The sequence below is a fragment of the Acanthochromis polyacanthus genome, chromosome 21 (assembly GCF_021347895.1).
Source record: "Acanthochromis polyacanthus isolate Apoly-LR-REF ecotype Palm Island chromosome 21, KAUST_Apoly_ChrSc, whole genome shotgun sequence".
Lineage (NCBI taxonomy): Eukaryota > Metazoa > Chordata > Actinopteri > Pomacentridae > Acanthochromis > Acanthochromis polyacanthus.
This window is the reverse complement of record NC_067133.1, coordinates 3,473,974-3,541,031: the sequence shown is the minus strand read 5'-3', so window position 1 is coordinate 3,541,031 and position 67,058 is coordinate 3,473,974. Positions and strand designations below refer to the sequence as shown.

The 67,058-nt window shown below is 39.1% G+C and overlaps 1 protein-coding gene and 2 long non-coding RNA genes across 3 annotated transcripts; all 3 read right to left on the bottom strand.

Moving 5' to 3' along the window:
* Positions 1–26,516: 26,516 nt before the first annotated feature.
* On the bottom strand, positions 26,517–28,027 carry foxd7 (forkhead box D7). Its single transcript, XM_022190659.2, has one exon. The coding sequence runs from the start codon at positions 27,734–27,736 to the stop codon at positions 26,780–26,782; it is 957 nt and encodes a 318-aa protein (XP_022046351.1). The 5' UTR covers positions 27,737–28,027; the 3' UTR covers positions 26,517–26,779.
* A 12,687-nt stretch (positions 28,028–40,714) lies between these two features.
* LOC127531504 (uncharacterized) lies at positions 40,715–44,271 on the bottom strand. The gene is made up of 2 exons (XR_007938594.1): positions 41,063–44,271; positions 40,715–40,984 (listed from the first exon to the last, which is right to left on the bottom strand). It is a non-coding gene; the product is annotated as an uncharacterized LOC127531504 (long non-coding RNA).
* A 1,736-nt stretch (positions 44,272–46,007) lies between these two features.
* Positions 46,008–53,070, bottom strand: LOC127531503 (uncharacterized). Its single transcript, XR_007938593.1, has 7 exons — positions 52,944–53,070; positions 52,751–52,849; positions 51,021–51,160; positions 49,284–50,376; positions 48,967–49,093; positions 46,987–48,074; positions 46,008–46,826 (listed from the first exon to the last, which is right to left on the bottom strand). It is a non-coding gene; the product is annotated as an uncharacterized LOC127531503 (long non-coding RNA).
* Positions 53,071–67,058: the final 13,988 nt, after the last annotated feature.

Here is a 67,058-nt window from a genome sequence, read left to right as displayed (position 1 = left end):
CCTGCGGGTCAAAATTGACCCGTTTTAAATTTTGAAAATGTGGAAAAAATATGTAGTTTCACAATGAAACTTCAGATGGCCACATTTTCAGGAAATCTTTGAACATTTTTTGGTGGAAAAAAAATGTTTAAAATGTTTCTTTAAGCATATTCACATAAAAATCAACCAAAATCCAGCAAAATTCGCTGGATTTTGGTTAATTTGTATGTGAATGTTCTTAAAGAAAACATTAGAAGTTTTACTGATATACGTATAATCACTTTAGATTTTTTTGGAAGATTTTACTCATTTTTTGAAAATATTTACAAGAATTTTCTTGCAAAATTAGTTTTTTTAAATAAAACTTTTAAGGGAAACTTTTAAGGAATTACTGGAATTTTCTTCCTGACGGTTTTGCAAATTTTTAGAAATTTGAGGAATTTTTTTTTGCTGAATTTTGGGATTTTTTTCAGACAAGAACACTATTTTTTAGTGGCCATAAATAAGGACAACAGGAGGGTTAAAAATGAAATAAAGAAATGTATCTGATTTAATTCTGGCATTTTACCTCTAAAGAAAGCAGCAATATATTTAGTAATACAGTAAAATATCCCAAAATACTATGATGTGTGTTGTGCAAAGTAACTCACAAGACTTTAAAGTAACACCAGTGCTGTGAGGCGTTTGAATGCAGTTTAACCCAGCGGTTCCAGTGGACTCGGTGTTTGTGTGATCCGGGCCTGTTTGTGTGCCAGCAGGACCGAGGGAGGCAGCGGTGTCCGACGGCCGCCTCTCTCCTCCTCTCTCTGGGTGTGCTCGCTGTGAGCCCTCTCATCTTTTTCCCATTAGTGCTGTTTTCATGTTCCTTCCTAGCGTGAGCGTGTGTGGCTGCGATTGTTTATGAAGCTCTGTCCGACTGCGTGTGTGAGAGAGAGAGAGTGTGTGTCCAGCAGCAAACTGGCCGGAATGTGCTGGACAATGAAATGTAGTCGTGGAGTATTTAATTTCATTGTTTTTTGTTCTGTTTTTAGTGCTGTTATGTAGTGCAAAAAATGCTATGGTGGAGGAAGTAGTCAGATGTGAAGTAAAAGTAACAATACCACAGTGTAGAAATACTCTTTTATAAGTAAATATAGTGTTCAGAATTCTGCTTTTGTGAAAGTGGAGAAATGTTAGCATTAAAATATACTAAAAAACATAAGGTTACAGTACTCATTCTGCATATTTGTCCATTTTAGTGTAATGCATATAACTGTTTTGTAATAATTACTGCATTGATGTGTTCATCCCTTTAATGTTGCAGTAAAGGTGAAGTTTTATGACTTTATTTACTTATTGTTTTTATAATTATAGTTTTGTCTTAATCTAATATTAACACATCATGATTTATTTGTTGATTTTGTAAAATTAATCTGAAGTAGCTTCTGATTAAATGCAATATTGGCCTCTGAACTGTAGTGAAGCTGAAGTAGAAAGTAGTAATAAATGGAAAAGGTAAACAGTTGCTTCAAATTGTACATTAGCTCAGCACTTGAGATGATGTACTTAATCATTTTCCACAACTCTTTTTTTTTGGTGTCCAAATGTGTTTATTATGACATGTAAATCCAGGATATGTGGTGGAAAATTCCTAATTTTATTTATTTTAGTTTTTCCAAATGTACTCCTTCAGCCCAATCGACACCACTGTCATGCTCCAAATGTATCCATTTACATGGATTACGAACTTCATGTTACATTTTTCATATGCCGTTTTTATAATTGTCAGATCAAGCGGTGGTTAAAAGGACGTTTACTCAAGTATTGAACTTAAGTACTGAAAATTTAAGGTTCTTGCTTTTATTTTCTGCTGCTTCACTACAGTGCAGTGAGATGTTGTACTTTTAATTCCTGTATATATCTGACAACTTTTATGAGGAGTTACTTTGCATATTTAGGCTTCTAATGGAAATATTAGTTTGTTAGTTGAACCAAAATATTTTGATGCATTATTGTCAAAGTCCCTCCCATTAGAGTAAGATAAAAACGTATTAATCCCCATTGGGCGGCATTTACAAAGTAAATAAAGTCATTAAAATCAGCTTCATCTCAAATCATGAACACAATAATGCATTCATAATTATAATCCAATAATATAATATACATTTTTTTTCTAAAATTGGGACATTTTGCACAATTAAGACTTTTACTTTTTTTTTTTTCAGTTCTGCACTTTTACAAAATAAAAACTCTGAATGCACAAATTTTACTTGTAAAACAGTACTCCTACACTGTGGTATTGTTAGTTTTACTTAAATACAGGATCTGAGTACTTGTTCCACCTCTGGCTACTAGTGTGAAGCACTTTTTTTTTTACCCATTTATTACTCTCAGCTATTACATCTGCCGTTTTGACAGCTTAGTAGTTTCCATGCGCTCTCCATTTCAACACTTCACTATCTTTGTGAATGTGTATTTTTTTAAATAATCTTTTTTCAATTATGTTTAGCTAATCTACATTTTACACAGAACCTTTTGCAACCACTCCAGTAAGCTAAAATTGGGAATCACTGACTTTTAGTATCTCAATATAACACCAATAATGAATTGATACAAATGGGTCGATATATAATTGCAGGACTTTTTCAAACATAGTTGACATTTTTGCTGTTTCAGGCATAAAATCAACATGGCCGCCTATAACCAAACACCACATGGCATTTTTACACAAAGATTCTTCTAAATATTATATAAACAATTGAGTAAACTTTAAAGTTATTTCTAAAGATATTGTAGTAAACCTGTTGACATGCCATAAATCTACACTTGACTCACACTCTACTTTATATGAAATAAGTCAGAAAGCCTTGGAGTCTTCCAGTCTTTTCTTCAGGAGGAAATGACATCATGTGGAGCAGGTCATGTGATCTGGAATTAACACACTTCTTTGAGAGGTGTTTTTGTAATGGGTCTATGCCAAAAAATAAATATCTGTCATGATTATCTCAACTTAATAAAAAGAGCACAATCAAAACAATTTTTGAATAAGCCCATTTTATTATTGTTTAGCTAATTAGAAGGTGGTTGTTATTAAATTTGGACAGTTATTTAGTTGACATTTTAGTGATGTTCAGTCATTTTTTTATTAGTAAGTGATTGTTGCCACAATAAATTATGGGATTTATAAAGACATGATCATAATGAACATAAAAACATTAGGTTTCATTTATTTTTAATAAAAATGTATGCAAGATATATTCTTCAAAAGTTCTTCAATTATATATTGACCCAAATACATAAACTATAGATTATCATGCTCAAAAATATCTTCATTTGTTCCTTAAAAACATAGGAATAAATGTGTCATTTCTCCTACATTTTGCTCACTGAAAAAGAAGATGTCTGTATATTATCGGCCCTGTCCTAAATGAAATAAAACATCGTATAGAAGCTAAAACAGTACAGCTGACAGAAAGCAGCTCCCGTCCATAATCTGCCCTGAACGTGTCTCCACCGCACAGAACAAGGTGTCAGGACGGGCAGGAAGAGAAGAAGTACAACAGGAAAGAAGCCCCCAGACAACATGAATACAAAATCACACACAGCTGCTGAGGTTACAGCTTTCACGGACACACACACACTGCAGCAGCCGCACATGTACCAGCAGCTGAAGCGCTTTTGGGGAAAGCAGAGGACTGATTCCAGTGGAGGTGAGCTGAGCGATCCGGCCAGCGTGAGAGTCACCCTTCGTCCTGACCTACAGCCCCATCCAGATGTGACCGAGGACATGAGGACAGAGACTGGAGAAGAAGAAGGAGGAGGAGGAGAGGGAGACTTGGATGCTGTTGTGTGGTCTGGTTCAGGTTTGTACGCCCTTGCCGTCATCCTTCGCTTAAAAGAGAATCCTAAATATGGTCGCCACATTTGTGTCATTTATTTTCAGTCGTACAACCTTAACATACGTTCTGTCACTTGGATACCAGAAAGGCATTCGGCCTTAACGAATACCCCATGGCAGCACGTCAGAGTCGGATGACACTAAATGAGTTCCAGTTTGACTCGGTTGGCTTGCCAAGGGACAGATAAACAGCGAGTAGGAGGGTAAGGTCATGGACTCGTGTTTGTCTTACATGCATGTGCGTCGGCCTACTGTGGGATGCTTCAAAGCCAGCGTACGAGGATGACAATTATATTAGGGAGCAGATGAAGTGAGCTATTATGCAGCTTGAAGCATGCTGCAGGAGGCCAGATTCACCAGAGGATGAGGGGTTTCTTTTCGAGGAGCTGTGGTGAGATAACACGGCATGAAAGAAGCAGGGAAAGCTCTGTTAGTGTGACAGCCTCACGCCGATCCTCCTGCAACAGATGGCCTTTGAGGGGGGCTTCAGTCGGAGCAGAAGACGACTTGCTGCTTGTGGAGCTGTGATGCGGGTGTCAGCCGGCCCCCGAGCTAGCCCATAATTGATGAATAGTGTGGTCCACATTAAGTGACATGCGCCGTTGGCTGTAAGTGGGTGCGATGATTGCGGGGCCTTTTGAAGCCGAGGCCGTGGGCTGTGTTTGAACCGTCAACAGAGACCCCTCTGCTCTGTAAGGGACACCAGGCTGTGGTTTGGTCGAGGCACAGTCCGAACACAACACACACACACAAACAAATGCACGCACACACATATGCGCTACCCTTCAGTAGTATTCTAGGGGTTTTGGGGGAGGTGACTGTATTATTCCTGCTGCAACACTGACTTAATTCAAGGCAGATCTGACCCCAGCTCGTTCTCCTCCACTTCTGCTCCGTTGGATCAAGTCTTAATCCTGCCCTCGCCACATGAATGGGAGACACAAAGAGGAGCTGCACTCGCTCCTGCCACATGCATCAAATGTCACTCAGGTCCACATGCTGTCATGCAGCTTATGATGGGTATCGGCGTGTCATGTGAAAGCTGAAGGAGCTTAATGGAGGCCCTGAAAGAGCGGAGCCTGGAGACAGACATGCAGGAAGATTGGAGCCACATCTCGCGCGGATTTGCGTCTTGTCAACCTGGAACTGATCTTCTGCTGCCCGGTTGTTTTCGCAGATCCACAGGCCCGACACATCCTCCGCCAGGAAAAGCCAAGAGGAGCTGACCCACAACACCACTTCAGAGTCACAGCGCGCAAAACAATCTCTAAATAGGAGCGCCTCAGGAGACACTTCGCAGTAGGCTACGGCTAACAAACCCAAAGCACCTCAAAACATCGCTGGACGGCATCCAGCTTCCATCGCGGCAACACGAGCTCCCGCCGCTCTCAGTCAGACACATAATAACTCCTGCTTGAGGGCCCAATATTGTCATATCTTTTCAAACGACGCCAAACCCAGAACACACTCCACTCGCACATGACCTTGAGCTAACAAGGGATGCAGGCAGAGCTTCCAGGGCTGCTCCAACGCTCACCAGGGCATTTGCGGTGGGCTTCAGCGTTTGGTGTGTGCCACGGTCCAGTTCCCACGCAGTGGAAACACAGAGGCCCCCGGGGCGGCGGGTGCTACTGGGGCCCCCCTGATCCCCATCGACGCCCTAGGAGCAGACATGCCCTTCAATCTCCATCTGAAATGAGAGACAGGCCATCGGTGCGCAGGGATAGGCCTCTGATTTGTTCTGTGGTCCCTTTGAAAGCATGCATCCTGCAGAAAAGGAGGAGAGAGGGAAACATGGAGGCAACATGACAGGTAGGATGAAGGCGAAATAAGAATAAGATGTGCAGCTGCAGTGGCTTTACTTTGGCCCAGAGAGGGCAGTGGAATCAATGTGGAAATGATAAGGTCGTGTGAAAAAACAGGGATTCTTTACATGCAATAACTTTAGTGCTATCTCATGTCATGTTCTTTTTTGAGCTCAAATCCAATAAAATCAAATCAAATTTACTTATAAAGTACTTTAAACAACCAGAGTTGACCAAGGTGCTGTGCAGAGGAGTAAAAACTCGATCAAAAGATAAAAATAATAAAACTAAGATTAAAAAAAACAATAGAACTGGATAAAAACAATAAAACTAAAAGCAAAATACACAATAAATAGAGTAAACAGACTGGACTGCCCTCCCAGATAGAATATAATGCATGGGAACAAGAAACCTAGGTGGTGTGGAAAGTTTTAAGAAAGTTTTTAAACTCGACAGTGAGGAAATAGTACACGGTAAAAAAAAATTAAGTTGTTTTTACAGTAAAATTCTGGCAGCTGTGGTTGCCAGAATGCTACCAGCAAAGTACACTAAAGTATTTTCTGCATTATTGGTAAAGGAATGTATTGATATTGTTGATTTTAGGGTTTAAAAACGTGCTTCATTCCATATTTTACTGTAAAAAATAAAGTTTTAACCTTTAAAATTTGTACAATTTACATAAATAGCACAACATTTGTCCATTAATAGCACAACAGTTAGTGTATTTAACATTTAATGCGTATTTTTAGCAAAAATTATGGTTAAAACTGTCATAAATATTAAAGTATTTGTCCGTTATTAACACAAAAGTACATCAATCTGACCGGTAGCAAACTGTATTTTTGGAAATTTTCATGTTACTTGTTTTAAATATTTTAGCATGTTTCCTTTATCAGTACAACAATATGTACTCTGAACTGTGAAAAACTATTCTTTTTGAGAATTAAATGCAAAAGTTCCAATATTATTTCACATATTACGGTATTTTTCCATGAAAACTGTGCAGGAAAATTGGGAAATATATATATATTTTTTTTTTTAATATATTATTTCAAGATAAAAAAATCTAAAAAACACACTTTTCTCCTGATTAAATAGGTTTATTTACGGAGATTCAGTGTTAAATAACAGCAGCAATCTGTTTTACAGATTTTTACCGTCATGGAGTGACGGTTTTTCAACATGAAAATGCGTAAACATTTTTTACAGTGTATGATCTGTCAAATAAAAAGAACAACAGCAGCTTTGTTAAAATCAAGCACTTCAATGTCAAAAAATAAATCATTCTTGTTTGTAGACACTATTTTGGAATACATTTTCTGTCAGATGAAGAGTGATCAAAGAATATGTCGAATCCCTCCCATAACATGCTCTTATACAAATGTGTTTTAGTTTGTGCATGGTTTGTGCACAGCCATGAGCCAGAAAGAGAGAGAGAGGAGTGTGTGAGAGACAAATCGTGAGAGAAACAGACAGATTGTGGTGGTTTTGATGTGCACTCAGAGCTCAGTCCTCAGAATAGATACTAGGTGGAAAAAAAGCTCTATCAGAGGACAAAAGTCTCTGCAAACCACTACAGTGGAAAAGCGTGTAGGACTGTGTGTGTATGAGTGTGTGTGTGGTACTATAACTGGCAAATGGCTTGCACACACTCATTCATGTGCGCAGACTATCGAGATGTCAATCACAAGGAGTGATGGAGTAGAAAGAGATTTTTTTCTCTCAGATATCCTCAAGCGGAGCAGACAACTGACACGCCTTTAAAGGGAAACAAAACAGCCCCTACCACATCTAAATCCCGTTCTATTCTCTTCTCCTCAGAGGAAACTTGTGTGATCAGAACTCCGCCACCAATATGCTCCCCATATGTCCAAGTCTGCTCTTTTGTTTTCAGGGAATCTTGGCTCTGGGGGTAATATCTATTTATCTGCTCCATGTATCCTGCACATTAAGGGGAGGCCGCCTTTGTGTAAATGCTGACAGCCCGTCACTTAGCGCTGAATTGATGACTTGCTTTATCAAAGTCATACACAGCAGTATTAGGAAAATAAGCATGAATCATTGGTTCCGAACCTGTTTTTTTCTGAGGCACCATTACACCCCCACCCAAAGAACTTCATGTCCCTTCAAGACCACCAGTTGTCTTCCAAATGTAGATAGATAGACGGACAGACAGACAATATATACGTTAGTTGGTCAAGTTTACATACTATCACTTGGTGTTTCAATCATTAATCTTAACACTTTTAGATAACTTTACTGTTAATTTTACCAGTTTTTTATTCAGTTTTATTGTTTAGCTTGTTCTTTTTTTAATTGTTAAATTCTGAACTTGTTGAATTATTTTAGCTATTCATTCATCTTAATGTTTTTAACCTTCACGTTGACCTATTACTTTCCATTTTACCTGTTTGTACAATGTTAAAGGTGTTTTCTTGCTGATAAGCTAATTTCATTCCATTTATAACCATTACTTTTAGCTTAGCATCTTTGCCATTTATTACACTTAGCTAACTATTTTAACTCTTGTAATTGTACTTGTTTAAACCATTAATATATTACTTTTAAGCTCTTAATTCATTCATTTGAACTATATAAACCATTACGCCACTTTAAGCTAACCCCCTTAACTTTTAACTAAGTAGTTCAATTATTTGTTTAAGGATTAGACAACGATTTACACTTGTTTATCTATTACTTTGTTGTTTTTTAACTAGTCTATCCATTTAGCTTTACTGTTTTAAAGTTTATTCCTTTTATTAACTATTTTCAGTTAACTTTGAAACTGTTGCACTTAGCTAACTATTTGAACTAGCCTATGCCACCTTGTTTAGCTTTTACTCAGTTTTTCAATTCCAATATATATATATTACTCTGATACAACTTTTAGATAACTACTTCCATTGTTTATCTATTACTTCCCATTTTTACTAGTTTATACCCTATTTAAGCAGTGTACGGTTTAGCTGATTCTTTTGCTGCTAATCGCTCACTTTTTCAACTTTTTTGACCTATTTTAACCAATAATCCATTACTTTTGTCTATCTTAACCTTTAAACTGTGACAGTTAGCTAACTTTTTAAACTGTCAATTCAATACTTTTCACTGTTTTAATCTATTAAGTGATTACTTTTAACTCGATTCTTTTGAGCTAATTGTCTCAACCATTAAACTACTACACTTAGCGAACACTTTAACCTGGAAGCTAAAGCATTTTAATTGTTTTTGTTTACAACTATTTTAATCATCAAGCCATTACTTTAGGCTGACTATTTCAGTTACTTTTACATTAAATATTATTTGTCCGGCTGTTTGCTAATTAGTTTTCATTTAATCAGATTTTCCTAATGTGGTGTTCAAGAATTACTGCTGATCCAATATGTGTATATAATTGTTAATCTATTTTTACTGGTCTTTCTATGCACCTCCTGGCAATTGAAGAAGTGTTTTCTATGGTACAAGTGTCCTTAGTTGAGAACCTCTGGTCTAAATTGGTCCAAAGACTCCTTACTTAGCAGCGCAAACAGATCGTGCAGATACAAAGCACATCATGCAACGTCAATGTTTTTTCAATCTAAATTCCAAGATTACTTCATTTTTTAGCACGACGCCAGACCCCAGTCACAGCCAACATCTGAATACACCATCACTCACTGAAATATTACAGACATCAGAAAGCTCACGAGCAGCGGGGATTTGAAAAACGAGCCCACGTATTCACACGGCCCGTCTAATAATTAACGGATGCTATGACTCAACATGGTCACAGCAACGGTAATTATCTGAGGAGGTTGTCATATTTATTTAACTAGGAAGCTAAGACCGCTGAAGTCCAGCCATGTCGTATGTTAGATCGTGTCAGATTGAAACCATGACACATTAAGCTGATTTTTCCCCCCTCCTTCCTCTCTCTCTCATGAAGCAGGGTGGTCCTCGCTTTGACTGCAGCCTCGTGTGATTGTGTGTGGTGTGTTTGTGAGACTGTCACAACAACATGACCCCCAGAGCATTTTTAACATGCACAGTAATTCCGCACAGACACGCACGCACACCAAAAGCGCTGTCCCTTCTGCGGGGACAGAAACAACAAGGCCGCCATTGACACTGACCCTAACCTCCCATCCCATCCCTCCATCCCCCTTGGCCCTCATCACCCTCCCACGTTGCCCGAGCACGGCGCTGGCTACGGGGGCCGAGAATGCGGTTCAGGTGCAGGACTCTGCTGTTTCCAATTAGCCGAGTATAAATTAGCATCACTCTCCCCTGTCCTCTCTCCAAACATTGCTGTCTCTTCATCCCTGTCGACCCTACACACTTCACTCTGCCTCTGACCTCCCCGTCTGTATCGCTGCGGCACATAAATTCACCTCCTTTATGGCTCTTGTCGGCAACCTCTGCTCTCCACTAACTCATGCTCTTGCGCTGTTAATGTGCAGTGCATTTGGTATAAAACCCTCCATTTTCAGTCAATGAGAGTATAAATCCAGCACCGTATATCTGACTTTGAAAGGAATACAACTTCTGGTTTTACTGTACAGTCTGGTTACTGTAACTGAGATATTTCACAGAAGACAGGGACATAACCTGACACATGAACTCCACATTGCAGCAAGGCAGACGCTGATAAGGTTACACCGAGATTCAATTCCTCCAAGAGAGGAAATGTAGCCTTATTCCTCGGCTTATTACCCCATGCGTTTGCGAGCGCTTTCTTCCACAGGTCAGTCTGTTAAACTGAGTGTTATTTTTCCAGGGCGGAGAGATCAGCTGCAGTGTAGCCAAGTAGGACCTGAGGTCACCCTGGCACTGAGAGTTCACATCTGTTCAAATAAATCCTCCACTGTGCCATCAGCAGTAAAAACACACACACATGCACTATTCACAACACACACGCCTGCAAGCAGCGGCAGAAAGAAGTAACTGAGTACATTTATTCAAGTACCAAACTTATGTGCAAATTTTAGGCCAGTTTGATTGACTATAACCCAAAATAATCATGATTAAAAAGGTTGCTTAAGGGTCTTTGAATAGTTCTACTCTTTATAATTTTACTTGAGAACATTTTAAATTTGACAGCTTGAGTTACTTGCACTCTAAGATATATATATATATATATATATATATATATATATATATATATACACACACACAGTACATATACTTTTTAAAAAATATAATAAATGAAACCACTCAAAAACTTGTGCTGTTGTCAGGGGATCCCTAAAAATCATTTTAATAAAAAAATAGAAATTGTAGTAATACAGTTAGAATCATAAAAGGATATATGCACGTGCGTAGATTTTATATAAAATTGATATAAATCCACATATTGAAGAAGAAGAAGAAAACAAAATAGCTTAGCAATAGCATGCTAGCGGAACCAGACGTGTATTTTCTATATACACATGCATTTTATATTGGTATTAAATCTATAAAAATGCATCATATGTATATTGAGTGAGAAGAACACAACAAAATAGCTTAGCAATAGCATGCTAGTGGAGTACAAAATGTTAGCTAAACAATTCTAAGAATCTAATTATATCATCATAACTGGATATATGTGGATTTTATATATGCATACACATTTACATCAACACTAAATCTATATGAATATATAATCCACATATTGAGTCAGAAGAACACAAAGAAACTGGTTAGCAATAGCAAGCTAACAGGGTACTAAATGCTAGCCAAACAATTACAAGATTCTAATCATTTTATCAGATCTGGATTTTAGATGTAGGTATAAATTGTATTTAGACATAAAATCTATATAAATATATAATCTATATATCACACCAGCAGAACACAACAAAATACATTAGCACCAGCAAGCTAGTGGAGTATGAAATGTTAGCTAAACATAAGTTAAATAGTTGAAACAATCATAATTTACAGAAGTTGAAAGAGGAAAAATTACTATGTATTTCTCACATGGTAAAAATGTTGCAGTGGTTAAATGGTAAAAACACTCAAAAGTAGTGGATAAACACTGAAAATGGTTAGCTAAACAATGATTAATCTGTTGAAACAGTAACATAAAAGCTAAAGCTAGTGGATAAATAGTTAAAACAGTTCACCAAAAGTCATGAATAAATGTATTCTGCTGATTCATCTTGACCAAACTGACCAAACAACTTTATATGAAGAGTAATATTCAGTTTTATGTTATTAATCTGGTTTAACCTTGTACTGGCCACCCTTTTTCATGTAATGTTTGGCCATTTGTCATACCCAAATGGAAAAGATTATAGCAGAAGAACTGGAAGGCCAAAATATATACATGAGACTTCATTTCAAAGTTAGTGTGGCTAAAACTACGTAAATTAAAAAGACTGTTAGAATCAGTTTAAATTCACTTGCTCTAACTATAGCAGTAAGCTGATGATATTTACATGCATTTACAAAAAAGTGACATTTTTATGCATGTTCTCTACTTAAAATGAACCTCAAATTTTCCTCCATTACATTATGCATATGTACGTCGAATATGCACATTCACTACAACACACACCGTCACAAAAACAGGGAAATAACAAGCAAACGGCCTGATAATATTTCATCATTGCGTTTTTTTACATTCCTAACTCTGGCACCTGTCATGAGTGTGGTTTTTCTTTTTTCTTTCTTTTTTTTTTTTTACAAGCTCAGGCTGCCGTTACAGAGAGCACAGCACGGGGAGGGAGGGAAATTTACAGAGCGTGTCCTCTGTAGGCCGTGCAGTGTTCACAGGGATCAAATACTCCCAAGGTGTGGAGTGTGTTGTGTATATAACTCTATATTCTGCTCCTCCGCCGCTACCAGCTCCAGAGCTGCTGCCTCAGCCTTTTATAGACCCCAGGACCTCAGTGTGCCCTCCAAGTTTTCTCTTTATGAGCTCTAGCTCATCCCTCGACTTGTAGAGAAAACAAGAGCTGAGCAGGCTTTTATTGGACTCCTGGGGAAAACACAAAGAAGGGGAAAAAAAAATAAGAGAGCAAAGTTTGGAGAAGCGAGTTTGAGGCTTTTGCTCTGTGAAGGATGGCAGGACAGAGGAGGTTAAAGTGTTGGCTGCAGGAAGAGACACAATGCTGGCCCATTTACTGCAGCCTCTGACCTGCAGCTGCCTGGAAGAATTTAGACAAATGTTAGAAAGAGGTGAAGCAGATGAAGAGAAATAGAGAGCAGGAACAAGGAGGGTGTGAACTTTCCCCCACCGACACCAGCTCACTTATGTGGTCTCCCTCCTCCACAGGAGTCCCCAACATAAACACGACCGTTCCTCTAACATCCTTCACCTCTTCTCTTGACCTCCCTCCTTTTCCACCCTCATGTCCACTCTTCTCTCTTTATTGAAAGCCTTCTCTTCCCTGCTCCTCTGTGTTACTTTCTCTCTGTCCAGATGTTTGGCCCTGCAGCAGCAGCAGCCCCAGTGAGAGCGAGGACCCGGGGCTAAGCGGTGGAGATCTCCAGCATGGATTGGAATGCTGACCCTCTATCCATCTCCATCAGCGGAGACGCATTTGTTTGACTTGAGATGTGATTGTGTTTTCTCTTCCCCACACCTGCAGCTTCCTCTGAACCATGCTCCCTCCACCGCCCACCTCGTCCTGCTTTGGACTCTCGCTGATCAATTGCTTTAACTTGGAAAAACAGTCATCCAGCTGCTACTGCTTCTCCTCATGTTTTAGATTTTCTGCCGGGGCCGACCTGCGTCTCAGCAAAACAGACGAGTGTTCTGATCCGATGAAGTCGTGAAATGAAGCAGGCGTGCTGAGTCCACTGACGGCTCCTGTCTCTTTCTGCTGCTCGGTGTCACTCGTGCTTTGATTGACTGCTGTGAGAGTGGGCCTTTGGGGGAGTAGCATCGTTATCAGAGGCAGCTCATGTGGGATCTGCATACAATAATAAACCTCCTCCGTGTTGTGATGGTGCTCTCTTCACCCGGAGCGGAGCAGGCATTGTGACTTTCAACAAACTGTGGTTTGGTGCAGATCAAACATTCCTCTTGTTTTTGAATTTATCATGCAGCAAACCCGCCCTCATTAGTCAATGGCACTCAGCAAGTTGTAGCTTCTAATTCTGTGGGGCCGCCCAAACTTATCACCCTTCATTTCAACATGGTGGGCTGCCCCGTTGCTGAAACTCTCTCAAGCTGTTCCAGACATCTGACAACAGCCACATTTATTTATTGACTTCATTTCACTTACAGGGCAGCCTTTACAGCTCCCTTGAGTGATACAGAGTTAATGTAGAACTGTTCATTGCTCATGAGTGTTTTTTCACTCCTCCTCCTCTACCACCACCTTCCCTCCCTCCTTTTAAACTGTTCTTAAGTGTTTAAACACTCGGGTAATGACGTGCTGTTGTGGAAGCGAAAAACCATGTGGGATAAAAAAAAAAAAGGAAAACATCCATGTGGGCTTTTCCCCCCGAGGAGAGAGTGAACCACCAAGGATGGGATGAGAGCGAGGAAGGCCCTGTTAATCAAAATGAATGAGCACCTCTCAGGGCCCTTGTGTTGACGAGGCCACAGAGGAGCTCTGAGCTCTGGGTGTAAAGAGAGATCCAGACGTTGTGCAGCACACGGCAAGACCAACTCTGTCTTCCTGTCTGCGCATCTTTGCAACATCACGTCGACAACAGGTCAGAATGCATCAATACTGAATCTGTACATTTTTAAATTATAGTGATATTTAGTCCAATTAATTGTACAAAAATGCATATATCTTTTTCTTATAATTGAACTGTCATTGTTTAGGTGTTTTGGTCAAATCACATTCATATGTTTTGACATTTTAAAACATGTATTTGTTACTTGTACCTATTTTAACCATCTACACTACCTCACCTTTATTATTACCTTTTACTCAATTAAAAAACAACAAGCCAAAACCTTTCGCTAATTTAACGTGTAGTACATTACTTTTTTCTATTCATAAAGCTTTATTTGTCCCCAAGTGGCAATCAAAAAGACAGTGCAACAATGATCTAAGAAATTAAGTAAAAACCAAGAAACTAGAGATAACATAAATAAAGAAATAGGGATTAAATATATATGCAAATGTAGAGCAAGTAATATCAGAATAAAATAAAATGAAAACAAAGCAAAAAAGACAAAAAACACAATTTAACCTATCACTGTTTTTACTTGCTTGCTAACTAATATCCACACACTTTCAATCGGGCCTTAATTGTAATATAATTTGGAGGTTTTGGGATTCCCTGGGAATATTCATACATGAAAAAATATATATGGAGCAATATATATATATATATATATATATATAATAAATGACATTCAACCATGCACTAAAGTCCAAAAATGTGTCCAAAATACTCATTAGGAAATGTAATTATAACTAAACATGAAAAATTCACTTTATTTTTACTATCACTTACAGCCGTTTTGGGTGCATTTATCCAAGCAGTGTTACCAAAATTGGCCGTAACCATCAGGTCTAATAGACCCCTTTCACATGATGTATGCATACTTAATTAGGCAGCTGCATGCAGAGCTGGTTCAAAACAAAGCCTGTTTACCTGGCCAAGGCGTGATATTGCAAGCACATATTACGCTAAATATGCCTTCTTGTTGTGCTGTCGGCTGTCAGAATCGTAGTCAAGCAGATGATGTGGCAGCTGTGAGAGCGACCAGGTGGAACTTGCTTTGTTACCGCAGCTAAACGTTTGGTTTACTTAATACTGATTTCCGCGTTCTCCGGAGCAGTCGTTATGTTGATATTACAGTTCCTGCTGATATACCGGAGAAGCCCTGAGCCAGTTAGCAGGACAGTGCAGTATGTCAAAGTAGTGCCTGATAACGCATTGAAGGATTACTTTAATACCCAACATGCCGAACCAGGCCAGCAGCAACAGGACAGCACACCATCTGCTGCATCCAAACAGCAAGAGGCCATGTCCGGCAGGCAGCAGGAGGCGGCTGTCAGCGGCGGCAGCCCCAAACAACAGCCGCCACCACCTTCTCAAAGCGAGCTCATTGATGCGGCCAAAGCCGACGTGCAATTTCCTAAACGCTATCTTTCTGTTCTTGTTCAGGGAACTCCGAGACACCCCAGTCGTCAGACAATGGCTCACCCATTAAATTAAAGTGGAATGTGGAGGAGCTCCTGCACCGGGTCTGCTCGCGCATATCTTGTGTTAGTAAACACTGCAAGGGCTCTATAAGTACAGCCAATCTGGAAATGCCTTAAACCTGCATTCTTCCGAACAGCCAGCAGGAGGCGACTCCTCTGGTTGCAAAAAGAAGTACAACTGTAAAGACAGTCTATGAGAAAATGATGTTATTTCTCGCTTGATTTACTACCTTAGTAAACATTTTCCTAATGGGTTTATCGTCTCATTTGCTAGTTTCAAGTCTCCTTCAGCACAGTGAGCTGTTTGTTTTATAACTTATGATCCCATTTAGAGTAAAATAGACAATAAAGTCGTGTATGTTTCCAGTGGGGCTACCTTGTGATTGTCCTGTCTGGCTTCAAAAGACCGAGATGGGCAGAGACAAATTTCAAAATGAAGGATACCAAGCAGTAGCCCAGAGACTAATGGGTGACTTTACGATAGCTACATCAGTCCAGCTGTTTCTATACACTCTGTGGGTACATACAATCAGTGGTAAACTGTACTGCTTCATGTATTAAAAACAAAAAAGAGGAAAATTAGAATTGAACATGAGGCTTATGTTGGCGATATCACTGTCAGCTGTGATCATTTAACTTATTTGTTTAGAAAATGATCATTATTACAAATGGTTGTCATCTCAATGTTTGCTGAATTCCTGTCAGTTTGGTCTTTCCACTGTTGTCTCCATGGCAGTCACTGCAAATATGTTCAGGTGTCTCAAGTTGTGAGTTTTTTCATAATCCTAATTTAAAAAACATTCACATTTGTTGAGCTTCCTTATCAATACTACTCATTTGCAGAAATGCGATAGTATTTGCCCAGAATGGCTTCATAATTTAAAAAACTACGACAGACTGATATTACGAATCAACAAAGATGGCTGCTGAACTCGTCAGAAGTCAAAACACAATGAAATGTGAGATGTTTTGATTTAACGTCAGTGCACATGGAGACAATGTGTTGAAATATGCTTCTGCAAACAATCACAATAATCAGCTGAGATGATTTACACCACTCTTGTGTCTCTGTGTTAAACATAAAGCTACTACTAGCAGCTGGCTCCATTAGCTTAGCATGAAATTTGGAAACTAGAAGAAACAGATAGCTTTGCTTTGGCAGCAATGAGAGCAAAATTTCCTGGCAGTCCTTTTAAAACTCACTAAACATACATACACACGTGGACAAAATTGTTGGTACCCCTCAGTTAAAGAAGAAAAAACCCACAATTCTCACTGAAATCACTTGAAACTCACAAAAGTAACAATAAATAAAAATTTATTGAAAATTAAATAATCAAAAACAGCCATCACTTTTGAATTGTTGATTAACATAATTATTTAAAAAAACAAACTAATGAAACAGGCCTGGACAAAAATGATGGTACCTCTATAAAAGATTGAAAACTATTTGACCAGAGTGACATGATTAACTCAGGTGTGTCATTTAATTGACATCACAGGTGTTTCCAAACTCATAATCAGTCAGTCTGCCTATTTAAAGGGAGACAAGTAGTCACCCTGCTGTTTGGTGAAAAGGTGTGTACCACACTGAACATGGACAACAGAAAGCGAAGGAGAGAATTGTCCCAGGACATCCGAAAAAAAATTATAGACAAACATCTTAAAGGTAAAGGCTATAAGACCATCTCTAAACAGCTTGAAGTTCCTGTGACAACAGTGGCTCATATTATTCAGAAGTTCAAGACCCACGGGACAGTAGCCAACCTCCCTGGACGTGGCCGCAAGAGGAAAATTGATGACAAATTGAAGAGACGGATCGTTGGAATTGTATCCAAAGAGCCCAGAGCAACCTCCAAAGAAATTAAAGGTGAACTCCAAGGCCAAGGTACATCAGTGTCAGATCGCACCGTTCGTCGTTGTTTGAGCCAAAGTGGACTTCATGGGAGACGACCAAGGAGGACACCACTGCTGAAAAAAACTCATAAAAAAGCCAGACTGGAATTTGCAAAAATGCATGTTGACAAGCCACAAAGCTTCTGGGAGAATGTCCTTTGGACAGATGAGACCAAACTGGAGCTTTTTGGTAAGGCACATCAACTCTATGTTCATAGACTCAAAAAGCAAGCATACGAAGAAAAGAACACTGTCCCTACGGTGAAACATGGAGGAGGCTCAGTAATGTTTTGGGGCTGCTTTGCTGCATCTGGCACAGGGTGTCTTGAAAGTGTGCAAGGTACGATGAAATCTGAAGACTATCAAGGCATTCTGGAGAGAAATGTGCTGCCTAGTGTCAGAAAGCTTGGTCTCAGTTGCAGGTCATGGGTCTTCCAACAGGACAACGATCCAAAACACACAGCCAAAAACACCCAAGAATGGCTGAGAGAAAAGCGTTGGACTATTCTAAAGTGGCCTTCTATGAGCCCAGATCTGAATCCCATTGAACATATGTGGAAGGAGCTGAAACATGCCATTTGGAGAAGACACCCATCAAACCTGAGACAACTGGAGCTGTTTGCTCATGAGGAGTGGGCCAAAATACCTGTTGACAGCTGCAGAACGCTCATTGACAAATACAGAAATCGTTTAATTGCAGTGATTGCCTCAAAAGGTTGTGCAACAAAATATTAAGTTATGGGTACCATCATTTTTGTCCAGCCCTATTTCATTAGTTTGTTTTTTTTAATAATTATGTTAATCAACAATTCAAAAGTGATGGCTGATTTTGATTGTTTAATTTTCAATAAATTTTTATTTATTGTTACTTTTGTGAGTTTCAAGTGATTTCAGTGAGAATTGTGGGTTTTTCCTTCTTTAACTGAGGGGTACCAACAATTTTGTCCACGTGTGTATGTTGTTGAGTCCATAAGTTAACTGCTACTGATTTTTGTGATCTGCTTTCAGTTTTTATGCTAAGCTAAGTTAGCCAGCTGCTGGAGATAGCTTCATATTTAGCACACACAAACACGAGAGAAAGTCTGACCTGTTCATGAGAAAAACAAGTAAACATATTTGTAAAAATGTCTAACTTTTCTTTATAAAAGAAGGACATTTATAAAATACTTAGCAACAGGTAACAATTTCTGTTTTCTTCCAGTGAGTGGTAGCAAGGCCATCCTAGCATGACTTTTACCTAGCATTAATTTTAATCTGCAGTCAGCAAAAGTCTAAGATGGAGAGAAGAGCCACCAGTATACAAAATAGCACCATCTTCATTATAATAAGAAAATTATCTTTAAATAGAGAAATTAAAGTGTGACATGCACAGAACCTTGTGGCACTCCGTTAAGAGGACAGATACCTTCAAATATACATATATAATCACTGATATTAATTTTTGTGATTTTATGATAATGTAATGCACTTTTAATCCTCATGTAAACCTATTTGTATTGTTTTGTGGTCTGCAGCCTGCTAAATTGTGCCGCTGCCTGCTTAAATGAAGGTTGAATTTAAGAAATGATAAAGTAAAGCAGTTGGAAGTGTTCCTTTCACCTTCACATGCCAAGTCCTACCTGAGAGAGAATTGCTAAACCAGCTTGTCATTAAATGACCTTTAGGAATATCCATCTGTTTTCTCTTTTACACATGGCATTTGTTGCAGCAGAGAGTCAGTCAGAGAGAGTTTTTTATCTCGGAGAATTTGAGAAATGACAAACTCAACACAAGTGAAATATGAGCTACGATGTTTTGGCCAAGAAAGCCTGATCAGAATATGAGTGTTTTCACAGGCTAAACAGAAATCGTATTAACTTGGAGCCATGATTATTGGTGGCTACGGCTTACATTACCCAACAGTTATTACTGCATTGCAGTCTTCAGCCTTTTGAGGCTTATCATGTTTTTGCTGTTTTTCCTTTCCAACTGATTGAATCTGGGCCCTCTCCCGCTCTCTGCTCTCCCTACTGTTGCTCTTACCGCGTCTCACAGAACGCCTTCAACTCAGCAGCTTTTTCAAATTTGGGGCTTGCGACACTCAGCCAAAAGCCGCAAATTACCCCCCTCTAGCAGCAGCGAATTAGGAACAATTTTGTGTTAGCTATAAAAAAAGAGAGCGAGAGAAGTGAGGGGAAAATATAGCTTACACCAGGGACCACCAACAGAGGCAACATGGGATGAACGGCTCGTTGGCCGACAGTTTGGGTGGCAGGGCGGTGCTAGAAAGCAGCCTCAGTGATCTTCAGAGCAATCAATCCCATCATATCACATCTACATAGTACGGCACAACATCCATTACCAAACACAAAGGCCTGAATTAGTGGATTTATGTTGCTGTTCCAGGATGTTTGCAGGCCTGTGAATTGGCTTTACAGTTCCCTGAGCACACAGAGACCTGCAGCGGTGATTTAAAAAGCCCAGGCCCGTCCTCTGACACTGACAGCACCTTACAGCGTTACTCACCGTGGTGACACTGGAGGGGAAAGGACCCGTATGAGGTGACAACTCACCACCTGGAATTTTCATTCTCCCTTTCGAAGAGGGTGGGATTTTTTGATTTCCCCCCACTATGCGGTTGGTCCTTAACTCGGAGCATTAATGTAAAAAGGGTCTTTTACTTGTTTCTTACAAAGCGTGAGGTTTGGCATGCCCACTTAATCTGCTTCCCTTGAGCCAATCCATGTTTTTCCCATTCTGGCACCCTTTTAAAATCCATTTCCAAGTTGTAATATGCCACTGCAGACGTTATTGAGGGGAGAAATGTAATGGGGGAGAGAGGTAAAGGGAGACAGAGCAGACAGAAAGAGAGAGAGAGGGAGGTTTCCAGCTATTAACTGGCTGGTTTTCATGCCCTGCTCCTTATGGTGATGCCTGGTGTGGAAGGCAGACCACTTTGTCTTCTTCAGAGATCAGACGGAACAGGCGGCCGCGGCCAGATCAGGGTTAGTGACTCTCATTAGGCCTCACGCCGACCGCCATGCAATCCTCGGACTGTGGAACTGTAACCAGAGCCTGCACGGTTCCAGCCTGACCCCGCTCTGACACATCTCGGTCCAGATGTTAATTGTACTTCCTGCTCCCCTTTTGATTAAATGACACAGAGTTTTAAGTCTTTGTTTGTCTGGCTAATGGCTCTCATTAAGGGCAGTAAGTGGTTTAGGGGCTGCCGTGGGTGACATCACACTCCTGGCTGGCTTTGATCTCGGGCCTGTGGAGGGTTTCTCTCGGCGGCTTTGGGGCGACTTGTATACCTGCAGCGTATACCACACACACTCGGGCATGTGCTGCCATGCTAAAATAAAACCTGGAGAGGGGAATGTCGCCGCGGTGCCAAGCTAAGTGGGCAGGGCGAGGGCATGAGGCCACCAGCTGGGGAACAAGAGGGCACCAGGACGATGAAAAATGGAGCAACTATTTCCACCAGTCTGCTCTGCGTCACCTTCACTATATCTGATGTTTTCATCTATATACTGCTTGAATTTTATATGTAGTATATTTAATGTCAGAGTCGAACACCATAACAGTAAACTATAAATCAGTTTCTATGTTAGCTTGTACTTTGTACATATCATCTAGCTCATCATGCATGTATTAAACTGTGTGTTATATGTTCCTTGTTTCCCACCCTCCTCTTCTCCCATGCCTCCCCCTGTAACTCTTCTGTCCCTCTCAACCCATCAGCCAGCAGGCAGATGGGTCCCCCCACATAACGAACCAGGTTCTGCTCCTGGTTAAAGGATGCTTTTCTTGCCACTGTCGCCTTCAGGTTTGCTCTGGGGGTTCAGGCATACGAGTACTGTAAAGCGTCTTGAGACAATTTGACCTGTTATTGGTGCTATACGTGTAAAATTGAATTGAAGTGCCACCCAGTGAAGTCCAAATTTCGTTGCTTTCAGGAACAAAATTCAAGATTCAAGACCTTTATTTATCACAAACACACTTATACACAGTGAACTGTGCAGTCAAACAGAGAAAAATGTGCTTCCTAAATGCAGCAGTGCATTTCCTCCACAGTTTGGCTGACGGAGACGTGGTCTGAGGGTAAAAATAGAATATCGAGGAAGTTTAGCATAGTTTGGCTTGTTTGGAAATTATTAAAACTCAAGTTTAGTAAGAAACCTTAAATAATTCACAGGCATATTTTTCTCCTCTTGCGTCATCAGATCATTTACTTCTTGTTTGTTTTCTTCTCTCTACCTTTTCTCCATCCTTCCCCTCTTTTTCATCTTGATTTTATTGTCCTCTTACCCCCAGCTGTAGGTCTCTCCCCCCTCTTTACTCTGTATTTTCTCCCACTCCCTGCAAGCGCGTGGCTGAGGTGTGAGATCATTCTCCTTCTGGGTGGCTTTCCTGCTATATGTCACTGTCATCTGTTGGCACTGTGGCTCGAGGGGGGTCCCTTTTCCAAAAACACACCGCACTCTGCTTCACCACCCTGAGCATAATAAATTCTTGGGCACGAGACCGGAGAGGGGTGCACCGGCGGAGGGAGAGCGACGTGTTTTACTGGGCTTGGCAGGGTAACACATAGACCGGTGAGAGAGAGAGAGAGAGAGAGAGAAGGGGTGGAGGGTTGAGGAGGGGGAGGCAGCAAAAAAGAAGGGTGGAAGATTTATAATTGAATAACTCCCCAAAGCAGGGCAGCGAGGATTGGCCCTGCCAGGAAAAGCAAACGCCAAGGAGCGAGTGAGGCCTGTGGAAGTCAGCCATTAAAGTGAGAGGAGAGAAAAACCTCAGCTGTGATCTGCCTCGGTAGAAAGGTGTGAGATTTACTAATGATAACTGAAAAACCACAGCACCTACAACCTTTTACTGTTCACCAACGCTCTGGTTTTGAAGCAGCACAAACCAGAGCTCCCGTAAAGCAAATCACTCACACAAAAAGTGGGTTATGTTTAGCTAAAAGTGTACAGTTAACTCTGATTTTCAGTCAGAATTAGATCAATTTTAATGCAGGAAAACTTGACTCAGCACCCATGGGTGACAAACCACGCAAGACAAGGGGTTACTTTGATCGAGTGGCTGAGTGAGGAAATCACTGACACAGAAAGGGGGTGGTGTTTAACTAAAAGTGTAAAGTTAACCCTAATTTTATGTCACTGATCAAAATTAGTTCAATTTTAACACATATTCACATAGAAAGCCTTGATCCAGCACCCATGGGTGACAAATCACCCAAAACAAGGGCTTGTTTTGATCAAGTGACCAAGTGAGAAAATCACTGACACAAAAACTGGGTTGTGTTGAGCTCAAAGTGTGAAGTTAACCCTAATTTTGTGTCAAAGTCAAGTCATTTTTAATGCATATTCACACAGAAACATGTCACCCAGCACCCATGGGTAACAAACCACCTGAGACAAAGGGGTTGTTTTGATCAAGTGACCAAATCACTGACATAAAAAGTGGGTTGTGTTTAGCTGAAATTTCAAAATTAGCCCTAATTTTGGATCAAAATGAGGTCAATTTTAACACCTATTCACACAGAAAAACTTGACCCAGCACCCATGGGTGACAAACCACCCAAGACAAGGGCTTGTTTTGATCGACTGACCCGACAACAATATAAAAAAAAAAAATAGCCCTTGCACTTGCTCAACACGCTGTTACATGGTAAAAGCAACCGAGTGCGGCCCACTTTGGGACAATCTTTTACCCATGATTTGTAGGCAAGCCACAAAACTCTTATTAAAAAACAGCACGGTATGAGACAGGAAAACATCTGAGGGGAATTTATTTCAAATTATGCATTTCAAACAACACAGTCACATTGTTTTTCCTGTCCTGACTGAACTCACGAGGGCTCTCCCAGAATGCACCGCTCTGCCCGCTCTTTGCTGTGGAAGCAGAGGGAGCCGAGGCGAGGCGGGGTGCTCCACCAATGAGTTTATCTTGCCTGTTTGGCTTGGCGTTGGCGAGCGGAGAATGAAAGTCTGGTACGGCAGCAGCGTCAGGCATGAATGGAGTCCTGACTGAGTCGACTCACTTCTCCCGAAGAACCCTGAGACCTCCACATCAGAGGGCCGATAGGAGCTAAGATAACTCATGAGTGCTCATCCGTGTGGAACTGAGCAGAAACAGTGCAACACGCTGTCACGTAAATGTACATCCATCACGTCTACTTATGCGATGAATCATGCTAATATGACACTGACTCCAGTCCTCTGTGGTGACATATTCAGTGTGAAACTCAATCCTCTTGTTTCAGATTCCGAATGACTCTGCAGATGAAACTGTAACGGATGTATAAAAAAAAAAAAGACGTGTGGCTGAAAACAGGAAAATCTGGCTGCTAATGATTAAGAAAGAGCTTTTCACTTGAACTACAAGCGAAGATTTAATAAACCCTGTCACACTTAATGACGCACAAAGGGGGAAAAAAAGAGGAAAGTAGAAAGAGTTTAAGCGGCGCGTTGGCAACTTTTACCTCCTTCAGGATGGAAAACTGATGTGCAGTCGCAGCTATACACACATAAGCCTGTAGTGTCTGACTTGCTTATTTTATCAGGTGCACCGGCTGCTCCCCCCCACCCAAAAGAATGACCCTGACTCCCTTCCCCGCCTGCCAATCAGTCTCTGAGACAGTGTTTGTCTGCTTCAGTTTTTCTTCTCTTGGCTCCCCACCAGCAGAGAACGCTCATTACACTGAAAGGTTTCTTCTTCTGGTGGATTTTTTACCATCATTGTGCGTGTCTGTGTGTGTGTAATTCTTTGCATATTATATATACACAGGTGACACAGGTGCATGCAAGACTGTCAGACTTTCACTTCTCATGAAAATTCACCTCAGACTAAATCATCAAAAGCAAAGCAAAGGAGCTAAATGAAAATTCATCTGTATATTTGGGTTCCTAATCAGATAAGATCTACTAACAGAAGTGCTGCGGCGTGTGATATGAATCTCCTGTTCGATCACTTTAACCACAGCTCCTGCCACTCTGTTTAAGATTAGCAGTACAAATATTAGACATTTGGTTGGGAGGAGGAGGAAAAAAAAAGGGAAGAGGGAAAACCTCAGTACAAATTGAATTAAATTCCAGCATACAAAACTGGGGCGAGTGTGTAAAATTTCCCTTGAATGAAGCAAAGAAAAAGATGCTCCACGAGAATGTGTGCTCCTCATTCAGCAGTGGGCGACTTAGCAGCTCCCCATCAGGTAACAATCTTTTTATTTGTTTCAGTCCCTCCCTGGGTGCCAAAGCCCGCTAAAGGACTAAAGCGTGCGGTGTGATCCATCAGCCCCGTCCAAGAGCTTCAGCATGGTAATCCATCTAAACCAGACCCAGAATGGAATTAAATAAATACTTCCATGCTCTGAAAGCTAGAATTATTTTACTACTGTCAGTCTCACTAGAGAGCAGCATTGTGTGGATTTAAATGGAAAAGAAAGGAGAAATAAATCAGATATTCTGAGGTTTTTGGGTAGATTTGGTGATTGGATATTTATTTCCTGATTTCAAGTGTGTGTGTGTGTGTGTGTGTTTCATTGTGTTTATTTCAGCAAAAACACGAGTCAGACTATAGTTGTTTTTTAATCATGCTGGGTTTGATTCAGATTTTGACTATCATGAAATGTGGACACTGGGTGGGAAATTGAAAAAAAATAGTAATAAAAAAGCATTTTATGATAATTTATGAGCAGTAAACATTTTTTTTTATAGAAAATACATATCCTGAAGCTTTTTGTTAGGCGACATTTTGAAACAGAAAATTTATTTTAGCATGTTATTTAGACTATTATTTATATGGCAAATGTGACACTCAAATTCAACTCTTTAGGGTATATATTTTTTAAAAAATTGCCTCCAAATACACAATAAAATCATAATGAGCACAAAAGCAACACAGTTTGGCTGCACTCAACTATAATAAAATGAATTGTGGGATTTTTCCCCTTTTATTGTTGGAATTTTTGTGAGGTAAATGAGTAGAAAGTGGGTGCATGATTATTTGACATAAAAATGTGCTGTACAGATTTTCAAGATGTGTGTGTGGCCTTGGAAAATAGGGCAATTATAGGCATGAATATTTTCAGGGTTGTAGCTATGAGAGCGACACACACACACACACACACACACACACACACACACACACACACACACACACACACACACACACACACACACACACGCGCTGTAGGCCTTTGCATTAAGAGCTAAACAACCCAATTAAATGTCTCGTTTATTCAGCTTTATAATTTAATGCAATCATAGATTCTTCCATCAACCAAATCTGAGTTTGACCTCGACACTCCAAGATTTTTCCAACATGGTGCAGGATGTTGCTTTTTCCTCTTCACCTTAAAATAAATATCTCATTTTTTAAAATTGTTTTAGTATGGTAAACAAGTGACAAAACATTTGAGTGACTCACGATTACCAGAATCACATCTTTATGAGAGTAATCTTTGCTTTGGTTTTATTCTATCACTCATTTTACGCAAAAGAGAAGCTCATCTTTCCAGGGAGTTACTGCAGGTTAAAGGCCTGAGTGACAATTTAGTCTTCATTATTGTTTAAAATTCTGTCATTTTGGCTGCTCCTTTTCATAGTTCAGCAGCAATCCAACATTTGTGATCATCTAAATGAAGATTACTTTGGCTTTATTTGAGGGATTGTCCATTTTACATGAAGGCCTGCTACATAATTTAGCACAGAAACCCCAGACAATGAAAATGAAAACGAAGCTAGCATTTAACAAAAAAATAAAGAAGAAGAAAAATATCGAGTGTCTACAGCTTTTAAAAAAATAATTGTGGTAATTATTCTTTGCTCATCCAGAAACTAATTAAAACGCTTCACATTCCCACGTGGATCTGTGTGAAATACAAATAAGGCAAGGTTTAAATATTCAATTTTATTTCTTTCCAGAAAATGGTATAGGAAACTCGTCATTTAAATATTAAAACAAAAGATGATAATTCATGATCAAATAAAAAAAGGGGCCTGTTGAAGTATTTTTTGCCATGAAAGAGGGAAGGAGGGAGAGTTTTGTATCTACAACATTCTTAAAAAGCAGATCCACTTTTCACTGCGGAGAGCTTCTGCTTAAAATGCCTCTGTTACCTGAGAAAACACGAGTTCAAAAGTCCGATTTTAGTGGGATTATTCATTATTGGTGTGGATGCGTTTGGCGAGAGCCGCGGTGCCACGCTGAGTCTGTAGTTTCTGGTACTCCTGGTGTAAACTGAGGAAGTGCGGAGACGCCGCCGGGTGGAAGAGCGCAGGGGAGGCGTAGGCAGCGCTGGAGGTCAGGGGAGAGGAGTACGCGGTGCACTGGGCAGGGGAGAAGCCGTCCATGCCCGGCTGCGACTGAAGGAAAGCCTTGGCTGTGAGGGCGCTGCGGGAGAAGAAGCTGGACAGAGCCGGCAGGATGCTGCTGACAGGTGGGATGGTGGCGGGGCCGCATGGCGAGGGCGCGTGGTGATGGAGGTAGGGGTAAATCTCCAGGCTGGGCAGCTGCAGAGCCGCCGTGCCGAGCCCGTAGGCGGAGTGCGGGAAGCCGTGCAGCCCGCTGGGCTCCAGGTGCTGCTCCTTCAGCGGGTCGAAGCGAAAATGCTGCCGCTTGAAGCGCTTCCTCCTCCGCAAGAAACTCCCGTTCTCAAACATGTCGGAGGAGTTGGGGTCCAGCGTCCAGTAGTTGCCCTTCCCGGGGTTTCCGGGTTCTCTGGGCATCTTTACAAAACAGTCATTAAGCGACAGATTGTGTCTGATAGAGTTCTGCCAGGCGGGGAACTTCTCCCGGTAGTAAACGAAGCGGTGACTGATAAAGTCACATATCTCGCTGAGAGTGAGGCGTTTTTTGGGACTCTGCAGTATGGCCATCGTTATCAGAGCGATGTAGGAGTATGGAGGCTTCACTGACGCGGGACCTTTGGTTTTAGCAGGCGGAGGACACGCCGGTACGGGGCTGTAAGTGTCCCGCTGTTTGCTCTGGCTGCTGGAAGTCTCTGTGCTCCGCGACTCATCCAAAGGTAAGAGCTGCTCCTCTCCGCTGTCTTTGAGTCCTTCCCCCACCACATCGATAACAATATCCTCCATGATTTCCAAACCTAATGTCATAGTAGATGTCCGCGGGTGAAGCCAACACCACCTGGCAACAGGTGGGACACTGACAGCTCTTCTGTTAAATGCCAGGAATAGATCTTTACGCACGGCCCATCTCCATTCACAAAAAAAGTAAAACTCCGAGCGCAGTCCTGCTCCTACTTCTCACAAAACAAACTCCCCAAACCGCAAAGCATCAGCGCGGATATCCTGTATTTTGGTGCCTTTAAGCGCAAACAGCGGTCGGTGAGTGATTGTGCGTAAAGGGTAAAAGTGCGTGCGCCCTCGGAGATGTCCAGCATCATCTGTAATCTCTGTTGCTTTCCTGCGGCTCGGGTGGATGTGATGTCACGGTGAGGCACGAGGAAAAGGATCCTGACCAATGAAAACGTCGCAAAGGGTGCCATATGGAGAAGGCCTGAACCACACGGCTCACTCTCATCAGCAGCAACAGTGCCAGGTCGACGCGGACATCAGAGATCCATTCAAGAAATCAGAGGCGACTGTTCTGGAGAGGAACAAACCGGTTCTCCCAGAGGGCTCGCTTCTGAGTGGTGTTAAAATTGTTGTAAAATTATGAATAAAATAACGTCGCGATAGGTTGGTTTACGTCAAAATAATTCCACAATCGTTTTGGAACTAAGCGCTCAGCAACTTTTACGCAGTTATTCCTGATCTGTTATGGTTAATATTTTTAATCACCAAATTTTTTCACGTTTTTAAAGCACTTATCCTGAAGAGACTGTGCATAAAAGAAAAAGTAAAACCTCAAAATCTGTCTGTTTTTGAAATAACTGTCTTTTCACGTTTTATAACAGCTGTAAAACTGGAGGAAAATCTTTGTGCAGCACTGATAGAAGGTGGTTATAAAATAAAATTAAAAAACACTTTTGAGAATACTTTTAGAATAAACTGACTGATGCTTTGGGGACATCAAATCAACATTCTGAATTTGCAGAGTGAGGGGGGGAAATCCCCAAACACTTCTCTACGTGAGGCAGGGACTTAAGCCTTAATCCTCCTCGAAGACTCCCGCACCCGCACTTTATGCGCACACTTGACTCACAATTACACGTTTTCAGACGTACAACACAGGATAAAACTGGAATGACTGATTTTGTTCTGCTGTGAAAATAATAATTTGTTGCCTGCATGCATTGGAAACATTGATAAGAGGGAAACAGTGTGCCTTAAAAAAACTAAAACGCTGATTCCTCCGAGAGACACGTTGATAAACACCACCATGTGTGAAATGGAGAAAGAAATAATATTTGATCTGCAGTCTGTATAACCTGAGATTTCTGTGGCAGAAACTCGACACCCTATGTTCTTCATTTGAGCACAAACCTATCAAAGTCCAGCGTAACCCTGTCAGATTATCTACTTTAATAATGGGCAACTGGGAGGAGGACGCTGATATTGGGATGAAAGTAATAGATTTTCACTTGTGCAGACATAAAAGAGAAGTGAGGAGAGGAGGGCGCTTTTGGTATTGTTGGGAGGCCTCTGGTTGTTTGTGTTTAATGATGGAGCCCTTTGTTGGGGATTCCCACATTTCCTGCCTCTAATCGTATTGATACCTCGGGGCAGAGGGGGGACTGCATGGGTCCAGACTGGGTGGGCTATACGGTACCAGCAAAGCTGCAGATGATTTCCCAAATTCATCACGCATGTCTTCAGATTGGAAACAGGTCTGCGCGCGTTGTGTGGTTTCAATAAGGCGAGAGCAGGAGCGTCAAATCACTAGAAAAACTCAAGGTATGGCACTGAGGATCTAAGGTTCCCAAACTTTTTACGCGCTGGAGTCCTTTCTTGGGGACCCGTGATGGATGAGACAGATGTGGGTAAGTGTCCTGTGCGCAATTTTACAAAATATGACCTGTAGTTTTTTGTATTTCTCGTAAATGTATAGGAACCATGTCATCATATAAGCTACGCAACATTAAATACACTCCATGGGGCTTTTCTTCTCTTCTTTTCAATAAAGTAGCAAAATGTGGAAGCGCTCAAGAGATCGACAAAGCCTCCTTTTTATCCATTGCGCGCACATCTGAATCGAAAACACGCCTGCTATCTGACAAAAACGGCCATTGTGCTGATCTTATTTGCTCAGATGAGTAAGTGGGAAAAGCAGCAGCCACCAAGGACTCGCAGTAATAACATCATTTGGCAGGAACTGACTCGGCCAGGGGGATCTCTGCGGATCATTCAGGATAAATGAGCGCTCCATACGTGCAGGTCAGAATCAGGGTTAGATGAAGCTGTAACGGGCTACTTCAGTTAAAATGTTTTCTTATCTCTGTGAAAACTCTGAGGCCTCCACGATTCTGGGAGTGATAAAAAAAAAAAAAAACCGAGTGTGTTTTTCATTGGGAGAGGTTGAAACAGCTTCAAAGACCGGAGGTTGTTTTAGCACAATGCCCCCCTCTCTCATCTTGATTCCCTTAAAATCTTGGCAGGGGCGGTGGACATTAATATAACGTGTAATTTAAGGTATCATGAATCATAAGTGCTTGAAGTAAAAAAGTCAGAGGTGCTGAGCCAAACACACATATGAAACACACACGCGCATACCGTGTAGGGGAGGATGCAAGTGTAAATTTCACGAGCTGAACTGGTCATTAACACAGTATTTATGAGCTGACAAACGGCTCCAGAACAGAGAAAGTGATGCAGCCGCTTCTCTGCATCTCATCATCTCATTGTGCTCTGGTGTCTGACTGCTCTGCTCAGTCATTACTGTGCTGTCTGGATCCATTTACGAGGGATGACACATCTCCAGTCCTATCAATCACAGGACGATCCGACGTGGTGAGCTGACTGTGTGGCGACATCTTGTGGCGGAAAGAGGAGTTTAGCAGGAAAAATAGTGCTTTCTTGAAACGTGAATAGAGAACTTTTGTTAAATTTAAAGCAAATGCAATCCTTTTTTATATTTTTGTTATTGTCAGACCGCACTAGGACCTTTGGACATGAGTTTTTGGACTTGGAAAGCTTGTAAGTTCAGTTTAAAGAAAAACTAGTGGTACACTATCTACAGATTCTTGTTTTTTGTAGTTTGAAGAAAATATTCAGAATCTACATGTCTTCAATATGTGTTAAATTAAAGTCATGGTTGCTTATTTTCATGATAACATTCATGAATTCACTCTCTACTCACGTACACTGAGTCACCTTCAGTCAGCTCCTCCAACTCTAAAGCCACGGTTCTTTGCTTCCTATGGGTTAGAGGTCTTTAAGTATCTCTTTTGTTCACAGTAAAATTGAGCATGAGACAGACAGTTTGGTGCAGCAATGCAGGTGCTTTACCAAACTGTCATGGTGAAGAAGGACCTCAACTGGAAGGCAAAGTTCTTAAATTTGCAGTCTGTGTATGTTCCAACCCTCACCTCTGATCATGGAAGAATGAGATTGTGGTTACAGTGAGTTTCCTCTATAGGACGGCTTAGATCAGACCTAGAGACTGGGTGAGGAGGTTGGACAATAAGGAGTATGAAGCAAAATTGATACTCCTTCAAGTTAAGAGGGCCCAGCTGAGGTGGATCGGGTATCTAATCAGGATGCCTCCTAGATGCCTGGTTGTGAAGGTTTTCCTAGCATGTCAAAGTGTGAGGAGGTGGGATAGATCTAGGACTCTCTGGAGGGATTACGTATCTCATCTGACCTGGGAACAGCTCAGATAAGTGACCGGACTCTGGATAAGTAGAGGAAAATGGATGGATAGATGACGGAAAGGCCGCATAAATATTGTCAGCATAACTAGATATCTGTAGATTGATATGTTTATTTTAATGTCATTGAACTTTTTTCAAGTTGTTTTTTTGCTTTTAAGTTCAGTTCAGCTCATTCACCTTTTCTTCTTTCAATCTCAGGAATACTAATTAAGTACCAAAACAAGAGTCAAAGCCAAATTTGTTGCGACGTGGTGGCGACATGTGTACAGAAAGAAATAATATTTTAAAATTAATACATTATTTAATTAATGTTTAGATCATATTTTGGTGCAGATGCAAACCACTTAGGTCAAAGATATTGGTGGAGGATGTGTTCTCTGGGTGCTCTTCCACACTGTTTAAAGAAAGTACATCACGCTTTAAAATTGTAAATGTTTTCCCATTGATCTAAGTATATGTCCGCATTTCTTACAGACTGCATTGAATAACATAAGGATGATAAAATATTGTATCAGCTCCAGCTCTATGAGCATCTCTGTTAGAGTTGCAGTCATTTCTTGCTCATGTCAGACTGATGTCTGGTAAACTTTAATATGTATTAAATTTAAAATGACAAAGAAACTTGAGAACATTTAACGTATAAAGGTCATGTTTCTAAAGAACTGTTGTGCAGTGGTTGCAAATGCTCTTTGTGAAATATTTTGTCTGTAATTATTCATGAATATATTTGGTTTCTACTTCTTTTTATAGTGCTAGTCATTAACGTAACGTACCATTGCAAAAAAAAGAAATGTGAAATTCCCAGGTGTTGCACTTTCATTAATTACCAGTGGAAGCTAAGTTAAAGACAAAGCCTGACTGTGCTGTGTGGATCAGTATTTGTTTGCTTCCTGTTTGCAGGGCCAGGGCTGTATATGCAAACACAAACAGAAATTCACTTAATGTGACCCAAAAAGTTTGGGATTAGAGTCACTGACCATCTTTCACTCATTTTTTCAGGGCAGCAACTTCAGTTTAGCTTTTTTTTACTTTGCTATGCCTCATAAACCGACAACTGAGTGCATTTTAGTAACTGCTGGTTTACTCTAGAGAGAAAACATGCAACTTTACCAACACCTGTTCAGTGACTATTGAGGAAAATAGCCACTTAAAGCCTGTTAAGATGCTCTGCACTGTTCCTCATGAAGAAAGCAACATAAATAAAACAGTTTGATAAAGTTTAGATTTCTTTTTTCAAATATTTAAGTTCAAATGGACTGTAAAGGTGAATTTTGCAGCTTAAAACTAGCACTTTAACCTGATCTAAATTCATGACTGACCAACTAAGAAACTGAAAACTTCAATGATCAGCACCAACATTGAAATTTTATTTTATTGATATAGCACCAGTTCACAACATGTCATCTCATAGCACTTAAATTAAAACCACTCGCAGGTAATGTAAATGACATTGCTCACTCTGTGACCATCTTTTCAATTTTCTTTTTATACCAGGTCACATAAAGGACCAAAGGGATCAGCTACTAATAGCATGGTGCCAGGAGCATCCATGCACCAACAGGTCATGAGGGAGACCAGCACAATGATTTCAATGTCATTTTAACATGAATTATTGTATAAGCTGCCTTGTGCATTGAATTCAACAGAACTAAATCACTGTTGACAGCTCTAATGAATGTATTCTGGGGCGCAGCATTTCTCAAACTTAATTTGTTCAGTTGACCTATAATTAGAAACATATTTTAAAGTAGAGAAGGGCCTTAAACAAAGACATTCATTTAGGTGTGAGTGTTCCCTGATCCTGGTATTGTTAGTGCTGGAACACCTAAATGGAACCCAGCCACTGGACATGCAATGACAAGCTAATATGCCTGCTGTCATTGTATTACCCAACATGATTCAGACATCAGAAGTCAGCAAAACAATTTACTGGTTTCACCAACTAGTAAACGTACTCTAAGTTCATGCTACATTCTGTTACGTGAGGTTTTATGGGGAAACTGTAACCTATGCTTGTCTCATGTAAAGAGTGTTTTTCTTAGTATTCAGCCTCTGTAATGTCACAGCTAGAGTGTGTAAAGAATAACTCCAGGGTCCTGCAATACTTCGTGAAGACAAGATGAAATAACATTTATATAAAGCTCAGTCCATCCTGATATACGGAACTATAACCGGATAATTCTGGATAAGGAGGAATTAAAGATATCTGATAAGGAAGGAGAAGCAGGATGATGACTGTTATATGTGACTCAACGCAAATGTTTGGTTTCACTGCTTGATCTTCCTTGACTGTTCCAACAGAGGGCGCTCTTATGCCAACAATGACTTCCTGGTTTCCAAGGAAATTTTTAAACACATCAGTTCACAAGTTTTTGAAAGTGGTTCACATGAGACGCTCATCCAAACACGTATTTACTTGTGCACCTTAAGGGTTCAGTTCAGGATTTGCATAAAAAACACCTGTAATTCTCTTTGGAATCATAATCCTGTCAGGTAATGTGGTTTCCTTGTAAGTAGTAACAGTTACTTTGCACTTTGGCCAGAGTGTCAGAATGCATCAGGGCTCTGCTGACCTAATTGAGTGTTTTTTTCTGCTCACTCTGACTCAGAAAATTCCAGCACTGAGCCAAAATGCCTGTGGAACACACTGCTGATATTACCAACATTATTCTCAATTGGGACCGACAGCAGCGGTTTGTCTGCAGTGTCGTGTTCGCCCCCGGGCTGCTGTGAGAAGAGGCCTGAGGATGGAAGGAATGCAGATGCTGTGTTTAAAAGCTCAGCATGTACCATGTTGACTGATCATCAGAGGTCAGGGCGCTGGCTGGTGCGACTAGCAAGCTATTAGGGTGTAATGCGAAGTCACAGGAGGCTGTTTGGTGGGTTTCTCCTGGCTGGCTGGCTGCCGTCACAGTCCCAGAGAGGCTGATGAAGAGATAAACTGGCACAATTTTAGTCTGACTGCAGCAGTGCACATGTACACTACCGCTCAAAAGTTTGGGGTCACCCAGACAATTTCAGGTTTTCCATGAAAACTCACTTTTATTCACGTGTTAATGTGCACAAGGGTTTACTAATCATCAGTTAGCCTTTCAACACCATTAGCTAACACAATGTAGCATTAGAACACAGGAGTGATGGTTGCTGGAAATGTTCCTCTGTACCCCTATGGAGATATTCCATTAAAAATTTCCAGCTACAATAGTCATTTACCACATTAACGATGTCTAGAGTGGATTTCTGATTAATTTAATGTTATCTTCACTGAAAAAAAATGCTTTTATTTAACAAATAAGGACATTTCTAATTGACCCCAAACTGTTGAACAGTAGTGTATGTGTTATATAATAATTATTGTGCATTTCTAATTGTATTTTTGGCTGTGTTGGTGCACTGGCAAGCCTGGTTGCCTCACAGCTAAAAGGTGTTGGGTTCAAATCTCAGCCTAGGATCCATAGGTTCAGGTCTAGGAGGAATCCTGTCTTCACTCAGCCCCTCTACAATGCGATGTATAGATAATGGATGGATGATTGCATTTCATTTTTTACAAATTTCATAAAGGGACTGATGCTGTACTAAGATGCAGCTTTTAGCTCCTTCAGCACTGATGTACCTACTAGTCTCAACTGCATTCTTCAACATGAGGACATTTCTAAGTGACCCCAAACTTTTGAACAGTAGCGTACATGGAACACACTTCTGCTCAAACTTTCTCACTTCTTGTTTTCTCCTCAGGTGAGACGCTAATCTTCCACTGTCATCATCCTGACTGGCATCGCTTTGACAGCATGTTGCAGCCTGTCTGAAAGGGACACAGAAGCATTTCACCCAAAATGCATGAGGAGAGTTTGTTTGGATGAAACCCTCCTGAGAGATGGAATAAAAAGACAAGATCTCAGCTGCAGGGGTCCATGACGTCATCGGGTAGATGGTAGAGAGTATGGGCAATGATACTGCAGAATCCAGAGTATAAACACACCCAACAGAGCTGCAGCCACACTCTCTTTTAAGAGGCTTTGCAGAGTATAGTTGTGAGAAACCTCTGAGGCCAGTGGGAACAGACCACCTGGTTTTGGTAATCTTTGAAAAACATGAGCTGGTTTGCTTAGACTGAACTTTGGGACAGAAAAACTCCCTGTGCACAGTTTCTCCAAACAGCTGTGAGAAAGAAGAAACCGTTAAGTTGTTTTCAAATGCCTCTTGACAAGGAAGCCGAACACTTGTCAGAGCTGCTGGTGGGACATAAAAGGACGACAGTAAATCTTTCGCTGACGTCCGAAGCAAGTGGTTGGTTCTCATACACCGACCTCGCTGCTCTCTTGTGAGTAGACAGGCCTCGCACAGCAGCTGGTCCCTGAACACACTGAGGTCACGACCCCCGGGGCCCTGAGGTGTGTATTTACAGAAGAGGCTGCTACACTGAGGGCCTAGTGCTCCTCCTGCACAGGCCCCTTCATGATCCATCAACACCCATCTGACAGGGAGACACACATGCTCACTTGCACATGTGGGGATTTTATTTTTGGTCCTTACTGAAACCTGATTGTGAAGTAATTTCCTGTTTTTTTGAAAGTCAAATTTGACAACCTAAAAATACCCGAAAATGTGTGAAACTTTGCACACACATTAGGACCGGCCAAAAATTTTATATTTTAGAGGAATTGCAGCCAGTATGTGTCATCTACAGTTATGAATTTTGGTAGGCATTTGTAACTCAGCAAGATGCACAAAAATGTAATTGACAACCATACCCAAAACCCAACAGGAAGTCGGCCGTTTTGAATAATGTGTCATATTTTGGACAATTTTCGATCAATTTTTTGCGCATTTTCAAGAGTTACAAACTCAAACAGAGCTCAAATTTGGACAGGATGTACACCAAGCATGGGCGATCAAACCTACCAAAATGCTCCGCAGAAGTCTGAGGGTGTGGAAACGCCAGACCTGGAATTTCAACATTATGCTATGAAACAGGAAATGTTGTATATTTAGCCTGAACATGCTCCAATCTGTCTCAGACTTCACAAGTGTGATCAGAGTCCGGCTCATTACATCCACAGGTCAAAATACAATCACAGTGATAGCGTCACCTGGTGGATGGGCAGGAAGTGCTCTCCAACTGCCCTGAACATGCTCCAATCTGTCTCAAACGTCACACGTGTGATCAGGGTCTGGCCTTCATGATATCCAAAGGCCAAAATGCACTCAGGCGCAGCGCCACCTGTTGGACATATTTGGATTCGCTGACCAGCAAGAATGTGAAGACCGGAGCGACGCTGCTTGCAGCTTTAATTTTGATTTAATTTTTTGAATTGGCTGTTACTTCTAACTGCTAAATTAATGAAAAATGAACGAATAAACTACAGTTCTTATTTTAAAGCAATACCATCAGCAGAGCTATTGTAATCATACTTGCACCAGCATCTTAGCTTTCTTCTTGTTTTTTGGGATCTAAAACTATGTTCTTTGAAATACTTTTAAAAGTATTGGTAGTATTTATTGCTTTTTTTTAGGTTTTAAGATTTTTGATGGTGTAAATACAAAAACTACCAGGTTTGAAAAACTTAATTTCTTAAAATTATGTTTACTTTGTACACAATTCTAGACATTGGAGAAACATACTTCCTGAGTTCTGTCTGAATTGACACTGACCAATTAACGTCTTTATCTTGAAAACTCCCATATTAGATTTATGCCGCAGGATAAATGATGCCGGCATTCTTTCAGACTTGCCCCACATCGGCCAACTGATCCCGACACCTTCAGCTGTGAACGCCGACACATTCCAGGGGTGATTCCCACCAGACAAGTTCAACGCTGACAAATACATTCCTCTGCTGGCATCCCATCAGCAAACCCACCTGGCCTCTCTCTGAGCTTCCACATGTTTTGGAGGCTCATGACCTTTCTTACATCTTTGTGTAGCAGCAGAACAGCCGCTAAAACACAGGTGGGGGGTGGATGGATTGAGATGCGCAACAGTTTGCATTTGTTTCAGATGTGCTTGTGCCCACTCTGCTGGGTTTTTCCACAGTTAACATCTTGAACATGTGTTTTTGTTGGAAGGAAACCGTTCTGCTCTGGAAATGCGTAGGACATGCAGGATGATAGATGACAGATGGATCCAGTTTTCATCCTGCTCAGCTAAATTCATACACATCTTGATGTACAGTATTGCACCGAAGCATCATCCATGGCAGGATTTGGACATTACATGGATGATGTAAGATACAACTCAGGCAGAATGCTCATGATCGACTTAGTAAAGGCATCTTGCTGAAAGATTTATGTAAATAACTGCACAGTGGAGAGGAAACAGCTCCTCTGACAGATTTCTTCACTCCTATTCAATAGCAAAGTTACAATTCCTGTAGTTAGATTTGAACATAAAACATAATGTGTCATTATGTATAACTTGTTTGCCAGTGAACCTGTCAGTTAGCTGTTGCTACGCTTCTCAAGCTGCCTTACTGCACAGTACATATGTAGTTTACCATAGATTTACCATCAGAACTCCTAGAAATGTTTTGAAATTGTAGTTCCAACAGTTCCTTTTAAATAGTGGTAGGCCTATTAATTGCACCTATAAGGAAGAAATCCTACACAGTGGATGTGTTGATTGTGTCCTGGTCTTACTTTAGTTACCTGTAGCTCCATACAATAACATAGCATGAATGCAGCTGGCTTTGGAAATTATGCTGGGTAATACTGTGCTACTCCTGACTGTACTGTTAGCAATTACTGTGATATTTTTGTACACACCCCCATTCTCTTGTTTGTGTTAGTTTCTCGTAAAAAGAGTTAAAACAAATACCGAAAGTGCCAAAAAAAAAAAAACAACAACAAATGGCCACTTGAGGCTCCTAAAGCGAGTTGATCCTCATTGACCTCCATGATAAAATGTTCAACTTTACAGTAGAAATAAACATGTTTACAGCCTGGCACTAAAAACACTGTCTCTATAGCTAATCTGTCCAATCATGGTAAATATACTGGAGATGAATTTCTACGCAACTCATTTGTTTAAATTGTAAAAAGGCTTGAAGTTATACATAATTAAGGCCATGGCCACACAGATGAGTACAGTCATGATCCATCAAGTTAATGATGACTGGGCTGAGCTTCAAAACCGTTGTTCAGGGAACCTATAGGTGACATTTATCTTTCTATACAGTCAATGTTCCTACAACAAATACCAGCACTGAGCTACCTCACTATTAAATTCAACACATAAGGTTAGCTACAGAAGCTGTATGGATGGTCAATTTATGTAATTAAACCAACAACAGAGAGTATTAACTCACTCAGAAAATGTTTACAGAGACAATAAATCAAGGGAGAAGTCGTGTTATTTTCTTACAGACGTCTATGCAATCAGATTTCTTTTGCAACCAAAGGTTTCGCCCCCTGCTGGCTCTTAGAAATAATGCGCTTTTAAGTTACTTGGGTGTTGGCTTCATTTTTGCAGACTCAGAGGCTACATTTATACACAGTCTATACTTCCATCATACAGATTATCACCAATGGTGGTGTAGACAACTCCCATAAACCCACACAACTTCACACTGCATCCTTTGTTGTTTTGATTTATAGATCTCTAGTGAGAGAAATTAAATTCTGTAAGTGTAATATGCTTGCAGCCAGGTAGGTGAAACCATTTCCAGCTTATTTTAGTGCACGCAGACCTACAGTTTAATCAGTTCCTTGCAATGTTGGCTCTTCTTTTAGACAGGTTAAAAAAGTTTAATGTTTTTATGCATTACAACAGCCTCAGGCACACCTCAACATGACAGCTTGCAGAACTGCTCTTCCTAGTTACAGAGGCCAAGTCAGTATAAAGGTAATTAATCAAATGCCACTGTATGTTATTTTCAATCTAGTTCTTCATTCTGCTCGCAGCTAAATCCAAAAGTACAGTATTGAACCGAAGCATCACCCATGGCAGGTGTTACACATTACATGGACGATGTATGATGCAAATCAGGCAAAATGCTCACGATTGGTTGAGTCTAAAGGCATTTTGCTGAAAGACTTATGTAAATAAAAGTACAATAGAGAGAAAACAGCTCCTCTAGAAGATTTCTTCACTCTGATTCAGTAGTAAAGCTTCAATTCCTGTAGTTACTTAGATTTAGGACATTACGCATAATTTGTTTGGCAATGAACCTCTCAGTAAGTTGTTGCTACGCTTGTCAAACTGCCATTACTGCACAGTACACATGTAGTTTACCATAGATTTACCATCAAAACTCCCAGAAATGCTTTGAAACTGGTTCCTACATCTTAAACTGTGGTAAAGTAGACTTACCAGTTGGACCAACAATGAAGAAATCCTACATAGTTGATAGCATGCTGGTCTTGCTTTAGTTAGGCTCTAATAATTGTAATTAATGTAATATTTTTTTCATTGAAATGTCTACAATCAACTTAACCAATGTTTAAATTTAGAGAAATTCATAATTAGTCAATATAGTACACCAGATGATACAGAGGGTTTGGAAGGAAGATGAAAAAGAAACTCTGGCCACCGCATTTCCACCCTCATTCTATTGTTTGTACCGATTCCTCATGATGGATCTCAATTACTTTGATGATTGTTCTAACTTAAGTGACAACCACTAGGGATGAAAGGTAAAACCAATACCAAAGTGCTAAAAAAGAAAAACTAAAGGCCACTTGAGGCTCCTAAAGTCAGTCAACAGTCATCGACCTCCATGTTAAATTGTCAAATTTTACAGCAGAAATACACGTTTACAGCCTGGCACTAAAAATACTTTTCGTCTCTGTAGCTAATCTCCCCAATCATGACAAATGTTTACATTTTCTTAGCATGTGCCAGAAAAGTCTTAAGCTACTTGTGACATTGAGTGATCAGAGATTCTACAGTTTCATTTAGCTTTTATCCAAAGTGACACATCTGAGTAGATCCAACACAAGCAAGGATCTAGTCGGGACAAAACACCCTGGATAAGTGCCATAAAACAAGTTCAAGTGTGATAATAGAACAGTGGTGCCTGCAGGCAATAGGATTTTTTTCTTCATGCAGTTTTTCAAGTGCAAAAGTGTTTAGTGAACAGCTGGGTTTTTAGGCTTTTCTTAAAGATAGAGGATTCTGCAGATGGCAACTTGTTACACCACCAGGGAACCACAGAGAGAGAAGTCTAGCTATCGACTGGCCCTGTTGTGGTGATTCTAGCAGGCGTCTTGTTGGGCAAGCTTAGCGAGCAGGAGTAAAACTGAATGAATGTATGATTGTTTTTCCTTTTGGACATGTGAGAAAATAAAGTCGCAATTAAATCAAAATAGTCAAAACAAATGATAGACTTCAAGTAGGCGGGAGCCATTTTATTGTAATTTTGAATGCAAACGTCAGCTTAGAATTTTAGGGCAGCAACCGGAAGCCAGGGAAGTGATCTGAACAGCAGGGTAATGGGCCATTTTGGTTGAAAACCAAACGTGCTGCTGCGTTCAGGATCATCTCCAGAGGTTTGACCGTGCAAGCAGGGAGGCCTGCCTGTAAAGAGTTGCACTAGTAGATCAAAGGGATGCACTCTGAGATCAGGTAGGTCTTCTTTCCAAGAATAGACATCTGAACCAAACAAACAAAAAAAGATATGAAACAAGCAGAAATTAAAGATCATATAGTGTGAAAGGGTGAGAAACTAACCTGTAGACATCAGTGGGTCACAGAGGCGTCGTCGTCAGGCCTTCGTCTTCCTCAGCATCTTCTGAGTGGCAGCCTCCATCCTCATCCATCAGGTCAACTCCTCCAACAATGGCCTCATCTCCGTCCTACAGCTCTCCAACCAGACGTGGGTCCTCTTGTCATCCAGCCTGTGAAAGGAGTCTGTCCCACTTTTAGGACATTAAACCTAGGGACATCCCCTGCTAAAGCAAAATTCCATGTCATTAAAATGCAAAAAGTTCACACGAGATCCAAATGTCGGCCAGAAAGTCCATCAATTGGCAGAGATGATGCAACAGTCACTAAAAGTCCAGTGCGAGCATTGTGCAAGTAGAGCTTGTTAATTGTCCCAGTTAGTTCAAGTTTCATGTGATTTTAATCAAGAGTCCAATAACCTGCAGCAGGCCAGCAAGGCTGAATATTTGATTTGAAGATACACAAGTTCTTCGCACAGACAAGCATATAAGAAAAACAAAGATGCCTGAACACAATTTACTTCCTGATTTAAACATTGCCAGAATCTCAATGATCAGAAGTGCAGAGAACTTAGACATTTCTTTTGTGCAATAACACAGAAAGACATCAGAAAAAACAGCAACACTGGTATAACCAACATTTTCAAAGTATCCACAAGTTACCAAGAACAAAGAACATGGTGGCTGTACATACCAAGTTATCTAACCATTTACAGTTTATACTGCTTTTGTTTGCTATTTTCCTATCATTTTGCAATTTTGAATCTCCATGTTTTAGTCACTACATGCCAAACAACTGCAGCAGATTCAAAACTCTGCTGCTCGAGTCCTCACTAAAACCAAGAAAATAGATCATAACACTCCAGTTTTAAAGTCTTTACACTGGCTTCCTGTCACACAGAGGGTAGATTTTAAAGTCCTGCTGCTGGTCTACAAAGCTTTAAATAGTTTAGGACCAAAATACATCAGAGACCTCCTGACTCAGTATGAACCACCCAGACCACTCAGGTCATCTGGATCAGGTCTTCTCGTAAGTTCCTAGAGTAAAACCAAATACGGAGAAGCTGCATTCAGCTTCTATGCCCCATATATATGAAACAAACTCCCAGAAAACTGTAGATCAGCTGAAACTCTGAACACATTTAAATCCATTCTGAAGACGTACCCGTTCTCAGTTGCTTTTGATTAAATTATTTTAAATCTTATTTTATGACAGTTACTTTTAGCAGTTATTTTAACTCTTATTTTATGACAGTTATTTTAAACAGCCCTTGTTTTCTGACTTCTGTTTTTGATCTTTTTACTGTTCTGACCATTTTTTTAAAACAATTTCATAAAGGTTTTCTTTTGTTTTTCTTTTAATAATTGTCATCTTTTGTTTTAATGTCTTTGTAAAGCACTTTGAATCGTGTCGTTGAAAAGTGCTATATAAATAAATTTGCCTTGCCTTTATCTTAATCTCTATGGGGTTGTTTGTCAAATGTTAAACTAAATTTTTACAACTTCTAAAAAGTCTGCCTTTTAGCTCTTCTCTGCACACAATTTCATAGATATGCCACTGTTCAGTCTGAGCCCGGCTGCATTAATTTTATTGATCTGGTTTTTATTTTCCTCAGCCTCTTATCTGCTCTGTAAACAATGCCTGCAGTTCAACTGAATACTCAGGATTTTTAGATTAACTAGCTTTTATATTTCTCCTATGCAGCAAAGTCTATTATGTTTTTCCTTACAATTATCCCCAAAACATGTCAGAATTGGCTGCTTGATGTCCCAATCACATGATCTGCCGATTCACAAAACCAGATGGATCCTTGTCTGGTTCTGCAAACCACAGCGTGATCCTTTTGCGTTTTGATCTGTTTTCTTAGAGCTCAGCCATCATTGAACACAGAGGAGAAGGGGAAGGAGAAAAGCCTTGCCATCTTATGATACGAGTCGACTCTTGACCTCGTTCTCTGCAGTTCAGAGATGACCTCGCCCAACGAAAGCCGTTTGCGAAGCACCGTTTATTTATAAAGTAAAATACTCCAGGATAGTTTATTTTTACAACCTATTCCGACATGCTTGGCCTTCCACATAACTGACCGGAGGTTCATGTGAGGTCTTAAAATAAGCTCTGAAGATGGAATTAAGAACTGCTTTACAATGCATGGAGTTGTCTTTTTTTTAAGATTTCCTGACATTTTAGAGCTTAAATAGCTGATTATTTAAAAGTTACTTAATCGCTTTAAATAGTTGCAGGTCTAGAGTGAACCTTCAAACCAAACTTCATTCCAAAAAGTTCCTATTTAAAGGACAAATGGAGAACATTTATGAACGAATCCTAATTTTAGCTCAAATTTGGTCACTGCTAACAACTTTTAGAATCAAGACAAATTTGTCAAATTGGACTCATTTAGCTCAACTAATTAGCAACTCAAGATAGAAATTATAAATAGTTAAATGACCTAATTAATATTGACAGTAGCACGAAAAGGATTAGTCGTCAAATATTTTAATATTTTTTGAAAAGAAATTCTGATTGCAGCTTCTCATGAGTATATTTTGTTTTCACGTCTGTTATAGTAAACTGAAAATCTGTTAGTTGTATCCTAAAGACGACATTGAGAAACCGCTGAGTGACATTTTAGAATCATCAGTCAATGCAGAAACTAACAACTATTTGCAGCCACATCTATATATATATGATATTAAAATACAGACATGAAACTGGAAAAAAAAAAAGGACAGAATAAAAAAAACACTGGTAAATTTGAAGTAAAAAAAAAAAAAAATCAAGCCGTACAATCTGTTAATACTGTGAAACTTAACCAAGAAAAAAAACAAGTATTTAAGAAGATGCCACAAACTAGAGTTAGTGTAATAAACACAGCTGTCAACATCTACATGCCTGTCCCCCCCATCCCCAGTTTAAAATAAAAAAGCTATACAATCTATTAATACTGTGAAACTCAGCCAAGAAAAAAAACACAAGTATTGAAAAGATGCCACAAACTAGAGTTAGTGTAATAGATACACAGCTGTCAACTTCTACATGCCTGTTTCCCCAGTTAAAAAAAAAAAAAAGACTTTAATAAACCAGCAATGTGAACATAAATTACAAAGTATTTCCAAGCACTTCCACTGTCAAAGTTTTTCCACTTGCTAGCAAATACAAGTCAGGAATTCTCACAGGAACTGCTAGCAAAAATCAAATCAGGTTCATTTATTTAAAAAAAAAAAAAAAAAAAAAAAAAAATTCACTCAGTTGCACGTTACTCAACATTTATAGAGCACATTCAAAACAGCACAGAAAGAACCTACAATATTATGTAGCCAATTAAAATAAGTCAACTTAAAAAAATGCAAAAAATGTTTGCAATTTAGCGTTATGAAAATAAAGAGCGGACTATGTTATTCAATTTGTCTGAGGTTCCCAGCTGCAGTTGCTGTTCTTGTCACCATAAAATGGAAAACAAACCCAAATTTCAGCATCACTGAGGTTTAACTTGTCACTCTTTCAGGTTTAGTCCCTCTAACAACCCAACCAGCTTCCCCCCCTCCCCTGATTTAAAAAACAAACAAACTTGTACTAACCATGTTGGTGAATTTCGTCTGATGCTACGCTTCAAAGGCGTTTGGTTACAAGCGCCTGCAGGGAGGCCTCCCGAAAAAAATCCTAAACTAGAACTAACTGTCGGAATTAAACCTGGCAGAGCGACAGCAGCCAGAAATTAACCACAATATGTGTGCAAAGTGCAATTAACATTAAAGTTTTGAAGATGTTGACAGCAGCTCATCCGGAATCAGGCAAATTGATATTTTGTTTTGGCCAATCGCCTGTTTAAAGCCCATGTTTGATCTTAACCTTAATATTTCATTTTGTCAAAGTTCTGTAAAGTCCTAATATTTAAACTTAAAAAAAAAAAATGAATGTTAGTTATTTTTCTACAGGAAGACATTTATGTTCAATGTCCATTTTAAATGTGCTGTAAGAAAAATTGTCACTTGACTAAATGTTCTACAAGTTAACAAATGGAATAAATACATTTAAAAACAACCATTTAAATAAACATCAATTATCACGCAAACTTCAAAAAGCACTTTTTAACCCTCGTGTCGTCCTGCAGGTCAAAACTGACCTGTTGTAAAATTTGAAAATGGAGAAAAATAAAAAATTTTAAGTGAAAACTTGCACATTTAACATTTTTTGGGGAAATTTTGGAAGACTTTTTTGGTGAAAAAAGAAATCTAGTGAATTTTGATGGATTTTTGTGAATGATATTAAAGAAAATAGAAATTTTACTGATCTATAAGGAATCTCTTTATATATTTTTAGGATTTTGGATGATTTTTACTTCTTTTTTTAAAAAAAAAATAAGTATCAAGGTTTTGCCAAATTTGAGGGATTTTTTTTTTAATATAAAAAATATAAAAGTGAAACTTCATTGGAATTTTATTCCTGAAGGTTTTGCACATTTTCAGAAATTTGGGGAATTTTGCAGAATTTTTATATTTTTTCAGACAAGGAAGCAATAATTTTCAGTGCCTGTAAATGAAGACAACAGGAGGGTTAAGCAAATCAAAGAAAGTTTAAATTGCTTTACAAGTGACTAACAAAACTAATTCTGGAACCGACTCACACAAACCAAATAAAATATAAAATGTCAGAAAAAGAAGACTAGTTTCAAAAAACCTAGACAAAGGGATCATTATACAAACATTACAATAAATACCAAAACAAACACTAAAAGCAAACAAGTAGTCAAGATAAAAAAAAAAAAAACACAAGCAACAGAAAAATTTTACGAAAGGCATCACACTATACATTTGACATCATGGTAAATATTACAAAGAAACCAATCTTAGTCAAACACTAGAACAGATTACCATTTGAAAAAAGTGAATTATTCAAAATATTAGTTTAAAAATGTTGAGTCCCCTGTGATTAAACAGAGAAGACCCTCCACTTCAAGTGTTTCTAAACTCACTTTTCTCAAAAGGTTTGTAATGCTAGCTCCATATTTTAGGTGGATTAGTTTAAATACTATTTTAGTTTTGCATTGCTATACACACACACACTATCCTGCACTGTAATTACACTGAACTACAGCTACTTCTGCAATACTGAACAGTCCAAAAAGCAATTCAATTGTAAATATTCTTAAATTTGTTTTCTTATTTACAGTGTGTATACCTCACCTCTTTAATTTATTTATTGTTTTCTCTTACTGTCACTTCACAAATTTCTCCTTGGGTGATTAATAGGATATTCTATTTAATTCTAAGATAAAGAAAACTGTTTAGAGCGCTACCTGGAAGGAAAAATGCACAGACACAAGCTTAGTGCACCAATATTAATTCAATCTGACCGAGAGCTGAGTAATCAGCCCTTTTTCAGACATGCACTTCTTTGTTAATCTGGCATCATCAGAATGTGTAGCTTCATGTATGAATTAAGAGAATTAGAGTCTTGATCTTGTCTGAACAACAAAAGCATCTGTACAAGCAATAAAGTGTCCACTTAAGACTAATGAAGTGGCAAAGTTCTGAAAAAGGGCTTTGGATGCTGGGATAGACAGAGGACTCCTTGTGTTTTTACATGTAACATCAGTGGCTGAAGGACAGATTGATTAGACAGATATAGACACACAGCAGAGACCCAGCAACCGAACGAAAAAAAAAAATTATACTTATCGTCTGATGTGAAAATAAGCTGCTGCTCCTCAGTTGACCAGGTGATGACCATGAGTCGGAGACATCAGGGTGGTCGGACACTGCAGCCTCATCCACTGTATATTCAATTCAGATTGTATTTGTAGGAACACATTCTGATTTTTTATAAATATTTGTCTTATTCGTTTAATCCCATTAAAAAAATCTATAAAATAAATAGATAAGTGACAAGATCTATTTAAGACGACCCAAAAAAGTATGAGAAATTATACTTACCATCTGTTGATTTGGAAATATGCTGCTGGTCCCAAGTTGACCGGATGATCACCATCAGTCGGAGACATCAGGAGGTTGGACAATATAGCCTCATCCATGGTATATTACATTCAGATTGGATTTTATAGGATGAGGACAAATTTGGAGTTGTAACTTGTTTGAGTTGTCAAATTAATTCATCTCATGTATAGGCATGCGTTTAAGATATGTCGAAAAAGACGCTTTGCTTTTTATTGTCCAATTTTTTGTTTGGGCGCCAGAATTTATTTGTCAAGTCAATAGAGAGGAAATTGAACTATGGTCTGATTGAATGATCAAATCATGGCCAGATCAGGTAAATTACTGTGAGGTTAAAATGGTGTAGCAGCCAGAGGGGTGTGGCCACCAGTGAGATGGTGTGGTGATGCTGGACAGACAGGTGCAGATATAAACAGGGACAGGAGCTGGACCAACAGGTAGGTGCTGGGACAGACAGGAGATGACAGATCACTACAGCAGACACACGAGGGGATTTGTACAACATGATACTACTAACACTAAACAAATGCGACGGTCTTCACAGCTCTGTTTGGCAGCCGGCCATGTTGGAAATAGAGAATGAGAGCTCAAGATAAAAGCCAACACCAGAACCAACATTTAAAGACAGATGCCACTTACTTTGTGGAGATCAAAATGAAATGAAATGAAATGTCTTCTCCAGCATGGCTTCAAACTACACATCGGCGGCCATGCTGGACGACGCATGGCGTGGAATGGACAGAACAGCCTGAAGAAGCGGCCTTGCGGCCGTAATGCGAGTCACACGGCACGGCGGCCATGTTGGAAAGACAGAACAGCTCGGCATGGCGGCCGAGGAGAGACAACCCTTTTAAATACGTAAGGAAATACGGCACTTACTGTAGAGCGATCATCGACGACGCAAGTGTTCGCACTAAACTCAACTACGGGGAGACGATCAACCTGAAAACAAAAAGTTACAACAGCACACTGATCACATCCAAACCGAAGAGGAATGGAAAGGAAACAAAGGATAGAAGGCACAGTGGCCAATAATACAAAAAATTGTCCTCACAGTTCGTAGATTCTACCTGAAAAACCAAAAGAAAGAAACAGTGGTGAATTGATGCAAACAGGTGAGGTTTAGGCATTTTGAATATGTGGAAAAATACAGTAAAAATCACATGCATATGAATGAGACCTCAGTCAGACACTGCAGCAACAATTTGGAAAAACTCTAAAATGCAACACAGCTGTTGATGCAAAACACTTCAACTGGATTAATTCAGTTCATTTATGGACAGTTTCAATCCCACTCTCCATCATGTCCCTACAGCAGTCTTTTGTCTGTCCTCATCTCCAGTTAGACACTGAACTTACAGTGAAATAAACCCGACATGCAGTTTGTACCTGCTTTGTTTCAACCAGTTAAAAATGGGTTGCATCCATGTTCTATACATTTGGAGTCAAGCTGAAACAACTAAATTTTGACATTTAATCATCAGGTGGTTGTAACTTGGGTTTGTTCTGCAACCTACTAATTACCTCCGCCAAGGAGGTTATGTGACACCCGGCGTTTGTGTGTCCGTCTGACTGTTAGCAAGATAACTCAAAAACACCAGGGCAGATTCAGATGAAATTTTGAGGGGATGTAGACTTTGGTAAGAGGAAGAGCGGATTTAATTTTGGTGGCAATCCGGAAAGGATCCTGGATCACTTTGAATTTTTCAGTATGTTTTAGCATGTGATCCAAAATATGACAAAAACATAGGTTAGTATGTCGTCCAACAAATTGGAGCAAGGTGTCCAGATAGCTCAACTGGTTAAGAAGGTGATTCGTAAACAGAACTGTGTCAGAGATGCAGGTTCGATTCCAGTTCATGATCCTTTACTGCATGGGTTTCCTGTTTTCCTCTCTATCCTTGGCGGAGGCCTGCACTCTGAGTGCTTTTCTAGTTTTGTCTTGTGGACAAATTTACTGACCTGTTGAAAAATGTTTAAGCTTGGTGTTCCCATCGACGTCCTCCAAACATCCTGAGCCGCACCAACTTTCTTCACAGCTGGTGCTTCAATCAACAGTTTAATGCAGAAGATGACTTTTCCTCTGCACCTGTTTGGTGACCGAGAAGAGAAACAGTCCAGTTAGATTCACCTTTATTTCTATAGCACCTTCCTAAAACCACTGCTCACGATGCTGTAGAAAGCAGACTAAATTTAACAATCAAAATCACTCGAGTGACAGAAGATGTATTTTCTAGAGTACCAAAGAAGATTTCCTCAGTATGAGAAATTATACTTACCATCTGTTGATCTGGAAATATGCTGCTGGTCCCAAGTTGACCGGATGATCACCATCAGTCGGAGACATCAGGAGGTTGGACAATATAGCCTCATCCATGGTATATTACATTCAGATTGGATTTTATAGGATGAGGACAAATTTGGAATTGTAACTTGTTTGATTTGTCAAATCAATTCATCTCATGTATAGGCATGCGTTTAAGATATGTCGGAAAAGACGCTTTGCTTTTTATTGTCCAATTTTTTTGTTTGGGCGCCAGAATTTGTTTGTCAAATCAATAGAGACGAAACTGAACTATGGTCTGACTGAATGATCAAATCATGGCCAGATCAGGTAAATTAAAGTGAGGTTAAAATGGTGTAGCAGCCAGAGGGGTGTGGCCACCAGTGAGATGGTGTGGTGATGCTGGACAGACAGGTGTAGATATAAACAGGGACAGGAGCTGGACCAACAGGTAGGTGCTGGGACAGACAGGAGATGACAGATCACTACAGCAGACACACGAGGGGATTTGTACAACACGATACTACCAACACTATAAACAAATGCGACGGTCTTCACAGCTCTGTTTGGCAGCCGGCCATGTTGGAAATAGAGAATGAGAGCTCAAGATAAAAGCCAACACCAGAACCAACATTTAAAGACAGATGCCACTTACTTTGTGGAGATCAAAATGAAATGAAATGAAATGTCTTCTCCAGCATGGCTTCAAACTACGCATCGGCGGCCATGCTGGACGACGCATGGCGTGGAATGGACAGAACAGCCTGAAGAAGCGGCTTTGCGGCCGTAATGCGAGTCACACGGCACGGCGGCCATGTTGGAAAGACAGAACAGCTCGGCACGGCGGCCGAGGAGAGACAACCCTTTTAAATAAGTAAGGAAATACGGCACTTACTGTAGAGCGATCATCGACGACGCAAGTGTTCGCACTAAACTCAACTACGGGGAGACGATCAACCTGAAAACAAAAAGTTACAACAGCACACTGATCACATCCAAACCTTAAGAGGAATGGAAAGGAAACAAAGGATAGAAGGCACAGTGGCCAAAAATATACATAAACAGTCCTCACAGTTCGTAGATTCTACCTGAAAAACCAAAAGAAAGAAACAGTGGTGAATTGGTGCAAACAGGTAAGAGGTTTAGACTTCGAGTAGGCAAAAATACAGTTAAAAATCACATGCATTTGGATGAGACCTCTGTCAGATACTGTAGCAACAATTTGTAAAAACTCCACAATGCAGAACAGCTGTTGGTTTGTTGATGCAAAACACTTCAACTGGATTAATTCAGTTCATTTATGGACAGTTTCAATGCCACTCTCCATCATGTCCCTACAACAGTCTTGTCTGTCCTCATCTCCAGTTAGACACTAAAATAACCTACATTGAGTTTATACCTACTTTGTTACAGCCAGTTAAAAATGGGTTGCATTCATGTTTGGAGCCAAGCTGAAATAACTACATTTTGATGTTTGATTGTCATCAGCTGGTTGTAACTTGTTTTGCTGCAACCTACAATTTTGTCTTGTGTATAAAAGCAAAGTAAATTATGTCCAGATAGCTCAACTGGTTAAGAAGGTGATTCGTAAACAGAACTGTGTCAGAGATGCAGGTTCGATTCCAGTTCATGATCCTTTACTGCATGGGTTTCCTGTTTTCCTCTCTATCCTTGGCGGAGGCCTGCACTCTGAGTGCTTTTCTAGTTTTGTCTTGTGGACAAATTTACTGACCTGTTGAAAAAAGTTTAAGTTTGACGTTTCCATCAATGTCCTCCAAACATTCTGAGCCGCACCAACTCTCTTCACAGCTGGTGCTTCTGTTTAATGCAGAAGATGACTTTCCCTCTGTTGGTGCCATTTTGCGTCTGCACCTGTTTGGTCAATGAGAAAAGAAGCAGTCCAGTTAGATGCACCTTTAATTCTTTAACACCTTTCTAGAATTCACGTTCAAGATGCTGTAGAAAGCAGACTAAATGTACCAGCTGTAGTGCAAAGAGACGGTGGTTCAACATGGGATATTTTCTCAGTTGTGAGCCATGTTGACAGTATTAATATACTTCAAGACTCCAAAACATTTTAGACAAAAAACAGACTTTCACAGAATGAAATGTGTACTAGGGCCTTATTTTACAGATGTGGATTTAACTGTCAGGATTTGCATGCAGGTTTAAACTTTAAGCTGATATACAATTAGACAAGCATTCTTGAGTTGTGTGGCTTCATTAAACTCAATTTTATTTGAATCTCAATTGCAAATTCAATTCTGCTGCTCTGAAAATGCACTTAGTTGCTCTTTTGTACTTGCTTGATGTGTGTAACATGTTTAGTTACAAGAAAAGCAATTTTGAATTTTGACAATTTAATATGGAAATATAACATTTCAGCAAGTCTCATACATTTTTAGTGCTACTGAATTGTATTTCCAAATGCTTTCTTAGTTCTTTAAGAAATTCAAACAAATTCAAATTCAGCGTCAAATGGTGCAGCCAAAAAATAAAGCTTTTAGCAATAAGAGGTTTTATAAATTAGCATCTAAATTATAAAATGAACAACCCCCTCTGTGAAACACTTCCAATATGGTCACGAATCGATAGACACAGAGAGAAAACACGTAGTAAAATAAACCCTGAAACAGGCAAGCAGCAATATTTTCAAATTGACCTGTGTAAAAAAAAAAAAAAAAAATGCCATAAATCGATGGCACAAACAAACAGTGTAAAAACAGATAGTGTACCAGGGGCAGTTTTAGACTTTCAGTTCTAGGGGTGCTTAGCACCTGGTTTGGGGGGGGGGGGGGGGGGGGGGGGCACGCACATCTGACCAATGTTAAGTGATGGCTCACCCAGCTCTTCTGCATTCATAACAGAGCTCAGTCATTCTCTTAGATGACCCATTGATTTTCATTATCCAAAAGGGGGGGGGGGGGGGGGGGGGTCAAATTAGGGAAAACTTTGCCAGATTTTACATTTGGTTTGAAACGGTAAAATAAATAACACTGTTAATAATTATTTCAGCATTTATTATAAACATAAATAAGTAACACCCAATAATTCTAGGGGTGCTTAAAAAAAATTAAGGGGTGCACCCCTGAAAATGGTCTAGCCCGCCCCTGTTGCGACCTACACGAATTGTGTTAGCGTTGTTAAATGAAGGCCCGAAATGATTTAAATCCAAGTGCGCTACATCTGTTTAAACCGAATCCAGTTAAATGATTATTAAAGTTTGACAGATAAACTCAATACTAGACTGCAGTTCAATATGTTAAACCAATGAAAGCATTAGAAACGTTTAAAGAAACTCGAAGCACACTGGGTGAGAGCGAGGCCTGCTCAGGTGTGTTGAATAGGCGTTCAATTACATGAGTGAACACGCTAATCAAACACACCTGCGCAGACCGCACTCATCCACCCTCACACCTGGTCACAATCAAACTTTTAACCAGCTTGTATACTTTTACTGACCTGCTTTCTGTCACTTTAAGCTCCTCATGCTGTCCGACGAGGTTTTAAAACCATCCGTAGACAGCAGAGTTGTGCAAGGTCCGTTTGTGCGTCTGAGGCCTGTAGGAGACAAGAAAACGGTTTAAAACACAGCGTTTTAAAAGCCAAAATGCAAACAATTCAACACACCACAAATAAGTTAATTTTCACTCACCTTTAACAGACTCCGAAGACTCGTTTCCAGCTGGCGTCCTTGTAAATTCAACTTTTACACAGACGTTCCTGAGGTACCTGTCCTGGACTGGCATCACTTCGGTGAGTGTGGGAAGAACCGCTGATCCACTTGTTTTATACAAAACATATTGACTTCCGGGGTATCAATTGACGGACACGAGCCCCAAAGTCACGTGTCACGTTTTTTTTTTCAACTCAACCTGCGCAGGTTGTCATGTGCATAAATGCAGTTTTAAGATGATTCTGATCTGTGACATCCACTTGAGCTGCACAGAAACCTTTAGACAATGATGTTTATTTTCAGTTACTGTTTACCAGTAGAAACTTCTCTGAAGGATGGCACATTTGTGTGCCTCTGAGTGGAGCAGGCAGTGATAAAGTGAGTCAGATGAGCAGGACGGTGCTGAGGATTTTCTGTCATAGTTTAGTATGTCGTCCAAAATATCACAAAACATTATGGCTTAGTATGTTGTCTTAAATGTGGAAAAATGTCATAGTTTAGTATGGCGTCAAAAATGTGACAAAAACGTCAAAGTGTAGTATGTCAAATCAAATTTATTTCTAAAGCACCTTTAAAACAACCACAGTTGACCAAGGTGCTGTATATAAGCATAAACAACAAGATTAAAAATAAATATAATAAAAACATTAACTGGGATAAAAACAATAAGGAGTAAAAGCAGACTACACAATAAAAACAAAAGCAATAAATAGACTAAGCAAATGTCCAAAATGTGACTAAAATATCATACTTTAATATGTCGTCCAAAATAAAACAAAAACGTCATATTTTAGTATGTCGTACAAAATGTGATGACAACGTCGTAGTTTATTATGTCATCCATCAAATGACAATTTGGTGCCTCGATAGCTCGACTGGTTGAGAGTGACTCATAAGCAGGACTTTATCACAGACACTCGTTAGATTCCAGCTCAGGGCTAAAACTTCAAGGTTTAGTGTTTCGTTCATAACGTCATAGTAAATTATGTCATCCAAAATGAAACAAAAAATTTTTTTATTTAGTATGTGGTCCGAAATGTCACAAAAACGTCATAGTGTAGTATGTCGTACAAAATATGACCAAAAAATGTCATAGTTTAGTATGTGGTCCAAAAAGTGACTAAAATATCATAGTTTAGTATATCATTCAAAATGTGACAAAACGTCATAGTTTAGTATGTCGTCCAAAATACGACAAATGTCATCCTTTAGTACGTCGTCCAAAATGTGACAAAAACGTCATCATTTAGTATGTCCTCCAAGATATCATTAAAATGTCAAAGTTTAGTATGTTGTCCAAAATGTGACTAAAATATCATAGTTTAGTATGTTGTCGAAAATATGACAAAAAAATGTCAATTTAGTACGTCGTCCAAAACATGACAACAATTGTGATACTTTAGTATGTCATCCAAAATGTTACAAAAACGGCATAGTTTCATATGCCATCCAAAATATGACAAGAAATGCCTTCGTTGAGTATGTCGTCCAAAATATGAGAAATGTCACATTTTAGTATGTCGTCCAAAATGTCACAATGACGTGATAGTTTAGTATGTCATCCAAAATCTGACTAAAATTTCATAGTTTAGTATGTGGTCCAAAATATGACAAAAAAATGTGATACTGTAGTACAGTGGTTACCAAAACTTTTCTGCAGGGCCCCTCTTTGGAAGAAAAAAATATTTTCTACCCCCCCCCCCCCCCCCCCCCCCCCCCGTATGTAGCCACGTCAACACACTCTCAGACACATCTTTTGCGTGCAAACTACTGTAGAATTTATATGAAGTTTAGTTTGTGGCATCTTACTGAAAACTCTTATATGGAATACATCATTTTTAAGAGCTGAAGCATTAAGTGACTCAGCAGCAAACATATCTCATTTTTTATTTGAACTTAACAGAGAAAACTGCAAAAGTGTGACATCTTCCTAAAAAAATAAATGAATAAGTCACTGGAATGGAAGCAGTGACTTTGGAACCTGAATCTCATATTTTTACCATCAGTACTGATTCCTTTCAAGACTCACAATTTACTCTGCACAAAAATGGCAAGTTAACAATTCTCTGGTAATAAACAAAAACTTGCAAATATTCTCTGCAAAAACAACATTTCTAGACACACTTCAAGTCCCACAATCCTTTCAGTGACTGATGTGGGCTTGCTTTGTGCTGGAGATTTTCTCAAATCGAGGCTGCAGTTGTGAGACCGCCACTCTTAGCTCATTTTCAATGTCCAGCTTTGATCTGTATTTTGTCTTGATTGAGGCAACTAACTGCAGAGAAACCTATCTCACACAGGTAAGATGTGGCAAAAGGAAGAAGTGTGGCCATGGCTCTCCTGCCCAGCACTGAGTAGTCCTTTTCTACTCTAGTCCAAAATGCAGCCAATGTCTTTGACTTAAAGTGCAGTCTCAGAGGTGACATCAATGAACTGTTCCTCTTCTCCAGCACTGAAATCAGTTGCTGGTGTTGAACTGAAGGGGTCACGAATCCAGTCATACTAAGTAGGATCCTCCACTGGGAAATACCTCAAACTGTTTCTGTAGGGCAGAGATGTGGCTTATCATGCATGGCATGAATGTGTTCTGCAGCTTGTTGTCCTCAATGAATGATTTTTGGCTGTCAAATGAGTCTATATTCCCCTCTTTCACTCGTTTCTCCCACATCTCCAGTTTTCTTGTAAACGATGTGATTTTATCTGCCAGCTGTGCCCTGCGTCTGGAGACTTAGTTCGTTGAGTTTCTGAAACATGTCACTGAGGTTTGCAAGTTTCATGAGGAAGTTGTTGTTGCTAATCTTGTGAGCAAGTTCATTACCTTCCTCCTCCAAAAAGATTCAGATTTCATCGCGCAATTCAAACACCCTGGAAAGAACCTTCCCACGTGACAACCATCGGGACTCACTGTGAAACAAAACAGCTGTATGGTCGGATCCCATCTCCTCGCAGAGAGCTGCAAAAATCCGGGCTTTGACAGGTCTTGTTTTGATGCAGTTCACTATGGCAGTGATGTCTGTCATTATGTCGTTCAGCTCGGGATTCAGCTGTTTAGATGGCAGCGCCTCTCGATGTATCAGTGTGCCCACTGCACATTGGGGGAGACGCGCTTGCAGCCCTCCTCGTTTCCCAGACATAGCCTGAGCCCGATCAGTGCAGATCCCCACACAGTCCTCCCATTTCAGATCAGCTTCTTTCAAATAAGTGTCAATGATTTTGAATAATTCCTTGGCAGTGGCTCTGTTAGTTACACGTTTGCAGAAGAGCAAATCCTCTTTCAAATCATCGGCATCAATCAATCTGACGTATGTTATCAATAAAGAGCTGTTAGAATCAGTCGCTTCACCCACCTGCAGGGCAAAACGATTCTCTCATCTTAAGCTGCACCTCCTTTCTTTTGAAATGTCATAAATGCACCTCCCGATAGTATTGTTTGACAGAGGAATTGCCTTTAATATGTTTGCTGCTGATTTATCAATCATTGTTGAAACCATGTCAATAGCAGAAGGAAGTATTAATTCCTCAGCAACAGTGAGCGGGTCCTTGAACTCAGGGTCCTTTATTGAAACTTTAAAGGTTAGTATTTCCTTCATAACGTAATAGTTTAGTATGTCACAAAAATGTCATAGTTTAGTATGTCATAAAATGAGACAAAAAACGTCTTATTTTAGGATGTAGTCCAAAATGTGGCAAAAAATGTCATAGTTTAGTATGTTGTCAAAAATTGTGATACTTATTATGTCGTCCAAAATGTCACCAAAAATGTCTGACTTTTTTTTTGTCACAAAAACGTCTTAGTTGATTATGTCGTTCAAAATATGACAAAAAACGTCAGTTTACTATATCGAACAAAATATGACAACAAATGTCTTCGGTAAGCATGTCGTCCAAAATGTTAAAAAAAACAAAAAAAACCCTTAGTTCAGTATGTCGTCCAAAATATGATCACATCATCATAGCTTAAGATGTCATCCATCAAGTGACAGCAAGGTACCTCTATAGGTCAGCTGGTTGAGAGGTTGACGCATAATCAAGCTGTGGTCAGAGGCAGTGGTTTGATTCCACCTCAGGGTCCTGAGCTGAAACTTTAAAATTCAGTATTTCCTTCATGACGTAGTAGTTTAGTTTGTCATCCAAAATGAGATAAAAAATGTCTTATTTCAGTGTGACATTCAAAATGTGGCAACAAATGTCTTCATTGAGTACGTCGTCCAAAATGTCACAAAAACGTCATAGTGCAGTATGTCGTCCAAAATATGACAAAAAACGTCATAGTTAAGTATGTCGTCCAAAATATGACAAAAAACGTCATAGTTAAGTATGTCGTCCAAAATATGACAAAAAACGTCATAGTTTAGTATGTCGTCCAAAATGTCACAAAAAAGTCAGTTTACTATGTCTTACAAAATATGACAAAAAACGTCATAGTTTAATATGTTGTCCAAAATGTCACAAAAAACGTCTTCGTTTAGTGTGTGGTCCAAAATATGACAAAAAAACATCACAATTTAGTATGTCATCCAAAATATGACAAAAAACGTCATAGTTTAGTATGTCGTCGAAAAAAATAACAAAAAATGTCATAGTTTAGTATGTCATCCAAAATTTGACAAAAAACGTCATAGGTTAGTATGTCGTCCAAAATATGACAAAAACGTCATGGTTTCATATGTCGTCCAAAATATTATCACATTCACATCGCTTAGGATGTCATCCGTCAAGTGACAGCGAGGTACCTCTATAGCTCAACTGGTTGAGAGGTTGACGCATAACCAAGATGCTGTCAGAGGCAGCGGTTCAATTCCACCTCAGGGTCCTGAGCTGAAACTTAAAAATTCAGTATTTCCTTCATGATGGAGTAGTTTAGTACGTCATCCAAAATGAGATAAAACATGTCCTATTTCAGTATGTCATTCAAAATGTGGCAACAAATATCTTCATTGAGAATGTCACAAAAACATCATGGTAGTGTCTACGGGTACGGCACTTTCCATTTGCCAGACAGATACGGGCCCGGACGCGAGTCAAGAAGCTGCTAACCACTGCAAACTGTTGAAAGGTAAGCTAAGGTTAGTGTTAGGTTTAGGGTCCGTACCTGTCGTACCGATGCTATGGGTCCGTACAGCTAGCGTCTAACGGGAGTCACGTGACCAGATCTCACGTATCTGATTGGCAAATGGCAAGTGCCGTATCTGTAGTCCACAGGCTACGGGTACGGGTCCGTACCTCTAGCAACAACCAAACGTCATAGTTAAGTATGTCGACCAAAAAATGCCATTGTTCAGTACGTGGTCCAAAATATGACAAAAAAAACGTCGTAGGTTAGTATGTCGTCGTCCAAAACATGACAAAAAAAGTCATAGTTTAGTATGTGGTCCAAAATATGACAAAAAACATCAGAGTTTAGTATGGCATCCAAAAAAAAGTCATAGTTTAGTATGTGGTCCAAAATATGACAAAAAACGTCATAGTTTTGTATGCCATCCAAAATATTATCACATTCACATCGCTTAGGATGTCATCCATCAAGTGACAACGAGGTACCTCTATAGCTCAACTGGTTGAGAGGTTGGTGCATAATCAAGACGCTGTCAGAGGCAGAGGTTCCATTCTACCTCAGGGTCCTGAGCTGAAACTTTAAAGTTCAGTATTTCCTTCATGATGTAGTAATTTAGTATGTCGTCCAAAAAACGACAAAAACGTCATAGTCAAGTATGTCGTCCAAAATATGACAAAAAACATCATAGTTGAGTATGGCATCCAAAAAAAAGTCATAGTTTAGTATGGCGTCCAAAATATGACAAAAAACGTCATAGTTTAGTATGTGGTCCAAAATATGACAAAAAATGTCATAGTTTTGTATGTGATCCAAAATATGACAAAAAACATCATAGTTTAGTATGGCGTCCAAAAAATCACAAAAACGTCATAGTTAAGTATGTCGTCCAAAAAATGTTGTAGTTTAGTATGTCGTCCAAATATGACAAAAAACATCATAGTTTAGTATGACGTCCAAAAAATGACAAAAACGTCATAGTTAAGTATGTCGTCCAAAATGTCACAAAAAAGTCAGTTTACTATGTCTTACAAAATATGACAAAAAACGTCATAGTTTAATATGTTGTCCAAAATGTCACAAAAAACGTCTTCGTTTAGTGTGTGGTCCAAAATATGACAAAAAAACATCACAATTTAGTATGTCATCCAAAATATGACAAAAAACGTCATAGTTTAGTATGTCGTCGAAAAAAATAACAAAAAATGTCATAGTTTAGTATGTCATCCAAAATTTGACAAAAAACGTCATAGGTTAGTATGTCGTCCAAAATATGACAAAAACGTCATGGTTTCATATGTCGTCCAAAATATTATCACATTCACATCGCTTAGGATGTCATCCGTCAAGTGACAGCGAGGTACCTCTATAGCTCAACTGGTTGAGAGGTTGACGCATAACCAAGATGCTGTCAGAGGCAGCGGTTCAATTCCACCTCAGGGTCCTGAGCTGAAACTTAAAAATTCAGTATTTCCTTCATGATGGAGTAGTTTAGTACGTCATCCAAAATGAGATAAAACATGTCCTATTTCAGTATGTCATTCAAAATGTGGCAACAAATATCTTCATTGAGAATGTCACAAAAACATCATGGTAGTGTCTACGGGTACGGCACTTTCCATTTGCCAGACAGATACGGGCCCGGACGCGAGTCAAGAAGCTGCTAACCACTGCAAACTGTTGAAAGGTAAGCTAAGGTTAGTGTTAGGTTTAGGGTCCGTACCTGTCGTACCGATGCTATGGGTCCGTACAGCTAGCGTCTAACGGGAGTCACGTGACCAGATCTCACGTATCTGATTGGCAAATGGCAAGTGCCGTATCTGTAGTCCACAGGCTACGGGTACGGGTCCGTACCTCTAGCAACAACCAAACGTCATAGTTAAGTATGTCGACCAAAAAATGCCATTGTTCAGTACGTGGTCCAAAATATGACAAAAAAAACGTCGTAGGTTAGTATGTCGTCGTCCAAAACATGACAAAAAAAGTCATAGTTTAGTATGTGGTCCAAAATATGACAAAAAACATCAGAGTTTAGTATGGCATCCAAAAAAAAGTCATAGTTTAGTATGTGGTCCAAAATATGACAAAAAACGTCATAGTTTTGTATGCCATCCAAAATATTATCACATTCACATCGCTTAGGATGTCATCCATCAAGTGACAACGAGGTACCTCTATAGCTCAACTGGTTGAGAGGTTGACGTATAATAAAGGCACTGTCAGAGGCAGTGGTTTGATTCCACCTCACGGTCTTGAAACTTTAAAGTTCAGTATTTCCTTCATGACGTAGTAGTTTAGTATGTCGTCCAAAATGTGACAAAAACCATCAAAGTTCAGTATGTGGTCCAAAAAATGACAAAAAACATCATTGTTTAGTATGGCATCCAAAGAATCACAAAAACGTCATAGTTAAGTATGTCGTCCAAAATGTGACAAAAAACGTCATAGTTCAGTGTGTCGTCCAAAAAATGACAAAACCCTCATAGTTTAGTATGGCGTCCAAAAAATCACAAAAACGTCATAGTTAAGTATGTCGTCCAAAATGTGACAAAAAACGTCATAGTTTAGTATGTGATCCAAAATATGACAAAAAACATCATAGTTTAGTATGGTGTCCAAAAAATGACAAAAACGTCATAGTTAAGTATGTCGTCCAAAATATGACAAAAAACATCATAGTTTAGTATGGCGTCCAAAAAATCACAAAAACGTCATAGTTAAGTATGTCGTCCAAAATATGACAAAAAACGTCATAGTTCAGTGTGTCGTCCAAAAAATGACAAAACCCTCATAGTTTAGTATGGCGTCCAAAAAATCACAAAAACGTCATAGTTCAGTATGTGATCCAAAATATGACAAAAAACGTCATAGTTTAGCATGGTGTCCAAAAAATGACAAAAACGTCATAGTTTAGTGTGTCGTCCAAAAAATGACAAAAAAGTCATAGTTTTGTATGTGGTCCAAAATATGACAAAAAACATCATAGTTTAGTATGGTGTCCAAAAAATCACAAAAACGTCATAGTTAAGTATGTCGTCCAAAATATGACAAAAAACGTCATAGTTCAGTGTGTCGTCCAAAAAATGACAAAACCCTCATAGTTTAGTATGGCGTCCAAAAAATCACAAAAACGTCATAGTTAAGTATGTCGTCCAAAATATGACAAAAAACGTCATAGTTTAGTATGTGATCCAAAATATGACAAAAAACATCATAGTTTAGTATGGTGTCCAAAAAATGACAAAAATGTCGTAGGTTAGTATGTCGTCCAAAACATGACAAAAAAGTCATAGTTTAGTATGTGGTCCAAAATATGACAAAAAACATCATAGTTTAGTATGGCAGCCAAAAAAAACGTCATAGTGGTATGTGGTCCAAAATACGACAAAAAATGTCATAGTTTTGTATGTCGTCCAAAATATTATCACATTCACATCACTTAGGATGTCATCCATCGAGTGATACCAAGGTGCCTCTATAGCTCAACTGGTTGAGAGGTTGGCGCATAATCAAGACGCTGTCAGAGGCAGAGGTTTGATTCCACCTCAGGGTCCTGAGCTGAAACTTTGAAGTTCAGTATTTCCTTCATGACATAGTAGTTCAGTATGGCGTCCAAAAAACGTCACAGTTAAGTATGTGGTACAAAAAATGTCGTAGTTTTGTATGTCGTCCAAAATATTATCACATTCACATCACTTAGGATGTCATCCATCAAGTAACAGTGAGGTGCCTCTATAGCTCAACTGGTTGAGAGGTTGACGTATAATAAAGGCGCTGTCAGAGGCAGTGGTTTGATTCCACCTCACGGTCTTGAAACTTTAAAGTTCAGTATTTCCTTCATGACGTAGTAGTTTAGTATGTCGTCCAAAATGTGACAAAAACCATCAAAGTTCAGTATGTGGTCCAAAAAATGACAAAAAACATCATTGTTTAGTATGGCATCCAAAGAATCACAAAAACGTCATAGTTAAGTATGTCGTCCAAAATGTGACAAAAAACGTCATAGTTCAGTGTGTCGTCCAAAAAATGACAAAACCCTCATAGTTTAGTATGGCGTCCAAAAAATCACAAAAACGTCATAGTTAAGTATGTCGTCCAAAATGTGACAAAAAACGTCATAGTTTAGTATGTGATCCAAAATATGACAAAAAACATCATAGTTTAGTATGGTGTCCAAAAAATGACAAAAACGTCATAGTTAAGTATGTCGTCCAAAATATGACAAAAAACATCATAGTTTAGTATGGCGTCCAAAAAATCACAAAAACGTCATAGTTAAGTATGTCGTCCAAAATATGACAAAAAACGTCATAGTTCAGTGTGTCGTCCAAAAAATGACAAAACCCTCATAGTTTAGTATGGCGTCCAAAAAATCACAAAAACGTCATAGTTCAGTATGTGATCCAAAATATGACAAAAAACGTCATAGTTTAGCATGGTGTCCAAAAAATGACAAAAACGTCATAGTTTAGTGTGTCGTCCAAAAAATGACAAAAAAGTCATAGTTTTGTATGTGGTCCAAAATATGACAAAAAACATCATAGTTTAGTATGGTGTCCAAAAAATCACAAAAACGTCATAGTTAAGTATGTCGTCCAAAATATGACAAAAAACGTCATAGTTCAGTGTGTCGTCCAAAAAATGACAAAACCCTCATAGTTTAGTATGGCGTCCAAAAAATCACAAAAACGTCATAGTTAAGTATGTCGTCCAAAATATGACAAAAAACGTCATAGTTTAGTATGTGATCCAAAATATGACAAAAAACATCATAGTTTAGTATGGTGTCCAAAAAATGACAAAAATGTCGTAGGTTAGTATGTCGTCCAAAACATGACAAAAAAAGTCATAGTTTAGTATGTGGTCCAAAATATGACAAAAAACATCATAGTTTAGTATGGCAGCCAAAAAAAACGTCATAGTGGTATGTGGTCCAAAATACGACAAAAAATGTCATAGTTTTGTATGTCGTCCAAAATATTATCACATTCACATCGCTTAGGATGTCATCCATCGAGTGATACCAAGGTGCCTCTGTAGCTCATCTGGTTGAGAGGTTGATGTATTACCAAGATGCTGTCAGAGGTAGTGGTTCGATTCCACCTTAGGGTCCTGAGCTGAAACTTCCAAGTTCAGTATTTCCTTCATGACATAGTTGTTTATTATGTCGTCCAAAATGTGACAAAAACCGTCATAGTTTAGTATGTGCTCCAAAAAATCACAAAAAACATCATAGTTTAGTATGGCGTCCAAAAATCACAAAAACGTCATAGTTAAGTATGTCGTCCAAAATATGACAAAAAACGTCATAGTTTAGTATGTGCTCCAAAAAATCACAAAAAACATCATAGTTTAGTATGGCGTCCAAAAAATCACAAAAACGTCATAGTTAAGTATGTCGTCCAAAATATGACAAAAAACGTCATAGTTTAGTATGTGATCCAAAATATGACAAAAAACATCATAGTTTAGTATGGCGTCCAAAAAATCACAAAAACGTCATAGTTAAGTATGTCGTCCAAAATATGACAAAAAACGTCATAGTTCAGTGTGTCGTCCAAAAAATGACAAAACCCTCATAGTTTAGTATGGCGTCCAAAAAATCACAAAAACGTCATAGTTAAGTATGTGATCCAAAATATGACAAAAAACGTCATAGTTTAGCATGGTGTCCAAAAAATGACAAAAACGTCATAGTTTAGTGTGTCGTCCAAAAAATGACAAAAAAGTCATAGTTTTGTATGTGGTCCAAAATATGACAAAAAACATCATAGTTTAGTATGGTGTCCAAAAAATGACAAAAACGTCATAGTTAAGTATGTCGTCCAAAATATGACAAAAATGTCGTAGGTTAGTATGTCGTCCAAAACATGACAAAAAAAGTCATAGTTTAGTATGTGGTCCAAAATATGACAAAAAACATCATAGTTTAGTATGGCAGCCAAAAAAAACGTCATAGTGGTATGTGGTCCAAAATACGACAAAAAATGTCATAGTTTTGTATGTCGTCCAAAATATTATCACATTCACATCGCTTAGGATGTCATCCATCGAGTGATACCAAGGTGCCTCTGTAGCTCATCTGGTTGAGAGGTTGATGCATTACCAAGACGCTGTCAGAGGCAGTGGTTCGATTCCACCTTAGGGTCCTTAGCTGGAACTTTGAAGTTCAGTATTTCCTTCATGACATAGTAGTTTAGTATGTCGTCCAAAATGTGACAAAAACCGTCATAGTTTAGTATATGCTCCAAAAAATGACAAAAAACATCATAGTTTAGTATGGCGTCCAAAAAATCACAAAAACGTCATAGTTAAGTATGTCGTCCAAAATATGACAAAAAACATCATAGTTTAGTATGGCGTCCAAAAAATCACAAAAACGTCATAGTTAAGTATGTCGTCCAAAATATGACAAAAAACGTCATAGTTCAGTGTGTCGTCCAAAAAATGACAAAACCCTCATCGTTTAGTATGGCGTCCAAAAAATCACAAAAACGTCATAGTTAAGTATGTCGTCCAAAATATGACAAAAAACGTCATAGTTTAGTATGTGATCCAAAATATGACAAAAAACATCATAGTTTAGTATGGTGTCCTAAAAATGACAAAAACGTCATAGTTAAGTATGTCGTCCAAAATATGACAAAAACGTCATAGTTTAGTGTGTCGTCCAAAAAATGACAAAAAAGTCATAGTTTTGTATGTGGTCCAAAATATGACAAAAAACATCATAGTTTAGTATGGTGTCCAAAAAATGACAAAAACGTCATAGTTAAGTATGTCGTCCAAAATATGACAAAAATGTCGTAGGTTAGTATGTCGTCCAAAACATGACAAAAACGTCATAGTTAAGTATGTCGTCCAAAATATGACAAAAACGTCATAGTTTAGAGTGTCGTCCAAAAAATGACAAAAAAGTCATAGTTTTGTATGTGATCCAAAATATGACAAAAAACATCATAGTTTAGTATGGCGTCCAAAAAATCACAAAAACGTCATAGTTAAGTATGTCGTCCAAAATATGACAAAAAACGTCATAGTTTAGTATGTGATCCAAAATAGGACAAAAAACATCATAGTTTAGTATGGTGTCCAAAAAATGACAAAAACGTCATAGTTAAGTATGTCGTCCAAAATATGACAAAAACGTCATAGTTTAGTGTGTCGTCCAAAAAATGACAAAAAAGTCATAGTTTTGTATGTGGTCCAAAATATGACAAAAAACATCATAGTTTAGTATGGTGTCCAAAAAATGACAAAAATGTCATAGTTAAGTATGTCGTCCAAAATATGACAAAAATGTCGAAGGTTAGTATGTCGTCCAAAACATGACAAAAAACGTCATAGTTTAGTATGTGATCCAAAATATGACAAAAAACATCATAGTTTAGTATGGCGTCCAAAAAATCACAAAAACGTCATAGTTTTGTATGTCGTCCAAAATATGACAAAAAACGTCATAGTTTTGTATGTGGTCCAAAATATGACAAAAAACATCATAGTTTAGTATGGTGTCCAAAAAATGACAAAAACGTCATAGTTAAGTATGTCGTCCAAAATATGACAAAAATGTCGTAGGTTAGTATGTCGTCCAAAACATGACAAAAAAAGTCATAGTTTAGTATGTGGTCCAAAATATGACAAAAAACATCATAGTTTAGTATGGCGTCCAAAAAATCACAAAAACGTCATAGTTTTGTATGTCGTCCAAAATATGACAAAAAACGTCATAGTTTTGTATGTGGTCCAAAATATGACAAAAAACATCATAGTTTAGTATGGTGTCCAAAAAATGACAAAAACGTCATAGTTAAGTATGTCGTCCAAAATATGACAAAAATGTCGTAGGTTAGTATGTCGTCCAAAACATGACAAAAAAAGTCATAGTTTAGTATGTGGTCCAAAATATGACAAAAAACATCATAGTTTAGTATGGCGTCCAAAAAATCACAAAAACGTCATAGTTTTGTATGTCGTCCAAAATATGACAAAAAACGTCATAGTTTTGTATGTGGTCCAAAATATGACAAAAAACATCATAGTTTAGTATGGTGTCCAAAAAATGACAAAAACGTCATAGTTAAGTATGTCGTCCAAAATATGACAAAAATGTCGTAGGTTAGTATGTCGTCCAAAACATGACAAAAAAAGTCATAGTTTAGTATGTGGTCCAAAATATGACAAAAAACATCATAGTTTAGTATGGCATCCAAAAAAAACGTCATAGTGGTATGTGGTCCAAAATACAACAAAAAATGTCATAGTTTTGTATGTCGTCCAAAATATTATCACATTCACATCGCTTAGGATGTCATCCATCAAGTGATACCAAGGTGCCTCTGTAGTTCATCTGGTTGAGAGGTTGATGCATTACCAAGACGCTGTCAGAGGCAGTGGTTCAATTCCACCTTAGGGTCCTAAGCTGAAACTTTAAAGTTCAGTATTTCCTTCATGACATAGGAGTTTAGTATGTCATCCAAAATGAGACAAAAACGTCATATTGTAGTATGGCGTCCAAAAAATCACAAAAACGTCATAGTTAAGTATGTCGTCCAAAAAATGTTGTAGTTTAGTATGTCGTCCAAATATGACAAAAAACATCATAGTTTAGTATGGCGTCCAAAAAATGACAAAAACGTCATAGTTAAGTATGTCGTCCAAAATATGACAAAAACGTCATAGTTTAGTGTGTCGTCCAAAAAATGACAAAAAACGTCGTAGTTTCGTATGTCGTCCAAAATGTGGCAAAAAACATCATAGTTTAGTATGTGGTCCAAAATATGACAAAAAACGTCATAGTTTTGTATGTCGTCCAAGATATTATCACATTCACATCGCTTAGGATGTCATCCATCAAATAATAGCGAGGTAGCTCAACTGGTTGAGAGGTTAACGCATAATCAAGACGCTGTCTGAGGCAGTGGTTCGATTCCACCTCACGGTCTTGAAACTTTAAAGTTCAGTATTTCCTTCATGACGTAGTAGTTTAGTATGTCGTCCAAAATGTGACAAAAACCGTCATAGTTTAGTATGTGGTCCAA

What these genes read in the sequence shown, in the direction of transcription:
- foxd7 (XM_022190659.2), bottom strand. Translation starts at nt 27,736, where the DNA reads ATGACATTAGGTTTGGAAATCATGGAGGATATTGTTATCGATGTGGTG.